The following is a 72,089-nucleotide window of genomic DNA, read 5'->3' as shown; positions in this document are numbered from 1 at the left end:
TCTTTACCACAGAGAAGACATTGAGGGTGGGCAGCAAATGGGCTCAATGGATGGTGGATATTAAGGAGGGAAGTTGTTGAATGAGCACTGGGTGTTATATGTAAGTGGTGAATCATTAAATTCTATACGGAAAAAAAAAGCTGTAACAATCCAAGTAGAAAATGGGCAAAAGACACAGAGACATTTCATTGAGGCACATACTGGTAGCAAATACACATATGAAAAGATGGTTAATTTCTTTAACCATTAGAGAAATTCAAATCTTATCACAATTATATCACTATACACCTATCAAAAACACTAAATGAAAAATAGTGGCAATGCCAAATAATGGCAAGGATGCAGAGAAACTGCCACTCAGACATTTCTGGTGGTGAAGTAAAATGATATATCCACTCTAGAAAACAGTCTGTAGCTTCTTAAAAAACGAAACACGAAATTAACATATGACTCAGCAATTGCACTTCTGTGCTTTTATCCTTAGGAAATGAATACTTACGTACACACGTTTATAGCAGCTTTATTCATAAACGGGAATCAGCACAAATGTCCTTCTACTGGTGCATGCTTAAACAAACAGAGGAACATCCATGGCATGGAATACTGCTCAGCAATAAAAAACAGAAGTCGGAGCAACTGATACACAGAATAACCTGGATGAGCCTCAGTGAAAAAAAGCCAATTTCTAATGATTCCAGTAACATTGCATTTATGAAATGACAAATTACAGAAATGGAGAAATATAGTGGCTGCCAGAGCTTAAGGAAAAGATAGGGCAAGAGAGAAATGGGTTTGCTGATAAAAGGGCAACATGAGAATCCTTGTCATGAAGTTATTCTGTATCCTGCCTGCATCCATGTCAATAACCTGTTAATGTACTATAGTCTGTAATGTGTTACATTTGAGAAACTGGGCAAAGGGTACATGGAATTTTAAGTAGTATTTCTTACAACTATCTAACAGTTTTAGTTTAGTACTTTTAGTTTTCATGAGCTTAATCATATATGCAAATATTTTTGCATCTGTCTTTTAAATATGTATTGTTCATTTCTGTCATGTTGTACTGTATTGACAGAAACTGCCAAAGGACAATGAAATAACAGGTATGAAGAATATTTTTGCCATCTTGTTTTAATAAGAACATATCTAGTATTTCCCCTTTTGGTATATGCATGTTTTTATTTGTTTTTATTTTTTAAATTTAAATTCAAGTTAGTTAATATACCACGTAGTCTTGGATTCAGGAGTAGAACCTAGTGATTCATCTCTTAAACATGACACCCAGTGCTCATCCCCAAAAGTGCCTTCCTTAATGCCCATCACCCATTTAACCCATCCCCTCACCCTGCCCCCTCCAGCAACCCTCAGTTTGTTCTCTGCCTTTAAGAGAATCTTATGGCTTTCATTATTTAAATAGATATAGATTCTATAAGCCCTTATCTGCAATTACAAAATCCAAACAGCTTTGGAAACTGAGCATTTCCCCCTAAGTTTGGGCCCTAATAAACTGATCTTTAACACACCCTAGATTAAACAGAATATCAGCTACAGACATGAAACTAAAAGCCAAAAACCCTAACTCTCAACTTGGTGCTCCTATGATGTCAGGGAATTAAGAAATGTGACCTACATGGTATCAGGAGATAAAGGAAGAAACAATCTGGCATTGTTGAGTCCCTATCATGTTCTATGCACTTGATACATCTCATAACATTTACTTCTCTCAGCAACTCTGTGAGGTACATTAATCCCATTTTACAGATTAAGAATCTAAGGCTCAAAGATGTTAAATAAACTGCCCAAGATTTCATGACTGAGCTAGGATATAAAGCCAGACTGACTTGGCCCAAAGCTAAAGGGTTTCCTTTAAACAGGAATGTGGCATTATAGAAAGGAGTGGAGACTGACAAGTGGGAGGCAAGGAGAGAAACTATGAGGTTGTAGGGTATTTATTGTGACCACTTCTTCATGGAGCTTTCCTGATAAACTTCTTTTTCCTAACTTTCCCAAACATATATTTTTGTCTGTCCCAGTCTTTTTTTGTTTGTTTGTTTGTTTGTTTGTTTTGGTCTCTTGGGCTCCTGCATCAAAGCCATCCCAAGGCATCAGAAGGAGTAGGGCAAAAGGGGACCATAGGAGGGAGGTGCAAGATAAAAGCACCTTTCCTGATTTGGCAGTGTTCTCTGATCATCGGAGGAAGAGAAGATGGAGTCTCTACACTACCTTTCTTTGTCCTGATGCATCAAATTTCTTTTATACACATTCCCTAAGTCCTTTCCTCACCAGCCTGGTCATCTTAGGAGGACTCTGAGGGAAAGACATCCAAATAAAGTGAGTGTATTCTATTACCTGCTTCATTCCTCTTCAAGTGGTCAATTTCCCCATGCTTTCTTTCTGTCTAATACATTTCTCTTCCTGTTACTGTCTACGCCTAATAAAACCCAAACTCCTATCAGTATTTTCCACATCTGGTCCATCCTAATCATCAGACTGATATTGCTTTCTACATGTTTTCCACTCATAGCTGGTTTCTTTATTTATTTGTAATGTGCCTGGCCTCCTTAAAGCTTTTATAATCTTCCATTCATAGTCAACTCTTTCTATGTTATAGATATCTTTGCCTAATCTTCTTTCATTGGATCTTTTGTCTATATAGCACATTTATCCTACCCAAATATGCTCTATATTATCTACAGAAATTCTAACCTCTTTGCACATAATCTAACTTTCTTATGTTTTATCTGGTTCCTGTAGGTCTACTCATTCTTCTACATTTGATGTTTGTTTTCCTTACATATTATTCCAATTCTGTCAAGTTTTCTGGTAATCCATTTAAATTCTCTACTCCTGATCATTTCCAAACAACTCCTTTTTACATCATGCCTTCTTTACAGCCCATTCCTATGATCTGCAATTCATCAGTTCTGCCTGTATCATACCTTTCTCCATTTTCCCATCCATCCATACAACCATTTACCTTTACTAATGGCCATAATACCTTTACTAAAGCTGAGCTTATAATAGGAGCTACTGTCAAAAGGAGAGACAGATATATCAGTAAATAATCTATGTCTAGAAATATGGGTAGTTTTGGAACATGGTAACTAAGAAACTGAAACATGAGGGATAACCAATCATTTCTAGGATTAGGGATAGGTATTTTTGATAGAAAGAAGAGTATGTGCAAATTCCAGAGTTAGAGAACATCATGTCACACTTAGAAAAAAGGAAATAGTGGGCAATGACTGGATTATTGTAGGACAGTTAAAAGAAATATATTTGGGGCTTATTTTGTATGTATTTTCCCCAAATTGGATGCACTTGGGGCAGTGATATAGTCATACTTCTACATAAAATCTCACTTTAGAAACAAATGGCATTTAGATTTATGAGGGTTGAGACCAGGGGAAGAAAGATCAGGTAATAAGATACTGAAATAGCTAAACTGAGAAATAACAAGGACCTGATGGGCATAAGCGACTGGGGGGAAGGCAGTAGAAATAGGACAGGAGAGAAGGACAGACATGAGAGATAATTAAAGACGAAGTTAAGATATAACTTAGATTAGTTGTGAGTGAGATGTGGGTTTGGGATGGGGAGAATAAATATGTAGGAGACTTTCAGATCTCTGGTATAGGTGACTGCATGGAAACTAATGTTATTGACTGTGATAAAGGAATAACATGCTTAGGAAATATTTTTCTAGACATTTTCTATTTGAGGGACCCATGTGACATTAAGAGAATTATGTCCACTCCTTGCTATACCATTAAGGACATCTGAGGCACTTTGGCATAAAGTTCTTCCTGTACATCCACCTGAATAATAGCAGCAGTGATATAGCTAGTGAAATAATTGCTAGGCTTTCACAGGCTCTAATGGGAACAGTAATGAGAGGAACCTCACCAAACAAGTGTTAGGTGAAAGAAAGAAAGAAGGACAATTAATGCCTCTATGTGGAGATGCCACAAAAGCCAAGATTTGAAGGTTAATTCGGAGCTGGCCACCCTTATGCAGATTGCAGCATAAGCAAAGGTACAGAGGTGATAAGCATGCTGTAAAACTTTTTTAGTGTTTATTTATATTGGAGAGAGAGAGACAGAGTGTGAGTCGGGGAGGGTCAGAGAGAGATGGAGACACAGAATCTGAAGCAGGCTCCAGGCTCTGAGCTGTCAGCATAGAGCCTGACCCAGGGCTCAGAACGCACAAGCTGTGAGATCATGACCTGAGCCAAAGTCGGACACTTAATTTACTGAACTACCCAGGCACTGCCCACCCCCCGCCCCAGATGTGATAATCATATGGTATACCAAGAGCTGCAAGGTATAAAATACAATGTAGTCTGTGACAAGAGATACGGTTTTGGTAATAGAAGTGCATATCATGAGGTACTTATGTGCCTCGTTAAATAGCTTGAATGTTATTGTGTAGGCAGTGGGATACTATGAAAGATTTTAAGTAGGGAAATGAAATGGTCAGATTTGAGCTTCAGGGAAAGATTACAGGCAGTGAGACCAATTAGGAGCCCACATGTGAGAGGATGACTTTTTGTTTTTAGCGTGCAGAGCATCAAATATGAGGATAGAGAAGATTAAAGGATAAGCGGGAAGATCTGAGGCCAAGAGGGTTAAATGCACAACAAATAGTATATCAGGCAGGTATTGAGGAGAAAGGATCAAGGGTAAGGATATGAATGTAATTGTACAATTACAATTGTAATTTTTAGCTTCCCTTTTATGAAGCTGGTACATAGTATAATGGTAGGCATAGCAGTTTAAATTTTCAAGAATGAGAAGAGGAAGATTATGTCCTCACCACTAGACTGTAAGCCACTTAAAGACTTAGTAAGTCTCTTGTTTGCCTTTTATGTACTAAAACTTTTAGTCTGTATGAGGTAAAGGGTGTGTTAACTAACTTTATTGTGGTAAATATTTCACAATATATACCTGTATCAAATTGTCACATAGTATACCTTAAGCTTACTCAATGTTCTATGTCAATTATCTCTCAACAAAGCTAGAAAAAAGTCATTAGCAGGTTGAAGTTTGATATATGAAGTTTGATATTGTTCTCAGAGGAACGAGCTTGAAACTAAAAAGTAAGGAAACTCCTTAGGGGAAATAGCACCCTGATGTTTAGCTGACTCTCTCCTATTCTCCTTTCTAATCTCTGTACTCCCTTCCAATGTATGACCATGTCGAGACAGCAGGGTGACAATAACCCCATGTGACTATGTCTGCTTCTGTTCCACATCAAATCCAGAAGAGCCTTGAAATTTTGAAAGGGCAAATTTTATTTTTGATACCAAAGTAAACAAAGAGAGTACTCCACTAAATGTATGCTTTTTTATTGGTCTTGTAACTGGCAAAATAATTAAACAAAGAGGTCATTAGACTGAGATGGCTCTCACGCCTTGGTTGCCTACTTATTAAGCAAACCAAAACTTAAGCTAGAGTCAACTGTAAATGTGTTCATATCCAAGAAAACAAAATTTAAGGACAACCAATCACAAACAGCCAAGGAAACTTTCCCAAGCAAGGCAACCACTTAAATGTAGCTAATCAAATAATGCCCTTGCCTTTCTTCTGAGTCTGCTCTATAAAAGTCTTTCCATTCATTAGCTTCCGTCAATAGAGCACAGTTTACTTCTTTCCATTTGGTGCTGCCCAATTTAAATCAATGTTTCTCAAATAAACCCTTGAAACTTTCAATATGCCTCAGTTTAATTTTTGACAATACTCGAGAAGGGGGCTACTCTCATTCCAAGAGAGCACAACTTTCAGAACTGATGGGATTCTCAGTATTTCTACCATCCAGAATACCTTCCTAACATAATTTCAAGGTGCATCCCAAGTCCTCCTCTAAGTGCAGGTTTTGTAGAAGTTTCTATCCAGAGATGCTGTGACTTCTTGGGTTCTACAATGTTCCTTCTTTCTTGTAGTATGGAGTTGCTTGTAGCTGAGCCCCAAAGATCCTCTCCCCTGGATATAAATCCAGGATGGATCTTATAGTCCCTCCTTTGTGTTGCCTGAATATTTTCGAAGCTCTGAGGTCCTGACTTCCTGGTTCCATCTCTTACTATCTGTGTGACCTGGAACATGTTACTTAATCTCTTTATGCCTCGGTTTTCTTAGATGCTAAGTGGCGTTAAAATCGTACTAACTCACAGCGTTCTTCTGAAGATTAAGTGAATTAATATCTGCAAATATTTTAAAACAGTGTCCATACAATTAATGCATAGCAAATACTCAATTGTGTTACATGTTTAGTACTGTTATTCCTCCATTGTGTAACTTATTTCCTCAAAACAGAGTCACAATCTAGCTCACAAACTCTCACTTTAGGGCAGCCTAGACTCTCTTACTACTATATTTGGTTTTGATCTATATTCTTCAGTAACCAACTAGTGTCACTTTTACAAGTGTTTATCAGTATATTCTTCTCCAAGGGCCAGAACAGACTCTTACCCTATTCCCAGTATGAAGCAGTTCATTTTTGTTTACTTTTGTCTTAGCTCTTTTCCAGATTACAGCAGAAAGTGACGTCCTCAGTTTGGTGATGAATGACACTCATACAAACATTCTGTCAATATAAACCCACCACAAGAAAGCCTGGGTTCTTGTTGCTGCCTCCTGAAGGCCCTCTGTTCTCTCTCCTAAAGATCAGTGCGCAAGACTGACATGATGGAGCAGAGGAATCAGAGTGGGAGGGTAAGTGAGTTTGTGTTGCTCGGCTTCCCGGCTCCTGCGCCACTGCGGGCACTTTTATTCGCCCTTTCTCTGCTGGCCTATGTGTTGGTGCTGACTGAAAACACACTCATCATTATGGCAATTAGAAACCACCCCACCCTTCACAAACCCATGTACTTCTTTCTGGCTAATATGTCCTTCTTGGAGATCTGGTATGTTACTGTCACTATTCCCAAGATGTTAGCTGGATTTGCTGGGTCCAAACAGAGCCAGGGACAGCTAATCTCCTTTGAGGGCTGCATGACACAGCTCTATTTTTTCCTGGGACTGGGCTGCACTGAATGTGTCCTTCTTGCTGTTATGGCCTATGATCGCTATGTGGCCATCTGCCATCCTCTCCACTATGCTGTCATTGTCAGCGGTCACCAGTGTGTGCAGCTTGCTGCTGGCTCCTGGGCTGGAGGTTTTGGTATCTCCATGGTCAAAGTTTTTCTCATTTCTCGCCTCTCCTACTGTGGACCCAACATCATCAACCACTTTTTCTGTGATGTCTCCCCATTACTCAATCTTTCATGTACTGACATGTCAACAGCAGAGCTTACAGACTTTGTTCTGGCCATTTTTATCCTGCTGGGGCCACTCTCTGTCACTGGGGCCTCCTATATGGCCATCACTGGTGCTGTGGTACGAATTCCCTCGGCTGCTGGGCGCCATAAAGCCTTTTCCACCTGTGCCTCTCACCTCACTGTTGTGATCATCTTCTATGCAGCCAGTATCTTCATCTACGCCCGGCCAAAGGCACTCTCAGCTTTTGACACCAACAAGCTGGTTTCTGTACTCTATGCTGTCATTGTACCTTTGCTCAACCCCATCATTTACTGCTTACGCAATCAAGAGGTCAAGAGAGCCCTACGCCATACGCTACACCTATACCAGGGCCAGGATGCTAAGCGCAGGAAAGCAAGCAGAGATGGGTAGAAAATGCTCTTAAACTTGGCATCTATATCTTCTATGAAGTCCAGAGGAGTTCTTATGCCCTAAATTAGGGACTTGGGCTCAAAAACACCACCATGGAACTAATCCAGAAGGAAGAAGAGAGATGGATTGCAAGCTGGCAGCTGGATTTCTGCAGGACAGCACTGTAAATACATGTCAGAATGTTCCATGTTATCTACTCTATTGTAATTTACATAGAACAGGTTCATGAATCATGCATCCTGATGGGATGAGAAGGATTGGCTCTGAGCAGAAGACTGACTGCACTTCAATATTTAAATAAGCAAACAAATGCAGAACTAATATCTCTCTAAATGGCCTTGCCTGGGTTTGCTCTTTGTCTTAGTTCTGTGGCTGAAGGTGTAGAAAAGGAAAGCAGAAGGAGGAAGCCATTCAAGGAAGCACAGACTTCATTATGGAATAGAATTAGGAGACTTCTGGTTAATCTCTTCTAGCTGCAAACCACTGACGATAGCTTATGAGGTAGCAGAGGTCCAGGTGATTATTTTAGTATGAATTACAAGGCAAGCAGATAGGAAACTGAGAAGTTTTGTGTTAGCAACATGTCACCTAGTGGACTCCAGGTATTTCTATATCCATTTCCTGATTTACCTAGGTCAGTGCACACACCAAGCTAGTGACTAAGTGCACTTATTTAATAAATCTGTTTTACTAATTTACTATAAGCTTATACTCATACATTAAGTGGAATACTATGTAGATCTTAAAATACCATGATCTACATAGAGCTAATGACAGAGAAATATTCTCAGTATAATAAATCAAAATATTAGGTTATGTAACAGCATCAAAAGTATTAGGCTTACAAATGGAAAAGGAAAATGTGATATAGATTTACACACACACACACACACACACACACACTGAAATATTACTCAGCCTTAAGAAAGGATAAGATGTGTCATTTGCAACAATATGGATGGACCTCGAGGGCATTCATTACTCTAAGTGAAATAAGTCAGAATAAGTAAAGCTAATACCATATGATTTCACTCATATGTGGAATCTAAAAAAACAAATGAATAAACAAACAAAAAGCAAGATCAGACCCATTAACACACAGAACAAACTGACGGTTGCCAGAAGGGAGGAAGGTATGGGATGGGCAAAATGGGTGAAGAGGAGTGGAAGATACAGGCTTTCAATTATGGACTGAATAAGTCACAGGAATAAAAAGCACAGGATAGGGAATATAGTCAATGATATTGTAATAGTGATGTAGTGAGACAAATGGTAGCTACACTTGTGGTAAGTGTAGCATAACATATAGAGAAGTTGAATTACTGTGTACATCTGAAACTAATGTACCATTGTGTGCCTGCTGTACTCAAATTTTAAAAATTAATTTTAAAAAAGATCATGACTGCTCAACATGAAACCAAGTATAGGCTTTTCTGAGCAAAGAATACTGTGAGATAGCACAGATGTTATACCCTGAAGCAGACCCTGGTTCTACCTGCAAAAATGCATCTAAAATCTGACCATCTCAAAAAAAGAAAAGTTACCAGTCTTATTGTTTGTTTAAATTAGGCTAGAAGGAAATTAACTGAGATGTTAGCTATAACCATGCAATTTAGCCATTACTCTTATAAATTGCCTTCTGTGCCAAAGGAATTGTTACCAACATATTGATTTAAACAAGCATTTCTTACCCAATAAAATACACAACTTTATTCATCTGGGAAGACAGATGGATACAGGGTATCTCAGCATGGTGTTTAGAAACTTACAATGACCTAAGAATCAGAACACTGAAGACAACAGCCTACATGAAGCTTCTCTCCAGATGTGGGAAACTTCTGGTGTTGCAGCCTGTCTTTCCATAGTTTTCTGCTGTTTAATAAAGTCTGAAAGGCTACTAGCAAGGAAATCAAGCATTATTTGCTAGTTGCTACCTATTAAAAATTCTAGTATATGTATCTTTTTGTGCCAAAAGTTACATAACCTTATAAGTATTTTATTATTATAATTTGTTTTTATATTTTATTGTGTTATTACAATCTATTATAACTTACATTTATAATGACTAGATGAAAATTCATCAAAATCCTATCTCTTAACTGTCTCCAAGAATAAATTTCTGAAATGGGTTTACAAATCTGAGACTGGAGTGTCAGTCTCTGGACATCACTGTTGTAGCTATTATATGAACCTCCTTATAGGTTAACTCCAGTTAATAGGAAGTAAAAACATGATGTTGATTTCCTTCATTGTGCTTTTCTTTATTTTCCAAGCTTTTTACAGTAAAATGCATTATTTTCTCAAGTTTTAAAAATTTCCTCTAATTCTGAATTCAAAATTTAAAACCAGATACTTCAGGTATAGGAAAAGTGTCTAGCACATTTCCTGCATATATTCATCTTTCACTAACAATGAATGAAAAGATGCTTGAGTCCATGTGAACTATGGCAAGATCCAAACTTCTCTTTTGACTTGGACTGCATTTTCAAAGTCATGTGATTCTCATGGCTCATACTGAATTTGATGGCACAAAACCTAAGATTTTTCAAGTGAACTATTAACTGTCAGATGAAGTATTCCTCATCCTCCATTGATTAATTAATTTTGCCCCCAACCTAGATAGAGAATTTTATTTTATTCCTGTTACATTTGATCCTGTTTGTTTCAAACCATCTTTATAGGCTGCCATTCTTTAAAAATATTGCATAGAAGCACTCTCAACAATAGCCAAATTATGGAAAGAGCCTAAATGTCCATCAACTGATGAATGGATAAAGAAATTGTGGTTTATATACACAATGGAATACTATGTGGCAATGAGAAAAAATGAAATATGGCCTTTTGTAGCAACGTGGATGGAACTGGAGAGTGTGATGCTAAGTGAAATAAGCCATACAGAGAAAGACAGATACCATATGGTTTCACTCTTATGTGGATCCTGAGAAACGTAACAGAAACCCATGGGGGAGGGGAAGGAAAAAAAAAAAAAAAGAGGTTAGAGTGGGAGAGAGCCAAAGCATAAGAGACTGTTAAAAACTGAGAACAAACTGAGGGCTGATGGGGGGTGGGAGGGAGGGCAGGGTGGGTGATGGGTATTGAGGAGGGCACCTTTTGGGATGAGCACTGGGTGTTGTATGGAAACCAATTTGACAGTAAATTTCATATATTAAAAAATAAAAAAATAAAAACTAAAAAAAAATAAAATCAGGAAAAAATAAAAATAAAAATATTGCATAGATACTGTGACTTTTTTAAATTCCCTTTTGCAGGGCAGTGTCTGGGGAGTCTCCAGTCTCCTTCTAGGAGTACTGGATCCAGACTGGATCTTTCAGGCAGGAGAGATACTCAGAGTGGCCAGAGGTAACTCACATCTATAGAACAAGAGAGGATCAACATAGAGGGTTCCATGCTCAAAAATACCTACTTGTTCCCATCAACTTTGATAAACTCCACTTAGTCTCCCTTTCAAGTTTCTTCACAGTATGTTTTGTTTTCCTTTTTTTTTTCTTTTGGTTTTTATTTTAATATCTTACCCATTACAATCTTGTGAAAATGAATGTTAGATTGTATTTTTTTTGCTTGAACTTTATAATCCAATTCTTTTATAATTTGCTAACATTTCACATTGAACAGAGTCAGAAAATATCTAAAAACCTTTTGGAAAAGAGCATTTGAGAGATAACAGTTCTTCTATAGTACTGGAAACCCTATTTTGCTTAAACAGCCCTTATAGTTAGGAAGTATAAGACTGAGAAACTATCAGATAGAGGGGACTTAAGAAACAGAATACTTAAGTGGAGTGTGATATTTTAGATTGGATCCTGTGACATTAAATGGATAAGGAAAAACTGGTAAATTCTGAATAAAACCTGGAGTTTAGTTAACAACAATGTAGTAGTTTTAGCTTCTTACTTTTAAAAGTGTACAGTGAAATGTAAGGTGATGATATTAGGGGAAACAAAGTAGGGGAGGGAAATATGAGAACTCTTTTTACTATCTTTGAAACTTTTCTCTAAAATAATATTAAACCCAAAATTAAGTTATTTAAAAAATAAAATAAATTATTATTTTTTATACCAAATTATTTCGTAATTCTGATTTCAGTGACTTCATAATAATAGTAGTAAGCCAACCCTGTTTGCTTATGGTGATACATACAGCAAATATTTGGCTTTTATGTGCTATGTTGAAAACCTCTTTTTCAAATTTTCCTGGATTTTTAATTCTCATAAAATTCATACCTTGATGCTGTTTTATTTTGCTAATTTATAAGAGAGAGCTAAAGTATTTTTGACAAATATTTTTTGCTTCACATTTAACAACTCTAACAAAACCGTGCCAGCTCTTTCACATAGCATCACGTCGTGCAGGCAAGCATGAGCGGACAGTTTCATGCACTGCAGAGAAGAGAAGGCTTATAGCATAGGTGTTTCCATTTTCCTCAGGGGATAATTACCCTCCCTGATTTTGATATTCCATAGTCTCATTTCATGAGGACCCAGTGGTCCCAGCCTTCCCAGAATTAGTGCCAACTCACCATATGCCTTTAGACAAAGAATATGGGAGAGTGGGAAAAGAGCTAGGTCCATCCTTCTCCATCAGATTCTAATTAGTCACATATAGACCTTTAGATCCTTTGTAGGATCTAAAGTTTCTCCAGGATTTTTCATATTTTTAGGCCCCTGCATCATTCCCTTCATCTACCTTTGGTTACTCAAAGAGATACAAGTATATTTCCTGGGCCTTCATTCTAACAAAACCTTCAGCCCTTGATTCTTAATTTCAGGGCTACTGACACACAATTAATAGCAGAGACTGTGGGCTAACTTGGCTGTGAATAACCTGACAGACAGCAGGTGTCATTTCACACTGCTCTTAGCACACAGTGCCTGCTTCACAAATGTTCATCAAATGACTGAGTGCTTCCTAGAGACCAAGGTGGTGGCTGTGACCTCTCCTCACTGCAGAGACCTCATTATTCCACCATCTCGCTTCTCACTATATTCTTTCCTGTGCTGGTCTCTCGAAAGCCCTCTCACCTCATTTCTTCTGATCAAATCATGGCTGTGGCTCACATTCCAACACAGGCAATATTTACATTTGTATAGTTATGACAAAGCTGTTTTAGAATTGCTTTCACATACATATTATTTTTGAAACTAACATTAATGATATGATGTTAACAAATGAATTATTGTTATCCCATTATATGAGTGAATAAACTAAGGAATAAGGCAATTTTAGAAGGTAAAAGGTCTTAAAACCAGTAGAATCCTAGATTAGGAATCAGATCTTCTCTGACTGCTGAGCCAAAATTATTTCCCATTACAGTACTTCCACACTATCTTTCTGTATGAGTTTGGAAAGACACCTCTTGATGAACCTTTTCTTAAATCCCTAAATTAGAAAGCATTAATCTCTGGGGCACCTGGGTGGTTCAGCTGGTTGAGTGTCAAACTTTGACTCAGATCATGATCTTGTGGTTCATGGGTTCGAGCCCCATATCAAACTCACTGCTATCAGCCAGAGCCCACTTTGGATCCTCTGTCCCCTTCTCTCTTTGTTCCTCTCCTGCTCGTGTTCTCTCTCTCTCTCAAAAATAAATAAACATTATAAAAATATATTTTAAAAAAAGAAAGCATTACTCCCTCATTGGAGTTCCTAGGGTGCTTTCTGCCTCTCTTTTGGTACATGTCACATCCTATGCTCATTATAGTGTATATTATTATTTTACTTGGAATACTACAAGTTCCTGAAGGGCAGACACCATGACTTATATATTTTTATTCCAAAGTATGTATAGCACAGCACCCTGCATATAATAAGAGCTCAATAAACGCAAGTTGCAATTTCTGTAACCAATGAGCAAATGAATGCATTGGTTACCTTATTAACCTACTTAAGTTTCTTATCCTGGCTTTTGAATAACTTAGTGTTGCATTACCTTGCATATAGTAGTAAGAGAAAAAAAGCCACATTCTACCCACAGGTATAAATAAACTTGGTCCAGGTATAAACAGGAACTAGTAGGTAATTGGAGATTTGGCTTTTCTATCAAGGTTCCCTGGACGTAGTCTTAGCAGCACATACAGAGTTTCCTTAGAGCCAGAAGAGACTGTCAGTGAGCCTCCTGGGAAGAAGACATGGGCAAGAGGCAGGTGAGTGTTAAATATATTCACCTGCCTCAGCTCCAGTCTTGTCTTAGTGCTGCAATACCTATCATGCAGTTTAAGCAGAGACCAGATGTGGACCTCTAGGAAGTACAAAAATATGCAAACCAGTATATTTTTCCATAATTAGTGCATACATCTGCAGAACTTTCCACTCTTGAAGGGAAGGCAGGTGGAATATGGTAAGTGGTTGAAAATTCAAAGTGTTATTGGTTGATCCAATCTTGATCCAAGAAAGCTCCAAGGAAGATGAGGAGGAACCTGGGAAGAGTGGCTGCAAGCACCATTATTGGGAAATGGGTATTGTGGAGAATGAATGGGAAAATGAAGATTGAATACCTCTTTACCCAAGGTTGGGGAAATGTGGGCAGCTGTGGGATCTTTCGGGTACTGGACCAGGCCCAAAAGATATATTTCTTATTCCAGAAGAAGTCTGCCAGTGTCTGTCTTGTGTCTTGAAAATAAGCACATAAAATACTGGAAAAAAGTTCTATAGTACAATGAAAGGACTTCTTTCCTTAGATACCATAGAGACCCCAGAACTTAGTGCTTTCAGTTCTAAAAAACAAGGAAAATAGTAAGAAAGAATTCTTCATTTCTCCATGATACAAAATAGAACCCGCTGAGAGGAACATCCATGGCAGACAAAGTAGAGGGGATTATGATGTAACAGGGGCATACTTGAATATATGAGAGTAATATGCTAAGGAGAGGATAAGAGAGAAAGCATGAGTGATCTGTAACTCAGAGCTCTTCTAAGATACTATAGCCCTGTTCGGGAAATTTGGCTTCCCTCATTCCCCCAGAGTACAACAGAAAAAAAGATGAGCAAAAGAGAGAGAATGGAAATCTATATGTTTATATGAACACCTGTGAGTAGCAGGTATGAGTCTAGTGTGACATAATATAATAACAGCTAACACTTAGAAAAACCACGGGCCAAGTCCTATGTTAAGTGCTTTCTGTGCATTATCACATTTATTTTCACAGCAAACCAGTACGGTAGGCATGATTAACATTATTCTACTTTATAGCAATGGATCTTTAAGTCCATAATTGTTGAATATTCTGCTCATGATGACACGCCTAGTAGCTTGTTCTGACTCTGAAGTCAATGCTCTTAACTATTATGCAAAGGTAAATGTGTGGGAAATTCTGTGACTGATGGTGGGAATGTGGAATGTTATACATATCCTGAAGGAAAGTCTCTATATTCTTCCTGCTGAGACTAGAACATGGGAAATCTCACTATTTTCTGTTCCCAGAACTAGTTGCTTTTCTCGAGGAAAAGAATTATGTCAAAGGCATTAAAAAACTAGGCTAGAAACCACTTTCTATTTTTTTTTTCTTTTTCAACGTTGTTTTTTTTTTTTTTTTTTTTATTTTTTATTTTTGGGACAGAGAGAGAGAGCATGAACGGGGGAGGGGCAGAGAGAGAGGGAGACACAGAATCGGAAACAGGCTCCAGGCTCCGAGCCATCAGCCCAGAGCCTGATGCGGGGCTCAAACTCACGGACCGCGAGATCGTGACCTGGCTGAAGTCGGACGCTTAACCGACTGCGCCACCCAGGCGCCCCTAGAAACCACTTTCTAATGAACTACTTTGGGGTGATAGTGTTGGTTGGAGGCCTGGAGGTAAGGTACAATCCTTTTCCACCCAGCAAGCAGTACTGAGCTCTGCTCATGTGTGTTGCTATGAAAAGGAGGCAGTGGTGTCCATAATATGTATTTCAGTGCCTCGTTCTTTGCCCCTTGCCCTGAGCCATGGCCAGAAGATCTCTAGGCCAATGAGTCCCTGATCAGCCTCCCACTCTCTATGTGTCAAGAGAAGGGTATGGAGGACAAATTTGTTTGTCAGAAGGAGTAAACAATGTTCAAAAGGCAGGATCTGACCTCAGTCTTTATGGATGAGTGCGGTATTTAATAGAAAGACACATTCATTTATGTGTTTTCAAAAGATATTCTGTGACCACAGATTAAAATAGTTGGGCTACCTCACAATATTCTTCCTTCCAGCTTTGTAAGATCTGCCTGTCCTTACATTTTATTCACATGCCCTCTTGCCTCCCTTCTCCTTACTCCTCTAGGAGAACCTGAAACAATGGCTGATATTTACAGACCCAATCTACCAAGTTACCTGAGACCAGGGTCATATCCCTGGTTTTCAGACCGAATGGGTATGTTTGCTGTGACAGTACCCTGGGTATATAAGCCGAGGGTATGTCCAAAAGATGTGTATCCTGATAGATAGATAGATAGATGCCTTCTGCCAGCAACATACCCTGAATTCACATTCCTCTGCCCCTGATCTACTTCCTGTGGATCCCAAAGCTCCAAGGGATTCATTAATTCACTTCTTAATCTATATTCATTTAATATTCATGTGTTTTCCAGTCACTGTCCTAGGCATTGGGCTCACAGTCATGAAGGCCAGAGTCTTTTTTCCCAAATTTTATTGAGATGTAATGGACATATACCATGTAAGTTTAGGGTGTAGAATGTGAGGATTTGATACTCATATATGTTGTAAAATGATTATTGCAATAAGGTTAGGCAAAATCTTCATCGCATCACATAATTACCACATTTTTGTGGTATTTACTCTCAGTAACTTTCAATTATATGAAACACTTAAGATTTACTCTCAGTAACTTTTAAGTATATGAAACTGTATTGTTAACTATAGTTACCTTGATGTACATCAGATCCCCAGAACTTACTCATCTCATAAGTGGAAATTTACCCCCTTTTACCAACATCTCCCTGGATTTTGGAAAACTGCAGTGTAATGTAGAGAAAACTCAATGCGTGAGGGGGTTGTGCACTGGGGGCAAATGCTTTTGAGGCACTTGACTGAGTTTTGGTGAGATGTCTCCTAAATGGAATCTTAAATCTTGAATCAGCTGATAAAGATTAGGGGATGGGCACAATAGTAAGAGGGAAAAGTGTAAGCAAAGTATGAGACTGATTGTAATGTGTTTCGGGAGCAAAAACTACTTAAATATGTCTGGATCATGGAAACCATTTACAGGGTCACAAGAGATGAGGCTAGAGAAATATATAGGGATCAATATATGAAGTGCCTCCTATATATGACATTGAAAACATTTCCATTTTTATCTGAAAGCAACTGGAGAGTCATTAAAGAACTTTCCAAGAACTATTTTCTATTTCCACAAATAAATTCTGAAGAAAGTGTGCTGATCAAAGACCAATGGCTCACCCAAATACTAAACTTTGAAACTGTTTCTGACATGATCTTATACTTCACATTTCCTTTAGGCAGGAAAGAAATCTTTGTGAAATGACTTCCTAATTAAACAGAGATCTGGAATGAACAAAGGAGAGACCATCTATATTCATTGACAAAGGACCTGGGAATGACATGAATAGTGACATTCAAATATTTAATCAGGTGAGAGGGATGGGAGTGCATTTTGATTCTGGGAGACTTTCATAAAAAACAACAAAAAGCCTTAATGGAAATGTGTGCTTGCACATTTAAAAGTGACTTTGTTTTAAAAGAAGTTATTTTATGAGTCATTTGGAGGAAAGTCTGATTTACTAACATGTTGGTCTCTTGTCTGATAGCATAAGCATCTCCATTATTTGTAGTATTGTTACAAGACTCCAATACTCCTCAGTACTTTTAGTCATGCTGGGGAAAAACATCACTCTGGTCAGTGAATTCATCTTGGTGGGCTTTCCCACTGCCCCATGGCTACAAGTCCTGCTCTTCTTCCTCTTCCTTGTGGTCTACTTGCTGGTGATAATAGAGAATCTTATCATCATGCTCACTGTTTGGATCACTGGCTCCCTCCATAAGCCCATGTACTATTTCCTGAGTAGCTTGTCCTTTCTGGAGGTCTGGTATGTCTCTGTCACAGTCCCCAAGATGCTGGATGGATTCCTTTTGCAGAAACGGCGCATCTCCTTCACAGGTTGCATGACCCAGCTCTACTTCTTTATCTCGCTCGCCTGCACAGAGTGTGTGCTTCTGGCAACCATGGCCTATGACCGCTATGTGGCCATTTGCCACCCTCTCCAATACCCAGTCATTATGACCACAGGTTATTGTGTACAGCTGGTGGCGTTCTCCTATGTAAGTGGTTTCATGGTCTCTGTCATCAAAGTTTATTTCATTTCACATGTTGCCTTTTGTGGTTCTAATGTCATGAACCACTTTTTCTGTGATATCTCGCCAATCCCTAAGCTGGCTTGCAAAGACATGTCCACAGCTGAGCTAGTGGACTTTGCTTTGGCTATTGTCATTCTTGTCTTCCCACTCATCACCACTGTCCTTTCCTATGTATACATTGTCTCCACCATTCTGCGGATACCCTCCACCCAGGGAAGGAAGAAAGCCTTCTCCACCTGTGCATCCCACCTCACTGTGGTCATAATTTATTATACAGCCATGATTTTTATGTATGTTCGGCCCAGAGCTATTGCATCATTTAATTCCAACAAACTAATCTCAGCTGTGTACGCAGTCCTCACACCCATGCTAAATCCCTTCATCTACTACCTTAGAAACCAGGAAGTAAAAAATGCTGTCAAAAAGACCATGGGGGTTGGGCAGTGCCTCCTGCTTAGCTAAGCCCTGCTGCCTTGAGGAGGAGACAGTGTTTCAGCAAGGATATCATTCCTATGACACTTTTCATGATTCTGCTCATTAGTGTTATTCTATAGATCTACATTCTGAAAGAAATCACAGCATGGGATGAGAGGAAAAAAATTAAAACTAGGAACAGGACACATTATATATTGCTTTAATCTTGAATTCATTTTAATACATACTGTATATATATTTTATAATTACTTTGAAATGACAGAGTAATAACTATTTGACATATAAGTTGGTGTTATTATCACTTTACATATAATAAACCATTTTATTCCTAAAAGAGCTCTATGAGTTAAGTATGATTACTTGCGTGATCTTATGGATCAGGACACTGAAACACACACGGAGAGGTTAAATAAGTTGTTCAACATTGCATACTTTTTTTTTAAGTCTATTTATTTTGAGAGAGAGAGAGAGGGAAAATGAGCAGGGGACAGGCTGAGAGAGAGAGAGAGAGAGAGAGAGAGAGAGAGAATCCCAAGCAGGTTCTGCACTGTCAACACAGAGCCCGATGCAGGGCTTGATCTCTCAAAGTATGAGATCATGACCTGAACTGAGATTAAGAGTCAGACACTCAACTGACTGAGCCACCAATGACTGACAATGACAGACACTCAACTGACACGTGCCCCCAATCTTGCATATTTAATAAATATAGAAACCATTATTTGATAATGGAGTCTAGTTCCACAATCTACTATATTAGATTCTCTCTATATCTAAGAGTCTGTGATAGTAGCTCTAGGGGCACATTAGTTAACACACACTGATGCCTGGAAGGAACAAGCAATACAATTCCAATCAGTAAGATATAGGTAGATGTGATGATAAGTGATAATAGTGTGGTAGTGGTGGTGGTGGTATTGGTGGTGATCATGCTATTTGTTATTGCACATTAATAATATTTTTATCATTTCACAATTTTTTTCCAATTTTAGCCTCCTTCTAGGACTGTAACAGCTCATTTCTCATTATAGGGATGGGATCAATAGTTTTATGACAGATGAAATGATTTGTATTACTACAACTTTTGCAGTTGATATGTGTCTCTTGAGAAACTGTCTTCTGGCTCTTGAATTCTTGTGGCCTTCCACACTGTAATATGACTATTATCAGCAAACAAATGGAATATCATTACATCAATGTATGTTAGTGCTGAAAGCCTCAATACATCAATATAAAATATGACCTACACATAAATAAGCTTAAAAGTGCATACACATTTTTCTAAGACACATGAGATTGTTAGATACCATTGAGGGATCTGTTGATTAGAAAAAGAAATGTACCAGGGAGACTTCAACAGAATTGAGACTGAAATTGAGAAAAAACTGAAACTAAAATATGAAAAAAAAAATCAGAAAGGGCTACCTTGCCTCTCTGTATCTTAACCTATTTTAAGTAGGGATCAAAATTGGTCTTCTGATTGTTGAATGTTAGTTTTTCTTATATGTATATTGCTCTTATAATGTTACTTTACTACTTAAGAATTCTCAATATGAATTAAATAGGACCTACTCTTCCTATTTATTATTGTTATTTTAGAATCATTCTAGCACTCATGAACCTCAATAATATCTGATCTTTTCCCCACCTACACCAACTCAGTTTTATTTTTTACTGATCCTCAAGATGAAACATCCATTTTGATCACATTAGTCACCTTAAAGTACTCAATACTTACAATATAATAAGTCTTATATTGCTTAACTTCATTCATTCATTATTTTTTGTGCCCCTATTGTTTGGACTATGACGACCTATGAGGATATACTGGTCAACAGCAACAACAACAACAACAAAAATAGACATAGATTCTTCTTTCAAACAGCTCAGAGACAAGTGGGTAAGATAAAGGCATGATTATCTTCAGTGTTATAAGTGTGGTGATGCAAGTACAGAGAAAATTTTTCAACAGAAGTAACATTTAGGCTAACACTTGAAGGAATTAGACAAATGAAAAATGGTGGGCAGTAGTGAAGGTCAAGTGTTGCAGAGATAGGAAAGGCCAAGGGACAAGAGAAGTAACAGCACACTCAAAGACCTGAAAGATGATTAGCACCAAGTGACATGAGGAAGAAAAAGGCCACATGAGGAAATAGATTCATGTTTACCTACCCAAATCTTACCAATTGTTGGATTTTCTTACTATCCAGATATAGGCATATAATAAGTTCTATACAGGCATTTTCAGTTTCTGCAAGTACTAGATCTTCAGCGCGAATCACTTCCATCAGGTCAATGGTAGTCACTGAGAGAGTGAAGCAGGGACAAGTCCTCAACTGCAGCACCTGTTCATTATTATTGATAAATGTCCGTTTGCATTTGATTCCTCACTAGATTGTGAATTCCTCTAGGGCAGAAACCAACCTTTTTCATCCTTGAGTCTACAATGCCAGCCACAGTCCCTGACACTGTAGGCAACTGTGCTGGTTATTCTCTATCCTCTCTCCCAAGTCATCTAGTCTTTGCACCCCTTTAACCCTCTGTGTACCCCCCAACTCTCAGGGGGTGGGAGGAATTGATTCCATGAACTGTATAATTCTGGCTCTGTTGGCCTCCAATTTCCAATTTGGTTGGGCCGATATGAGACACCAGTAGGAAACTGAAGGATGCCAGGCAAGAGATGATTCCCTGGGTGGGTGACTGGTAATAACTACAGGTCCTGCAACAAGGGCACCTCTTCAAGGCTGCAGCCACCACTGGGTTTCTGCACTGCTAATCCTTATGTGACTCAACATTCTTTGTTGGTTGTCATCACCTTGCCTAACCTCAGTGAATAGTCATGGCATTTAATTCTACTCAAAAATTTCAGCAGATATCTCTTTCTGTTTCTTGCTGGAATTCTGACTGATATGGCACTTGATAAATATTAATCAAGTTGAAATAAATCTCATTAGGAATGCTTGGAATAAACATACCAGTCTAAAAACTCGTATGTGTTTAGATTTTAAATCAATAGTATCGCATAAGCAAACATTGCTTTCTACTTAAGTATGATATATGACAGAACTTGAATTAAACCATTGGGGTGCCTGGGTGGCTCAGTATGTTAGGCATCTGACTCCTGGCTTCGGCTCAGGTCATGATCTCATGGTTCATGGGTTCAAGCCCCACCTCAAGCTCTACACTGTCAGTGTGAAGCCTGCTTGGAATTCTCTCGCTCCCTCATGCACTGCCCCTGTTTTGTGGAACAAAACCATTTGTTCCACACTTAATTTTTCACATATTTCTCCATAAATACCTTCTACTTTTCTTCCATTCACATGATACCACTGCCAAACTGAACTGATTGAGACATCTGAGCTAACACATTCAGCAAATTTAAACTCAGATGTTGAGTATATTGTTCCCAGTTCTTCTGCCATTTATTGTAAGACTGTATACTCCATTAGGAAGCACTTAGTTCCTGTCAAAAGTAGCTTAAGTTGGTTTACTTACCGCACAGAACTAATCCCTTACTCTTTCCTTCTTAGGTTGCACTTCTTTTCTTCTCAGACTAAGTTAAACCATATTTTAGGGTCTGTAAAAGAATTTCCCCAATATGTTTTTCTAGGTGCTTCTAACTCATTCACTCAGGTTTACTAATAAATAACATAATCGGGCTTTTAAAACAGTCTCACTGGCAATTGGGTACCTGGGAAAATAATTGAGAGGCAAATATTTAGCTTAAGCCTCTGACATTTCCAGTTGTTGGCTTCTAGTTTTAGTTAAGTTATTAGAATTTGGATTTCTTTGAGCTTCTGTTTCCTCATCTGTGAAATATGGGTCATAACATCTACCTTTAAAAGTTGGCATGAAGATTATATAAAAATGAATATATGCGATGAAGGATAAAAATCATATGACAATCTCAAAAGATGCAGAAAAAGCATTTGACAAAATTCAACATCCATTTATGATAAAAACTCTCAACAAAGTAGGTTTAGTGAGAACATAACTCAACATATTAAAAGCCATATATGAAAAACCCACAGCTAACATCATACCCAATGGTGAAAAACTGAGAGCTTTTCCTCTAAAATCAGAAACAAGACAAGGATATCCACTCTCACCACTTTTATTGAACATAATACTGCAAGTCATAGCCACAGCAATCAGCCAAGAAAGAAGTAAGAGGCATTTATATGCATAAATAAGAAGTTAATCCATCACTATTTGCAGATCACATATTATGCATAGAAAATCCTAAAGACTCCACAAAAACCTACTATAATAATAAATAAATTCAATAAAGTTTCAGGACACAAAATTAAAATCCAGATATTAGTATAATTTTTGTACATGAATAATAAAGTAGCAGAAAAAGAAATTAAGAAAACAATTCCATTTACAATTGCACCAGAAAGAATAAATATCTAGCAATAAACTTAACCATGGAGGTGAAAGACCTGTACTCTGAAAACTATAAAACACTGAGCAAAGAAATTGAAGATGACACAAACAAATGGAAAGATATTCCATGCTCATGAATTGGAAGAATTAATATTGTTAAAATGTCCATACTACCCAAAGCAATCTACAGATTCAGTGAAATCCTTAACAAAATACCAACAGCATGTTCCATAAAACTAGAGCAAATAATTCTAACATTTGTATGGAACCACAAAGACCCCAAATGGCCAAAGCAATCTTGAGAAAGAAAAACAAAGCTGGAGTTACCACCATACCAGATTTCAAAACAGACTACAAAGCTGTAGTAATAAAAACAGTATGGTACTGGCACAAAAATAGACACACTGATCAACAGAACAGAATAGAGGGCCCAGAAATAAACACACACTTACATAGTCAATTAATCTATGACAAAGGAGGCAGGAATACATAACTGGGAAAAGACAGTCTCTTGAACAAATGGTATTGGTAAAACTGGACATCTACATGCAAAAGAATGAAACTGAACCACTTTCTTACAACATACACAGAAATAAACTCAAAATGGATTAAATACCTAAATGTGAGGATTGAAACCATAACACTCATAAAAGAAAACATTAGGCGGTAATTTCTTTGGCATCGGCCATAGAAACATTTTTCTGTATCTATCTCTTCAGACAAGGGAAACAAGCAAAATTAAACTATTGGGGCTATACCAAAATAAAAAGTGTTTGCACAATGAAGGAAACCATCAATAAAACAAAAAGGCAACGTGCTGAATGGGAAAAGATATTTGCAAATTATATATCCAATAAGAGGCTAATGTCCAAAATATATAAAGAACTTATACAACTCAACACCAAAGCAAAACCCCAAATAATTTGATTAAAAAATGGCAGAAGACCAGAATAGACATTTTTCCAAAGAAGACATACAGATGGCCACAGACACCTGAAAAGATGCTCAACATCACTAATTTATTTGATAATAAATGCAAATCAAAACCATGATGATATTCTACTTTATACCTGTCTGAATGGCTAAAATGAAAAAGGCAAGAAATAACAAGTGTAGGTGAGGATGTGGAGAAAAAGGAAACTTCAGGCACCCTTGGTGGGAAAGTAAATTGGTATAGCCACTGTGGAAAACAGTACAGAAGTTTCTCAAAAAATTAAAAACAAAGAATTACCAGGGGAAGTGTCAAGATGGTGGAGTAGTAGGAAGACCCTGGGCTTGTCTTGCCCCTCAAACACAGGTAGATCAACATCAAATCATTTTGAACTCCTAGGAAATCCATTTGAGAATTAGAGAACAATCTTCACAATTAGCAGGAGAGACTATACCAGATACACGATGAAGAGAAGTGAATCAGGGAGAGAAAAGCCACAGTGGCATGGAGGGGAGGGAGCACTTTTCAAGGGGAGAAGATGAAGAGAAAAGGAGAGAGGTGGGAAGAGAGCAGCATATAAGGTTTGTGCAAGAAACACACACCTTCCCCAAAACCATTGACTGGGTGAGTCGAGAGAAGCTGACTATCGCAAGTTTTTGTAACCAGAGGAGGATAAATTCTGAGGTTTTAGAGGTCTGTGCCATTTGCTAGAATCAAGCCAGGTGGGTGGTGGTGCTTCTGGGGAGAAAATGGAGGGTGGAGGCCCAGGAGTGGACAGTGGATAAAATGGTGTCGGTATCCCCTGGGTTGCACTGGTAAAGAATATTCCCCTTCTTGAAGTACCATTGGAAGAGGGTATATTGCCTTTCCAAGGACCAAAGACCTGGTGGGCACCATTAAGTCACCAATGGAGGACAGAGCTGGGCAAATAACCTGGCTGCAGCTTTTCACTCTGCCTTACCATAAACTCCAGGCACCTGTGTGACCATGCACTTGCTTTTCTAGGACAGAATGGAGCCAGGTGCAGTGCTGCATGGCTCTTCTCTAGAGGAAGGGATGGGTCAGTGCCTTGACAGGTCCTTTAAGATTTACAGCTTTTAATCCCAGCTGCATGCTAGAGATAAAACACAGGAGCTGTGGTGCCAGGTGTGCCAACTGCCCAGACACAGAGTGAGTGCAGGGGTTTGATGGAAGCCTGAGACACAGGAGGGGAGATTGTTTGCTTTTCTGTGAGGGCTTCCTGAACAGCAGCAGGCACTAGCAACCCTCCCTGGGAACAAGAGAGCAGGGTGACACCATCTCCACTTCCCCTCCCCCAGCAGAGTCAGTGAGCAACACAGTGCCCCCAGTGGAAGCTGAAGCTGTTTACACCAAACCCTGGCCTCCTGCACCCTGCAGGTGCATCTTTACTAAGGCAGGTCTGACTGTGAACCAGCACAACAGGCCTCTCCCTCAGAGGATCAACACAGGCCCCCCGCATGCACCATGTCTACTGATCATAGATGTTCTGATGTGTCAGCTTCAGTTCTGTTGGAAATAGGGCCAGCCTTCTTCTTTTTAATCAGTCTTATAGTTTTTTGTTCATTTGTTGATTTTTTAATTTCCTTTTCTCATTTTTTGGATCAGGCTTCTTTCTTTCTTTTGAATCAGGCTTACAGGTTTTTGTTTTCCTGCTTGTTTGTGTTGTTGTTGTTCCTTTTCCTTTTCCTTTTTGCTTTTTTTTGGGGGGCATCAGGGTTTTTTTAAAAATCAGGCATATTTTAACAAACAAATCAAAGCACACCTAGCTAAAGGTCCAAACACTCTCCACTGCAAGCAAGGAGGAACTCTGCAGAGGACTGACCCATGGAAAGAATAGCCAAAATGTAAGAGCAGAGTGCACACAGTATATATCAGAAACATTTCCTAAAGCACCAGGTCCTGGGTGGTGTATGACCTCTTCTTAATATAGATTACCTTCAGGAGCAGGAAACATAATAAACTTTCATAACACTCAAAAGACAGAAACCTAGACAAAATGACAGCAAAATGGAGGAATGCTCCCCAAAAGAAAGATCAAGAAGAAATCACAATCAGGGATTTGCTCAAAACACATAAAAACAATATATCTGAACAAGAATTTAGAACACAAATTATAAGACTACTAGCTGGGCTTGAAAAAAGCACAGAACACACCAGAGAAACCCTTGCTGCAGAGATAAAACACCCAAAAACTAGTTAGGCCGAAATAAAAGTCTATAACTTAGATGCAAAACTGACTGAATGTAATCACAACAAAGACACAAGAAGCAGAGGAAAGAATAGGCGAAATAGAAGATGAAATTATGGAAAATAATGAAGCTGAAAAGAAGACGGAAATAAAACTATTAGATCACAAAGGTAGACCTAGGGAATTCAGTGACTCCATAAAGCACAATAATATCTGTATCATAGGAGTCCCAGAAGAAGAGTGGAGGAAAGGGGCATAAGGTTTATTTGAACAAATTATCCCTGAGAACTTCCCTAATCTGGGGAAGAAAATAGGCATTGAAGTTGAAGAGGCACAGAAAATTCTCCTCAAAATCAACAAAAACAGGTCAATGCCAAGTGACCTTTCATGTATCACAGCGAAACTTGCAAAATACAAAGATAAAGAGAGAATTCTGAAAGCAGGTAGGGACAAAAGGTCTTTAAACTATAAGGGTAGACACATAAGGTTAGCAGCAGACCTGTCCTGTGAAACTTGGCAGGCCAGAAGGGAGTGGCAGGATGTATTCAACATGCTAAATGGGAAAAACATGCAGCTAAGAATACTCTATCCAGCAAGGCTATCATTCAGTATAGAAGGAGAGATAAAGAGTTTCCAAGATAAGCAAAAACTAAAGGAGTTCATTAACACTAAACCAGCTCTGCAAGAAATATTAAAGACCAAAAACAACAAAGACTAGAAAGGAACACAGACAATCTATAGGAACAACAATTTTATAGGGATTACAATGGCACCAAGTGCATACCTATCAATAAATACTCTGAATGTAAATGGACTAAATGCTCCAATCAAAAGACACAGGGAATCACAAAGGATTAAAAAAAACAAGAGCCGTAGATATGCTATTTACAAAAGACTCATTTTAGACCCAAAGACACATCCAGATGGAAAGTGAGGGGGTGGAGAAGCAGTTATCATCCTAATGGACATCAAAAGAAAGCCAGAGAAGCCATAATAGACAAACTAGATTTTATTTTATTTTATTTTATTTTATTTTATTTTATTTTAGACAGAGAACAAGCAGAGGAGAGAGGTGGAGGAGGGAGAGACAGAGAGAAAGAGAAAGAGAGAGAGAAAGAGAGTATCTTAAGCAGGCTCCATGCTCAACACAGAGCCTGATGTGGGGCTCAATCCCACAACCCTGGGATCATGATATGAGCCAAAATCAAGAATCAGACACTCAAATGACAGAGCCACCCAGGTGCCCCTAGACAAACTAGATTTTAAACCAAGGAGTGTAATAAGAGATGAAGAAGGACACAATATCATAAAAAAGGGGTCTATCCAACAAGATCTAATAATTATAAACATTTATGTCCTCAAATTGAAAGCACCCAAATATAAAAATCAATTAATAACACTTAAAGAAACTCATTGATAATAGTACAATAATAGCAGAGGACTTTAACACTCCACTTACAACAATGGACAGATCATCTAAGCAGAAGATCAATGATAAATGACACACTGGACCAGATGGACTTAACAGATATATTCAGAGCATTTCATCCTAAAGCAGCGGAGTACACATTCTTCTCAAGTGCAAATGGAATATTCTTCAGAATACATCACATACTGGGTCACAATTCAGGCCTCAACAAATACAAAAAGATTGAGATCATACCCTGCATATTTTCAGACCATAATGCTATGAAACTTGAATTCAACCACAAGATAACATTCGGATAGACCACAAATACATGGAGGTTAAAGAACATCCTATTAAAGAATGATTGGGTTAACCAGCAAATTAAAGAAGAAATTTACAAAATGCATGGAAGCAGGGGCGCCTGGGTGGCGCAGTCGGTTAAGCGTCCGACTTCAGCCAGGTCGCGATCTTGCGGTCCGTGAGTTCGAGCCCCGCGTCAGGCTCTGGGCTGATGGCTCAGAGCCTGGAGCCTGTTTCCAATTCTGTGTCTCCCTCTCTCTCTGCCCCTCCCCCGTTCATGCTCTGTTTCTCTCTGTCCCAAAAATAAATAAAAAACGTTGAAAAAAAAAATCAAAATTCATGGAAGCAAATGAAAATGAAAACACAACAGTCCAAAACCACTGGAATGCAGCAAAGATGGTCATAAGAGGGAAATATAGAGCAATACAGGCCTTCCTCAAAAAGCAAGAAAGTCTCAAATGTACAACCAAACCTTACACCCAAGAAAGCTAGAGAAAGGACAGTAAATAGAGTCTAAAACCAGCAGAAGAAAGGAAATAATAAAGATCAGAGCAGAAATAAATGATACAGAAAACAAACAAACAAACAGTAGAAAAGATCAATGAAACTAGGAGCTGGTTCTCTGAAAGAATCACCAAAAGTGATAAACCCCTAGCCAGAGTTATCAAACAAACAAACAAACAAACAAAAGACAAAGGACTCAAATAAATAAAATCATAATCTAAAGAGGAGAGGTCACAACCAACACCACAGAAATACAAACTAATATAAGAGGATATTATGACTAATTATATGCCAGCAAATTGGGCAACCTGGAGGAAATAGATAGATTCCTAGAAACATAAACTACAAAACTCGAATGGGGAGAAGTAGAAAATTTGAACAGACCCATAAACAGTGAAGAAATTAAATCAGTTATCGAAAATCTCTCAACAAATAAGAGTCCTGGGCCAGATGGCTTCCAAGGGGAATTCTACCAGACATTTAAAGCAGAGTTAATAGCTATACCTAAACACAGAAATGAAAGGAAAGCTTCTGGACTCATTCTATGAAGCCAGAATTACCTTAATTCCAAAAACAGACAAAGACCCCACTAAAGAACAGAATTACAAGCCAATATCCCTGATGAACCTGAATGTAAAAATTATCAACAAGGTACTACCAGCAAATCAATTCAACAACATTAAAAGAATGCTTCATCATGATCAAGTGGGATTTATTCCTGGACTGTAGCCATGGTTCAATATCTGCAAACCTTAATGCGATACACCATATTAATAATAATTAAAAAAAGGATAAGAACCATATGATCCTTTCAGTAGATGCAGAAATAGCATTTGACAAAATATAGTAACCTTTCTTAATAAAAACCCTCAAGAAAGTCAGGATAGAAGGAACATACCTCAACATCATAAAAGCCATATATGAAAGACCCACAGCTAATATCATCCTCGATGGGGAAAAACTGAGAGCATTTCCCCTGAGATCAGGAACACAACAGAGATGTCCACTCTATTGTTGTTCATCATAGTATTGGAAATCTTAGCCTCAGCAGTCAGATAACAAAAACAAATAAAAGGCATCCAAATTGTCAAGGAAGAAGTCAAACTTTCACTTTCATCTTTGCAGACAAAATGATAGTCTACATAGAAAACCCGAAAGACTCCACCAAAAAATTGCTAGAACTAATATATGAATTCAGCAAAGTTGAAGGACATAAAACCAATGTACAGAAATTGGTTGCATTTCAATACACCAATAATGAAGCAGAAGAAAGGGAAACAAAAGAATCAATCCCATTTATAATCACCACAAACCATAAGGTACTTAGGAATAAACCCAACCAAAGAGGTAAAAGATCTGTGCTCTAAAAAGTATAGAACCCTTATGAAAGAAATTGAAGAAGACACAAAGAAATGGAAAAATATTTCATGCTCATGGATTGGAAGAATGAATATTGTTAAAATGTCTATACTACCCAAAGCGATCTACAATTCAATGAAATCCCTATCAAAATAACACCAGCATTGGGGTGCCTGGGTGGCTCAGTCGGTTAAGTGACAGTCTCTTGATTACTGCTCAGGTCATGATCTCATAGTTTATGAGATCGAGATGGAGGCTGCTTGAGATTCTTCCTCTTTCTCTTCCCCTCCCCCTCTTGCACTCTCTCTCAAAATAAATAAATAAACTTAAAAAATAATAACACCAGTGTTTTTCATAGAGACAGAACAAACAATTCTAAAATTTGTATGGAACCATAAAAGACCCTGTATAGTCAATATAATGTTAAAAAAGAAAACCAAAACTGGAGGCATCACAAAACCAGACTCCAAGATGTACTTATACAACACAACACCATACAACAAATAATTTGTTTTTAAAAAGGACAGAGAACGTGAATAGATATTTTTCCAAAGAAGACTTACAGATGGCCAACAAATACATAAAGAGATGCTCAACATCACTCATCATTTGGAAACGCAAATCAAAACCACAATGAGATATCACCTTACACTTGTCTAAATGGCTAAAATAAAAAAGACAAGAAGGGTGCTTGGGTGGCTCAGTTGGTTAAACATCTGACTCTTGGTTTCAGCTCAGATCATGATCTCACGGTGTGCAAGTTCAAGCCCCACATCAGGCTACTCTCTTTGCCCCTTCCCTGCTCATTCTCTATAAATAAATAAGTAAACAAAAACAAACTTAAAAAAAGAGAGAGAGAGAAAAAGACAAGAAATAACAAGTGTTAGTGATAAGGGTTCCCTGAGGCAGTTGTTAGTAATACAGTTTTGGGGTCTCTTCCTCTGAACAGCAGGACTCCTTAGGTTTAGGGTAGAACCGGGAATCTGACTTTTTAACAAGCACCCAGGTGATTCTCACCTTCGTAGAATAGTAGGACTATAGCTAGGAGGTGAGGATTAAATAATTAGCCAAGCTACTGATTAATATAAGTGAACAAATATTTGGTGAGGTTGTGGAGAAAAAGGAACCATGTAAAATTGATATAGCCACTGTGGAAAATACTATGGAAGTTCCTTAATAAAAAAAAACAACAACACCACATGATCCAATAATTCCACTACTGGGCATTTCCCAAAGAAAACAAAAATGCTAATTCAAAAATATATATGCACCCCTATGTTTATTGTAGTATTACTCACTATAGCCATATGGAAGAAACCAAAATGCCCATCAATAGATGAATAAAGAAGATGTGGTACATATATATATATATGTGTGTATATATATATATATATACACACATATATATATATATACACACACACACACACACAATGGAATATTACTCAGCTTTATAAAAAAGAATGAGATCATACAAATTATAACAACATGGATGGGTATTATGCTAAGTGATATAAGTCAGTCAAAGAAAGACAAATACCATATGATTTTACTCATATGTGGAATCTAAATAACAAAACAAATAAAGAAAGAAACAAACAAAAAGCAGAATCATACCTGTAAATACAGAGAACCAACTGACACTTGCTAGAGGGGAGGGGTGTAGGGGCAAAACAGATGAAGGAGTGTGGTAGATATAGGCTTCCAGTTACGGAATGAGTAAGTCATGGGAATAAAAGGCACGGTATTCAGAACACAGTCAAGGATAACGTAATAGTGTTGTATAGTGACAGATGTTAGTTATACTTGTGAGCATAGCATAACCTATGAACTTCTGGAATCACTATGTTGTATACCTGAAACTAACGTAACATTGTGTGTAATCTATGCTCAAAAAAATTGTAATGGTTATATGTGAGCATATCTGGCACAGTGTTTGACACATACTGTTTTAAATTAACAAAATACACTTAACAAAATACAAGATAAACAGTATTGCTCACAATATCTTTAAGACTTGGGAAGGAGTCCCAAGTCTTCCATGAAGCTTTCCTTATTTTTTTCTAACATCAAGCTTTTGCTTATTTATCCCCACACTATTAGAAAGAAACGATCTCTTCCTGTACTTAACTCCTATTTGGTGTGACAATATCTTGGTATAGCATTCTTCTAGCCTCTGTCTTATACTGATAATAATTCAAATATACATATTATTTCTCATACTAGATAGTAAGTTTCTTACACCATAGATATTTCTGTATATTCACAATTACTAAATATTTATTTATTATCTATTCAACAGTCAATAGATATTTGATGAGTAAATCCCTCTCTGAATGTATGCCATACTCTCAGTTGATAGTCACAGTGCCCATACCTTCTAAATCTTTTGCCATAGTTCCAATTTTTAAATACCCTATTCTTTCAAATTGTTTGATTTTTAGACTAGGTAAATATCATAGATTAGTTCTTCATATCCATTTCAATACTTTCTAACATGCTGAGGCTGGAACTTAAAACTAAAGTTTTCAGGTTTTCATTCATGTTTAGGTTCCTGTCTTGTGTTCATATGAGACTTTGATTCACACATTAGTAACGTAGAGAGGGAGGCAGAGTATGGGACATTCATTTATCTGATATAAAGTATGGCCAAAGTTTGGGAGCCAGTAGATTCTGGTTCATCAGCCCTGCAAAGGAAGCAGCAGCAACAGCAGCAACTTTCTCTATTGTGACTGAGAGGAGGGGATCCTGGAGGCTGAACATTGTTCCTGGGGCTCGCCTAATGTCCCCTATGCCAACTTTCACAATGATTTTAAAGAACCAAATTCTCGGGGCGCCTGGATGGCGCAGTCGGTTAAGCGTCCGACTTCAGCCAGGTCACGATCTCGCGGTCCGTGAGTTCGAGCCCCGCGTCAGGCTCTGGGCTGATGGCTCGGAGCCTGGAGCCTGTTTCCGATTCTGTGTTTCCCTCTCTCTCTGCCCCTCCCCCGTTCATGCTCTGTCTCTCTCTGTCCCAAAAATAAATAAAAAACGTTGAAAAAAAAAAAAAAAAAAAAAAAAAAGAACCAAATTCTCTTTCTACTTCAACTAGCTAAGGTGAATTCTGTAACCTATAACAGAACACTGACAGATATAATCACCCTGGAAAAACTGCTCTATATTCTTTTTTGTTTGACAATTGGAAATATGATAGCATTTAATAGAGTTATTGGAAGCATTAAATTAGACAACACATATGTGAAGTCTTTAGCACATAACAGGCACACAACTTATTGTTAGTCTCTGTTTTCTGCAAAGAGTTGATCTTGCTCCTATGTATTCACAGATGTCCTTATCACCCTACTGACAGCATCCTTGAATTTTTAAAATAGAGATGACCTTACTCATTTGATTGACTAGGGTATTTGGGGGCAAAGGAATTAAAGTTTAGAATACTTCAAAGGTTTCTGGCATGAAACTTCAATGGCATGAAAGCTTCTACTTTCTAAGATATCTGGAATTATCCCAGAGTTCCAGTGTTTCAGTTATTGATAAGCAAATTAACCAAACCAATAAACTTTATGAATTGACAGAGCAGGGTTCCTTATAAGCCTAAAGGGAAAAATACCATGTAAGCTCCACATTAGATGAATGGTGAAAATAACCACATAAATATAGTAATAACTATTTTCTGATTGAATTTCATAATTATTTCACCTAAATTTATTTTTGATAAATATTAATTGAATGGATAAACTGATATATTATATAACTGTGTGTTAAAATAAATCCACACATTAAAAAATTATTGTTATTCTTGCTCATGAATTTTAGTCAAGAAAATACATCCACATGAATGCTATGTAGATGACACCAAAATTCTACTTACGTTTGGTGGTGTTAACTCTAATAAAAAAAAGTATTTAACAGAGAACTAAGAAAAGTTCCAAATATTGGACAAAGCCTTCATCTGCTGCTACCACACACTTGCTGTTTTCAAAGCGAGACATATGCAGAGGGAATATTACAGGCAAAGACACATGCTGTCACATCAGATATGTGTCCTCAGTCTCTTAATTGATAAGCAGGCCTGGATCAGATCTGAGACACAAGGTCATTTCTTGTTCTGCTGACAAGTCTCAACAGCCTCTTTGTACTTCCCCCCAGACCCACAATGGCCCTCAAGGTCTTAAAACTTTGATAGTTAAAGGAGGCATGGAAAGATTAAACAAGCAAAGAGGTTTTAATCTAAGGTTTAGCGTGAAGAAGCCATCAGCTGCCTGTTCTATGTGCCCTTTGCCTTGTCTCCTGCCCTCCTTTGCTTGGGATCCCAGTTTATTTTCTTCTTGGATCTCTAGAAATGCATATTCCTCCTTCTAAAACATCTTCCTCAGATTATTCTCAATAACTATTCACATGAAACACAAAAGAGAAGAGTATTATATGACATTTCAAAAAGAGTCAAGATAAGAGAATTTTCCTTAAAAGATAAGAGAATTGGCTACTACTAAATTTGCTTTACCCACCAAAGCTTGATACCTAGCCCTATGTGTAGTCGTTTGTCTTCCATGCTTGGGAGTACTCTTCTCTTGAGTGAAAGGAATAGAAAGAAAGTTGTGCTTCTCCCTAGAGTTTACTGTACTGTTAACACTGTTCAATCATCTTTTGTGTATTTTAAGCCTCTCACTAGTACTTTCTGAGTAATTTTAATGCCTTAAAGTCCTACATCATGAGTAATAGTTATTTCCCGAACAACCAGAGAGAAGGAAAATCAAGGCTTGCCAAAAGGATTAGGATGAATCACCAGGCTGATTTGCTAGGAAGACGTTGTTCTCTGTTTCCCCATCTGATAATCATATAGCATCTTCTTTGTTTGTTGACCCTCAGAGATCACTAGGGAAATGTCTCTAACTTCTTTGTCACTGTTGCTCTTGAAAATCCTATAGCACTTGTGAACCAGGTCTCCAAGGATGTGTCTTTTAAAGAATGGTTGTCTCTACTGAGCAGTGGTCTTATTGCATCCTTGACCTGTTCAGCTATAGGTTCTGCCTGAATAAGGTCTGTGGGAAGAGTCAACATGCAAAGCCTGCCCAAGGTCAGTGGCAGGGAAACAGAATGAAAGCAAGAGAGAGAGGAATGGGAAGGGATATACCTCAAACAGCTATGGAGAAAAAACATACAAAACTGAAAAATTGCTCTCCTTTGGACTATCATCCAACGGGGGCATCCAACAGTCCCAGAAGTAACCTTTGCATTTTGGTTATATTGCATTTTTTTCAACCAATAGCAGAGTAATTTTTCATTTCTTTATAATCCATCTGGACCCCAAAGTCTTTCCCAGGCAAGGAGAATTACAAAGTCATGGAACTCTTGAGTTTCATAGAGAAACAATTTTCCAGGATTTAGATCAGCCTCTTTTTTATTTGCTTTCCCCTTTCTTTCCCTTTTCCTTTCTGTAACTTATCTGCAAATCCTTTCAGGTGGAGAGGCAACACAGGCCATATTCTTTGAGTACCTCTCCACAGATCTGGCCACTGGGCAACTGAACCAAGGTCTCCAAGCCAGACTCAACCAAGATGACCTACTTCACCCAGCGTCCTAAAGAGAAGTAAACAATGCACTATGGTGAGACATCTAATCTTTTTTATGTAGATTTTTTTTAATGTTTTGCTTATTTTTGAGAGACAGAGAGAGAGACAGAGTATGAGCAGAGGAGGGGCAGAGAGAGAGAGAGGGAGACACAGAATCTGAAGTGGGCTCCAGGCTCTGAGCTGTCAGCACAGAGCCCGAAGTGGGGCTCAAACCCACTATGAGCTCATGACCTGAGCCAAAGCCAGATGCTTAACCAACTGAGCCACCGAGGCATCCCAAGTAAGACATCTATTCTTAATTAAATATGATAAACTATTTACTTATTGAGTGCCAACCATGCATCAGGACCTGTGCTAGATACTAGAGATAAAAGGACAAACAAGATGAAAATGGATAAAATTGGAATTTTCAAGAAGTTCACAAATATAGTAGTGGTGAAATGTAAGCAAAGTGATACATGTTATCATGATTATGATGCTCTAAGTTCCAAAATGTTACAAAACCAGATAGCTAGGGATGATGGGCAGGAGGTAGGTGATAGTGGGAGTTGGGTGGGGGTAGGGTTGGTTTTATAAAGAGGATGGATCTGAGTAGGCACTTTACAGGTGGCAAGCGCTAAAAAGAATTTCAGGTAGAGGACAGAGTATGCACAACTGCACAGTCTTGAAGAAGGATGTTGCCCTGAAAAAATACAAATTCTTGAGCTTTGGTTGAGTATCTAACAAAAAAACAAGATTAAGATATGATAAATGTGAGGGTCAGATCATGAGAGACCTGCTATGTAATGTAAGGAGTTCAGATGTACAGTTGTCACTATAGGACTTGAATTGGAGAGTTACATGATCATATTTATTTTAGCAAAATCACTCAGTCTGGAACAGGAATACTGTTTAGCGCCTATATGTGTTGTTTTAAATGGACAATATACTTTTTGCCAGACTCTGTATGGGTTCTAGCCCCTTGCAATGCATGTCCACTCTACCTCTGCTGAGACTTAAACTTTCAATTTTCCTTTCCAGCCTACCCTCTACCCGAATGACACAAACTACCTCCCTTTATTTGCACTATTCCCCTAGTTCTCACCTAACTTTCCCTTCCTTCTACTTCCCACCTACCATCTTCCAAGTAATACACATCAATCTACTCCTTTAACTCAGCTAGGGAGCCCCTCCTCTGACCGAGCCAAGATTCATTTCCTAACAAAGACCTTCAGAGTTAGGAAATGGTGGCTAGATGGAGCACAACACATCAGTAGCTGGATCAGAGGTCAATGTGCAGTGGGAAAGGCCATGTAGGTTTAGACCAACATGAGGGTCTAATGAGGGATGAGGTGAAAAGTATCATAGTACTAGGAGGTCTTAAATGTTAGACATACTTACAAGGCAGGTGACTCATGGGAAATGACTAGATAAATCAGGTTTTGGAACTTTAGGTTGATCACAAAGGCTTACATGGATGTAAAAGCTATGAGGAGCTTGGACATAAAAGACTTGAATAAAAAGAGAAATTGGTTTTAGTATGAGGGTCAAGATTGAAGATCAGGAGAATGGGTGACATGGTAAAGAAATAAAGAAAGAGCAGACTGTGGATACACAATTTGGGTGTGAACTGGGAGCATGGCAGTGAGAAGACAGAGAGGTGGGAAGCAATACCTAAAGAGGGAGGATTATTGCTTAGTTGAAAGAGTATAGATCTGGGGCACTAACAGTTTTAGCTTGTAATTCCATTTCCACAAGTTTTTACTTGTATGAATTTAACCAAATTATTTACCCGATTATCTGTAATGTGGGACCAATAATATCTACCTTTATTAGGTTGCTGTGAGAATTAAATGAGTTAAAATATGGAAAGGACAAAGTACAAATTCTGCTGTGTGATAGATACCCAGTTAATGATGAATATTTTTATTATTGGACAGATTATATTGGAGAAGGCAGAGATCAGGAGGGAAGGTGATGAAGGCCAAGTAGGAAAACTGGGAGAAAGTGAAGGACAGTAGTCCCAGGTGGCCCTCATTCATGTTCTCAGAATGGTGGGTGTATGTGAAGATCTAGGTCATGCCTGAGAAAATACAGCAATATCAACTTCCTCAAAATGTCAAGAATAAATTACAAATCTTAAAAATCAAGGGAATTCAAGCTAACATTAGAGAATATGTAAAGTGGACTCATCTTGTTTTCTACATCTGGTCAGTGTGATAAGAGTTATTTTGTCAGATGTTGTAGGATTCTGTGCTGGAAATGGGGAGGGAATTAGTAAAAAGTTAAAAAAAATGTGAAAAGGACTGATCATATATAACATCCTCCAGCCTTATCTTGATCCATTTCTCTCCTCCATGCGCCAATTCTTTCTAATCAAAGTGCAAATCATTCCATCATTAACTTTTTATATCTACTTTGTGCCTTTGGATTTGCTATTGTTTCTCCTTGATATTTCTCCTCCATTCCAAAACTCTACAAGCTTCATTTCAGTTCAAATGGTACCTCCTCAGTAAAGGCTTTTTGAGTTCCTCTGACAAAGAGTTACTCTCTATCCTGGGTTCCTAATACTTAGTATTTGGTTGAGAATTAGAAAACTCAATATTCTATTGTAATGCTTATTACATTATATTCTAATTCTCTGTTCCCTTCTCTTTCTTCTTTACTAAACAGTGCCAAATTTATGTTTGTCGTAGTGTTCTCAGTGCCTGGAACTGTCATGGTAGGGTTGAAGGTGTGGGAGCTAAGGTTAGGCGAGGAGTCAGGGAGTGGAAAATTAAAGCTGACATTTTTAAAATGGTAATATCACCAGAAAGTAGCAGCAATATAAAATAGGCAATGGAGAGGAAAGAGGGATTAATTAATGGTACAGTGTTTTCAAGCAGATGCAAAAATATTACCAGTAAAGAAGGATTATTTTTAGAAAGACACATCATTGATTAACCAGATAAAAGTTGTAGGAAATGATTCAGATAAGAAGAATATGCCAGAAGCATTCTTAAAATATCAATAAGATCAGGTCATTTAACTGCTCAAAACCTTCCCAAGTGTCCCCAGTATACTGAGAGTAAAGGCCAACACGATTACACCTGCTTAAAAGGCCTGTGGTGACTCTCTCTAAAAAATAAATTAAAAGAACATCAAAGGCCTGTGGTGATCAGCTCATCATCACTTCTCCTATCCCTTACTTCTCTGACTTCATCTCTCCCTTCCACTCATTCTACTCCAACCATACTGGACTTGCTGTTCCTTACATTGTATCTCACCTTAGGATCTTTGAACTGCTTGTTCCCTTTGTCTGGAAAGCTCTTTCATCAGACAACCAAATGGCTGTCACATTCTTCATGATTCTGCTCAATAAGGCCTATCCTGATCACCCTATTTGAAATATGAACCTGCTCAACTCTCTGCAGTTGTGATTTTCCTTACCTTGCTCTATTTATTTTATCCACAGAACATATCAGTTCTTACATTTATATCTCTATCGTGTATATTCAAAGTCCTGAGAAGTACCGTATTTACTACCTGTATCCTTCTACTAGGATGTAACTTCTTAAGATTAGGGCTTGTTTTTGTCTGTTTTGGTCAGGGAGATATTTCAAGCATCTAGAATAGTGCCTGTCACATAGTAGGTGCTCAATGAATATCTGTGAAAATAATGAATTTAACATAAAAGAGATGGGGTCTCTGATAGATGGTTTTCCTGAAAAATGGGATGTGTAGAGCAGATGGAGGGACTGGTCTTAGATAAGAAGTAAAGAAGGAATGAGCAAAGATGTCAGAAGGTGAGCATAATGACTTGATAGTGGGAAGTTGAATAAATATGTATCCTAGAGCTTCATTTGTAAAATAGAAGGTAAAATTGTGCTGAGTATCAGAGAAAAGAGTGAGGATGGCCGATTGGAGATCAGAGGCAAGAGTCTTTGAGAAACGTGGAGAGTGAATTGATTTAAAACATTGTGTAGGATAGCCATTGTTTGTGAATGAGTTGAGCTCCATGACCATAAATTTATGGCAGTAATCATTTGTCTTCTTTTTATTAAGTTTATTTTATTTTATTTATTTGAGAGAGACAGTGTGAGTGGGAGAGGCAAAGAGAGAGGGAGAGAGAGAGTCCCATGCAGGCTCCGTGCTACCAACACAGAGCCTGATGCTGGGCCTAAGCCAAAATCAAGAGTTGGACACTTAACTAATGGAGCCCAACTGAGCCACCCAGGTGCTCCTCATCTGCCTTCTTTTGTGAGTTTTCTCCAACAGGGCTCAGCTGCTCAGGTGCAAATAAGAAAGTCCCATTAGTTTTCTTCTGAAGGCAATATTAGGAACTTCTATATACCTGAGTATATATCTTTTTTGTTTTAATGTTTATTTATTTATTTGGGTGGGGGGCAGAGAGAGAGAGAGAATCTTAAGCAAGCTCCATGCTGTTAGCCCAGAGCCCTATATGGGGCTCGATCACACAAATCATGAGATCATGACCTGAGCAGAAATCAAGAGTTGGATGCTTAACTGACTGAGCCACCCAATCGCCCCAAGTATGTATCTTTCTTATGGCTGTAACACACTAAACTCTAATGGCTTCTTCACTTGTTTTTATCTTCTTCTCAAGACTTTGAATAGGGAAATATGACTTTTTCTTCTTTATATTTTCAAAATGCAGTGTGGGACCAGGCACCCATTAAGTATTCAATAGATCTTTCTCTTAACTATTAACAATACTATAAATTGTTTATGATTTGTTGAATTGTTTAATATTATATCCTTTTTTGACTCTTAAGGGAATTAAAATTTAGATAATCTGAGGTTTGCTTCAGATTATATAAAGTTAGTCAGAGATAGATCATGGACTAAAATTCAGGTCTTAAAATTATATGTCCCAGTGGTCTGTAGTTTTCTTCATGCTTTAGTACACTCTGAGTACTGGGGCCCCTTTGTCCATGTCAAGTCTCTTGTTATGTTACTCTTTTGTTTTCTATGATTCCTAAAATATCAGAAATGAATGAGTGTGCATTTACATGTAAAAATTCCTTCACAACACTGTACTGTAATTGTTCCAGTTTAGGCTAGGTGCTTCTATACTGCCTCACAACTGGGGTAAAAATGACCTCCCTGAGAGAGTTGTTAAAATTCATTAAAGGATATCTCCTTTTTAGTGGAGGAAGAAGTCAAATTTGAGTTATATTTTACTGTGGTAATTTTTCCCACACATATAACCAACTATTTTATTGGAGATCTGGGGTTTTGGCCCACATAGTACATAATAAATCAGAAATCACTACTAAACACCTCGGAAATTTCACATCTTGTGCTTTTCAGTTCCCTAAATTCTGCTTTTCCCTTTCCAGGTCATCTCTATTGGTCTCCTCGAAAAAGATGTTTCTCTTTTCAGATTAATTTTGTTTATAATCTCAAGCCAACTTCTATCTCTATTTTTCTCTTTCTTCTATCCTCACTTGTGAAGAAAGTGTTTTTAAATTTCAGTTCTCTCTTTGATCCTATTGTGCTTTAGGAAACCTTCTGAGTTGTTGAATCTCCTGAGTCCCCACTCTCAAGGTAACTTCTTAAATGCAACTTGTGTTCAGCAATGTCCATATTGAGGAGGGTTTTCAGAGTCAAGGAGTAGAGAGAATTAATCAAGTAACACTTCTGACAGTATCAAAATTTTGAACCAGTCTTTGAAGAAGATATAGATGAACTGTACAAATTAATTTGGAATCAAATGTGAACCATTTTATATGTATATATAAAACCATTATATATGTATATATAAAGGCATTTTATATATACATATATACATGTACGCATGTATATATAAAATAGTATAGTATATAGTATATATGTATATATAAAATACTATTATTAGGAGCCATCTAAAAAATAAAAATGTGCTTAATTATTCAAGAGAGCAGACATTCTTCATTCAATTTTTAAGTCCATGGCCCTAAAAATAGGCAAGTAATTGTTAACTACTTTGGCCAGCATCCTGAAAAGACCATCCTGAAGAGTGCACCAAAGGCAGCAATTCTCCTGGTCAGGAGGGTGTTTTCCAGTTGATATTTTATTTTCTCCAGAATTTTAACTACGCTGCTTCCCTGTCCTGCCCTTGGCACTTGTTCCAACCATGATGGTCTTTTGCCTTATAACAGCCTGTGAAACCTGGAAATATGCTGATAAGGAAAGTATTTACTCCTAGTACTACCTGACGACATTTCTCACCTAGATCTGTGGGACTAAATCCTGAATCTGACCCCATGACTCTGCTTTAAGATTCATTGTTTGTCTGTTTTGTGCTTTTACCAACTATTAAATCCTTTTTTATTTTTACAAGATTCTTATAATTATCACTTATTTCATCCAGTTGACAATCATAACTTATGTAATGATTTCCTCACTCTTAAGTATCATAATGTTATGAACCTCTTCATATATATGGTTTCTGGTATTAGTTTGAATTAAATTCTCATGAGTAAAATTATCTTAATAAAGGGTATTATTGTTTTAATGACTCTTAAACTTGGTATAGGGACTTTATAAACATTAACTTTAGCAAAATACATTAATTATTATTAGTTTATCAAAGAGAATTAAAATTTTCCTTTAACCACAGTTCCTTTTTTAAAAATTTTTTTTAACGTTTATTTATTTTTGAGACAGAGAGAGACAGAACATGAACAGGGGAGGGGCAGAGAGAGAGGGAGACACAGAATCTGAAACAGGTTCCAGGCTCTGAGCAGTCAGCACAGAGCCTGACGTGGGGCTTGAACTCACGGACCATGAGATCATGACCTGAGCCGAAGGCAGACACTTAACCGACCGAGCCACCCAGGCGCCCCTAACCACAGTTTCTAATGCTATAATTTTGTAAGTGGGAAATTATGGTGCTGGGAGAGAATTATATATATATGACAGCTCAAGCGTTTTTGAATATACAATGATATTAGAGGAATATCATTGTAACTTCAGCCTCATTTATGTTTGCCACTATTTTTTAAAAAATTTTTATTTAAATTCTAGTTAAAGTACAGTGCAATATTGGTTTCTTTGGATTCTTAACGTTGTGTCTTTGGTGGATTTGTTTTCAGGCTCTGTTCTGACATCTGATTTTCTGGGGAGGATCTTGTGGCCTTTCAGGACTGCCAAATCACAACCTGGGACCAGATTGTGGCACTAGGGTTAAGTTTAATGATAAAGTACCTACAGCCTGAGGGCCCCTTGCTACTAATGTGGATCTCATTCTTTGATTTGTGCTATTTTCATTAAATCCTTTGTCTTTTGGTGTCTTAGTCATGTCAAAGGAAAATACCACCTATGTTAGTGAATTCATCCTGGTGGGCTTCCATACTTCCCCTTGGCTACAGGTTCTGCTTTTCCTTCTCTTCCTCATCACCTACCTGTTTGTGCTGCTGGAGAATTTGGTTATCATTCTCACTGTATGGGTTACTGGGTCCCTGCACAAGCCTATGTACTATTTTCTGGGCACCATGTCCTTTCTGGAGACTTGGTATGTATCTGTCACAGTCCCTAAGATGTTGGCTGGATTCCTACTTCATCCCAATACCATCTCCTTCCTGGGATGCATGATCCAACTCTATTTCTTCATCTCACTTGCCTGTACTGAATGTGTGCTCTTGGCTGCCATGGCCTATGACCGTTACGTGGCTATATGTTGTCCTCTTCATTATCCAGCCATGATGACCACAGGATTTTGCGTTCAGCTGACCATCAGTTCCTGGGTGAGTGGCTTCACCATCTCCATGGCAAAGGTATACTTCATCTCCCGAGTTGCCTTCTGTGGCAATAATATCTTGAACCATTTTTTCTGTGATGTTTCTCCTATCCTCAAACTGGCCTGCATGGATTTTTCTATGGCTGAGATGGTGGACTTTGTGCTAGCCATTCTCATTCTTGTGTTTCCCCTCTCAGCCACTGTCCTTTCCTATGGCTTCATTGTCTCTACCATCCTGCACATTCCCTCAGCCACTGGGCAGTGGAAGACCTTCTCCACCTGTGCCTCTCACCTTACAGTGGTGGTCATCTTCTATACAGCTGTGATCTTCATGTATGTCCGACCTCGAGCCATTGCTTCATTCAATTCTAACAAATTGATCTCAGCCATTTATGCAGTCTTTACTCCCATGCTCAACCCTATTATCTATTGCCTGAGGAACAAGGAGGTCAAAGATGCCATCAGAAAAACCATGTCTAGTGGCCAAGCCCTTTTCTTGAGAGATTGTCTTTGCTAAAGAGACTCAGACATGCCTTCTCTTTTCATTTAACTTAATCTCAAAAAAACACCTATATTAGGTAAAAGTCTGCAATTATAAACACACTGACTTAGTACACAATTGAAGGATAAGAGGCAAAAAAAAAAATATCAGAGGAAATCTCCTTTTCTTTCAGGCCTTAATTAAATGCTTCTTTTTCTAACATAGTAAGTGAAATAACCAGAACTTTAAGAGACATATATTGGTACTGGAGTTTTAAAATAATTTTATTTTTATGAAGATGCTAAGAAATAATCAGTTATTATCCAACTAGTTTTTATAGTTCTATCCATTTTGATTTTGTTTTGTTTTTATTAATTTTTTTAATTTTTTAATTTTTTTTTTTTTTAATGTTTTTTATTTATTTTTGGGACAGACAGAGACAGAGCATGAACGGGGGAGGGGCAGAGAGAGAGGGAGACACAGAATCGGAAACAGGCTCCAGGCTCCGAGCCATCAGCCCAGAGCCTGACGCGGGGCTCGAACTCACGGACCGCGAGGTCGTGACCTGGCTGAAGTCGGACGCTTAACCGACTGCGCCACCCAGGCGCCCCAATTTTTTTAATTTTTTAAAATGTTCTATTTATTTTTGAGAGACAGAGAGACAGAGTACAAGTGGGGGAGGGGCAGAGAGAGAGGGAGACACAGAATCAGAAGCAGGCTCCAGGCTCTGAGCTGGAGCTCAACTTTTGGTTAGTCAGCACAGAGCCCAATGCGGGGCTCTAACTCACAAACCGTGAGATCATGACCTCAGCCCAAGTCAGACGCTTAACCAACTGAGCCACCCAGGCACCCCAATTTTGTTTTGTCTTAAAAGCCCTCTTTTTCTTAGGGGGAGTAAACAAAAAGAGGTTCTGCTATCATTAACTTCATGGCTAGGACCTGTTTATTGCTTCCTAGAGGGTTAGGGGCCTGGTTCCTTTTATAATCAATTGATGATATCTCATTTTAATCACTTTCTCAAATTTAAGAAAATATGAAAGAAAAACTTCTTTTAGGCTGTAACAGAAATACCGCAAGGTAGACAGCATGCAACACTTATCATGGCAGAGAGAAAGCAAATTTAACATACATTTGTGTGTATATATGTGTTTGTGTGTATAAATATAGTTATATATTATTATATGCAGCATTTACACGTAACAATTATGTAATTTTAGAACATAAAAATGTATAGTTTCAATAAACTATATGTATTTAATATATAACTTCATGCTTTAGTTTTCTTCCTTTGTTGGAATTTCTACATGTGTAATTTTTCAGATGTTATAGAGTCAGCAGCTAGACCTTCAGAAAACCTAGTAGCAATTCATTAAAGCCCATTCCTTTTCAGGTAAAGGAAGCATTGACATTGACAAGAGGCCACAAAAGTGCTTTTGCTTAGATGGTACTTGGCCTAGATGTGCAGCATTTTCCGAGGTTTCCGAGAACATTCCTCTTCTCATTAGTTTCCTTTTTGATGGTGGAAAGGCAGATGCAATATCCTACTATATACTTTCAGTCAGACATTATAAAATGATAGACGAGAGATGGATTCTGTCTGGCTCAGCAACAATATTGGATGAGTGAATTAATGAAATATAGTCTGTCGAGTGTTTAAGGATGGCAGGCATACTATTTTACCCCAACACTTTGGAAACCACATTACATAAGTTTAATTGGGTTATTGATACCGTATTTGCTTTGTTTTGACTTTATTTACATTGTAACTACATGGTCTTCCCATTTTGTATTAAGTTTTTGTATAACGTCACATGGGGTTGTTTTAATTTAATTTTATATAGATTATTATATTTTACAGACTGTGGTAGTTTCCAATTTACCTGAACCTGTTATTTCCTCCTGGTCTTCCTTATTTGTAGCCTAACAACTGTACATTCATAATAATATATATAATTTTTATTTTATTTATTTATTTTTTACTGTTTGCTTATTTTTGAGAGAAAGAGAGAGACAGAGTGTGAGTGAGGGAGGGGCAAAGAAATAGAGGGAGACACAGAATCTGAAGCAGGCTCCAGGCTCTGAGCTGTCAGTACAGAGCCCTACATGGATCTTGAACTCAGGAACTGCAAGATCATGACCTGAGCCAAAGTCAGATGCTTAACCAATTGAGCCACCTAGGTGCCTCTGTACCATTTTTCTTTAGTCAAAAAGAAGCGCTATGGGCCATGGCCCTCACACAGGCACTGAAAATAATATAAGATGCTCTATCTTGAATCATATCATTTCTACCCCATCTTCGAATTTTTTTAGTCTTTTTGTCAAAAGACAGCAGTGTTGGGGCGCCTGGGTGGCTCAGTCGGTTGAGCGTCTGACTTCAGCTCAGGTCATGATCTCATACTCTGTGAGTTCGAGCCCCGCGTTGGGCTCTTTGCTGACAGCTCAGAGCCTGGAGCCCACTTCAGATTCTGTGTCTCCCCCTCTCTCTGCCCCTCCCCTGCTCATGCTCTGTCTCTCTCTGTCTCAAAAATAAATAAAAACATTTTTAAAAAATTTAAAAAGATAGCAGTGTTATGCTGTATATATTTCTGCTTGAAAATCTTTGTTAATTCCTAATGGCCAATTAGTGCTATTTTGAAACCTCACAACATTATTTTTTATTCTTAAAATTCTTTTTAATTTTGGTTAGGTTAAGCAGCCCTGCCTGTGGTCATTTATTATTCTAATCTCAACTATCATCTATATTTATGAACTGACATTCCTTTTCTAGTCTAGACTGTCTGATTTTTAAAGTTTTCTATACAGCCATTAGATCAGTTGTTATACAAATCCTCTGTGTACTTACTAACCTTCTAATTTATTTGGTGAACTGGATTTCCAAGAGAGTTAACTTATTGTTTCTATAACAGTGCATTGTTCTCTCTCCATTTATGATGTGTTTGCTTTTTATGTTTCTTTTACTTTAATATTTAAAATATTTTACTTTCAAATGTTTAAAACATTCAGAAAAGTAGAAAAGGGTACAATTAACAATTTCATCCACAACTCAGATTTTAAGAATTAAAGATCAAAAACTATACGTAATTAGGTTTCATATTGTGCTCCATATTTAATGTTATACTCCAGTTATAACTATGTTATTTTGTTCAAAATTCGAAGAGTGACATTCAAGAAGGAAAGACAGCGTGACTTGTATCTGAAAAGAAATATGCAGAGAAGGAGGTGGATAGAAAAGGCTATAGTTTTCCTGGATTTCCATCAGACAGTGAACCAGCAAGAAAGTGATGGATAAATTGTCAAAACTCAGGGTAGCCAGAAGTTTTCTAGGTGACTAAATTGGTAAAATTTTCCCTTTACTGCAGAAAAATGTATATTGAATGTACAAGTAAGGGTGCAAACAAATAAATAGAACCAGTAGGAGATGTATATTAAGAGATTTATTATGCAGTTGTGGGGATGGCAAGGCAAATCTGAAATTTATAGGGCAGGCTGTCAGAAAAGGCAGCCGGGAAGTCTCAAGCAGCTAAAGCTGCTTCCCACAGGTGAAACTTCTTTTCCTCAGGGAAGTCTCAGTTCGGCTCTTACAGCCTTTCAACTGATTGAATCAGGCTCCTCTAGATTATCTAGAATAATCTTTCATACTTAAGGTCACCTGATTATGGACTTTAACCACTTCTACAAAATACCTTCACAGCAACACCTAGATTAATGTTTGTTTGAAAAATTGGGGACTAAAGCCTAGCCAAATTGACACATAAAACTGACCACAACGGTCCATCTCTTGTCAACTTGGCACTCATACACATCTCTGTAAACCACACCCTCTCCAAATAAAGATAGTAACGAAGTCATACTTCTACCTACCACAATACAACTTAACTTGTGTATATTCTAACTGAAAATATGCTAACTCCTGCTCCAGAAGATGCAAAGTCCTTAGAGGATGTTTGCTCTTCTCCTGTAACTCAAATACTGTGATATAAAGTTAATTTCTTAACATATCTTATGTTACGTGGTATAGGGATAAAGGAGATAAGGAAATGAAAACATATTTGTGAGATATATATATACATATATATATATACATACACAAAATATTGTGTGTATTCATAATAGAAGAAATACTAATAACTAATAAACTATTATAAATCTCATTTTATTTCTGAAACTGCTCACAGGGTTTTAACTAGTATTTGTGATTGCCTTCTTCAACTACCCATTCCATATTCTTTTTGCTCTAAAAAAGCACCTCAGCTGTTCATAGTTTTTTGCTGGGTAGGTTAACCCAAACCTTCATTTCTGAAGAGTCTGAGTCATTAGATGTACTGTCTGGACTGGTTTGTTGTAATTTTCCATTAACTATAATCACAGTTGTGGCAGTTTTAAGAGATACCTAAGGAATCTCTTGTACCCTAGACATACTCCTTCCTTACCTCCATTATATAGTAGCAACCAATTTTCCCTTGGATTAGGATCAATCACCTATTGATTCAGAGACATGAGGAGACTAAAGTGACCAGGTGGCAGTCTCAAATTCCAGTTCAATGAAATTACTGTTGTACCTCCTAATGGAAACATACCTTCCTTTGGGACTAAGACCTCTAGGCCAGGAAAGTCACAGGGACAGGATGCAAAAATTTTACTAAGACTCACTAGGGGTAATAAGGAATGGAGCCACTCCTATTTTTACCCCTTGATTGCTGGATATATGCCTATTGGTAGTGGGAGAAATGGCACTATAGATTGGATGCTGATTCAGAGCACACACAGCATCCTGGAGGACATTTCTCCAGCCCTACAAAGTATCACCATCTAGCTGGTACTGTAACTGGCCCTTTAAGAGGTTTTTCCACAATACAATCCAACCAACTACTTCAGTGATGGTGGAGAAAATGGTAAGATCAGTGAATTCCATGAGGATGGGTCCATTGCTATAATTCATTTACTGTGAAGTATACCGCATTTATTGATCTGAAGCAATGCTATGTGGAATAGCATGACAGTGGATAAGGTCATTCTGTAAGTCCACAGATAGTAGTTTTGACATAAGCATTGCATTTAGGAAAGGCAAATCTATATCCAGGGTTAGTGTCTCTTGCAGTGAGAACACAGTGCTGCCCCTTCCATGTTACAAGTGTTCCAATATAAGACCCATGTCAGAGGGATAGTTGTCTATTTTTTTCATTGATATATAACTTAGCATCTCACATCTGGCACATAGGAGTCCAATAACTGTTGAGTAAGAAAATTTAAAAAGAAAACATATCTATGGAGGGAAAATAAAGCAGGAAATCCTGTATGCATTTGTCTTAGTTAATTTGCTCTGAGATACTTATGTTCAGTGAAAGGATTACCTCTTGGGGAAAGACTAAGAGTCTTGCTTCCACAGCTTTTCTGAGACCATGTAGGGTCTTCATTATACCATGGGTCTTGGAGCAGATTGGTAGTACTAGCCCAAGACATGGTCACTAAATGCACAGTCAGGGATGTGAAAATGGCCCTCTGTTTTCCTTTACAGGTGAAGGGTTCCCTCTGGGCCAACAGAGCTCATTTACTGACAGAAGAAAGCAGAGGTGGAAGGTCAGGAATCATACCTAGGGGATTTATTAAAATCCTATCTCCTAGACTAGGATTTCTAGTGAGGGAATAAGTCAGCTGGGGAGAGATTTCCCTTTAAATAAAGCTTCTGGGGAGGAGAGGGAGATCAAAGTCATTGTCCTCACACAGGAAGGCAAAAGAACCACCCCCAAAACAGGGCCCTGGCTCACTGTGGCCCTCAGAGAAAGTGAGGCCCGTCATTTTAGGTTCTCCTTTTGGGTTTTCTCATATCCCCTTCCTTGGATTCTTCCTTTATTCAGCTTTTCCTTCAGAGCCCAATAGGAGTGGAAGCATTTTTAAAAGCCTAAGCAGTGACCTCAGCCTGACACTTGTTTGAGGGCTAGAAAAATTCCTTTACAGGGTGACTGATCAGAGAAGCAGCCTGTCCTAACTCCTCACACAAGAGAGGAGACAGGCAACCTCTTATTCCTACCTGACTCTTCTCTCAGTAGTATTGGCCATTCAGAGACAAGGCTACCCATTCCCAGAGAAGGTCTGCAAAGCCAGAGAAGGCCCTGTCTCACTGACCTCCCATACCTCCTCACAGCAGATACTTTCCCAAATTCTGGCAAAAGCCACTTTATTCACCAATTTCTATCTGCACTCCTTGGCTCCCTCATATAAGCTATTACATCTTGCAGTAAAATCTATCAGCAGTGTCTCCTGTCCATCTGAGGTAAGGATTTTATCTTTGGGAGATATGGCTTCCAGGCCATAAAAATAATAATAATAATTAATAATAATTAATAATAATAATAATTAAGGACAGGGAATTTTTTTAAAAGGTTAATGTTTATTTTTGAGAGAGAGAGAGAGACAGTGTGAGCAGGGGAATGGCAGAGAGAGAGGGAGACACAGAATCCAAAGCAGGCTCCAGGCTCTGAGTCACCCAGGCACCCAGGGCTAGGAATTTTGAATAGGGGTGTGGAATGTGTTGAGCTGGATAATGTAAGTCAGCTGAAAAAATATATACGTAGATAATACAGAATATTGTAATATTGTCATTGTGATGCATAAGTTACTTTTAATTCTAGTATAGATGCTAAAACGATGCACTTTGCAGGAGAAAACAGTCCCTCAGTTTTTTTCCCGCTAAATCAATACCTCTTTCCTTCTATCTATCTCATTCATCTATACACACTGAGCAAATGGACTTCTCATTCTTATGGGATTTTCTGGTTCCTTAAACACTCTCAATTCTTCTATTTAAAACCTCCCAAACTGGCTTTTCTTGATTTCTTTCCATTGCAAATATCTAGCCAATCACCAATTATTATTGTTTCTGCCTCCAACATGTGTTTATTATATATGTGCTATTTTCCTGATCCATCTTACCTGGATGACCACAATCACTTCTGGACATATCTTTGTTGTTGTTCCAAGTTTGTATTTAAATTCTAGCTAACATATAGTGTAATATTGGTTTCAGGAGTAGGATTTAGTGACTTATCACTTCCATATAATTCACTCTTGTCCATCTTCTACCCATTACTCCTTCAACTATAACCTTACAACTATAAGGGTTACTTTAAAAACTTTTTCAGTGTTCACTTATTTTTGAGAGAGAGACAGAATGTGAGCAGGGGAGGGGCAGAGAGAGGGAGACACAGAATTTGCAACAGGCTCCAGGCTCTGAGCTGTCAGCATAGAGCCTAACCCAGGGCTCAAACTCACAAACTATGAGATCATGACCTGAGCCAAAGTTAGATGCTTAACTGACTAAACCACCCAGGCACCCCTAAGAGTTACTTTTAAAAATTGTCTGATGTCACACGTGTGTGTGTGTGTGTGTGTGTGTGTGTGCACTGCATTCCATATCCCCTAGAAGTACAAGCATGATTTGGAGCATATCTATCTCTCCAAATTTATCTCAGTTACTACCTGACTCATCAGTCTTCATTTAGCTTCTCAGAAATTACAAGCTGTTTTCTATTTCATAGATTCTGCACATAATGCATTATATGCTCAAGAGCCTCTTCACTCGTCTTCATTTGAATCATTTATACTCATCTTTATTTTTTTAATTTTTTTTTGTTAATGTTTATTTTTGAGAGACAGAGACAGAGCACAAGGAGGAGAGGGGCAGAGAGAGGAGACACAGAATCAGAAGCAGGCTCCAGGCTCTGAGCTGTCAGCACAGATTCTGACATGGGGCTCAAACTCACAAGCCCTGAGCTGAAGTCGAACACTCAACCAACTGAGCTACCCATGCGCCCCCTATGCTCGTCTTTAAAAACAGCTTGAAATTCACACTCTCAGAGAGGTATTTTCTTTTCTGTCTTTTTTTTTTTTTAATAAAAATAGTATTTTTTATCAAGTAGAATTACTCATCATGTGAGATGGGGCATCCCTTCTGTGAAGGCAGAAAGGGAGAAACATGATTTGATTGACACAGGAGAAGAGTAGAAATAGTCTCCCTTTTCTCATATTCTAAGCCTGCATAATACACAAAATATAATCCCTGGAGGATATTAACCATGTAAATCCTTGGATTGAGAGTAACTTGTTCTTCAAGTGTTCAAAAGATGAGCAAACATTTCTACTAAATTTTAACTTGATAAATGAGCAATTTTGCAATACAAATAGTATGTGAGGTCGAACATGACATGATCATAACTGAGCCAATGGTTCTTTTCTGTCTTTCTCTCTCTCTTTCTCATTGCGGGATTGTTGGTGATCATCTCCCATGCTCAGATCCTGGGTCTCAGACTGCGGTGTTTAGCAGAAATCAGTGATTTTTCAGAATGTTGGAAGATGCCCACAACTGACACTAGTGTATTTTTTGTCACTTCAAAGAACCTATGGACAGCCTTTTGCTTTTCCATTCAAGATTAAGCTTAGAAATGCTTTGCTTCATTCTAGGTCAGGCTGCCTGAAGATATAGACCCTTCCTCTGCTGCCTTCTTGCCAGTTACATTTTTTAAAATATAATTTATTGTCAAGTTAGCTAACATACAGTGTATGCAGTGTGCTCTTGGCTTCAGGAATAGATTCCCATGATTCACTGTTTACATAAAACACCCAGTGCTCATCCCAACAAGTGCCCTCCTCAATGCCCATCACCCATTTTCCCCTTCCCCACATCTCCCCCGCCATCAACCCTCAGTTTGTTCTCTGTATTTAAGAGTATCTTATGGTTGCCTCCCTCTCTGTTTGAAACTAATTTTTCCCCTTCCCAACTCCCATGGTCTTCTGCTAAATTTCTCAAATTCCACATATGAGTGAAAACATATGATATCTGTCTTTCTTTGACTGACTTTTTTCACTTAGCATAATACCCTCCAGTTCCATCCACGTCGTTGCAAATGAAAAGATTTTATTCTTTCTCATTGCCAAGTAGTATTCCAGTGTATATATAAACCACACCTTCATTATCCATTTATCAGTCAGTGGACTCACTCTGCCCCTCCCCCACTCTGTCTCTTTCTCTCTCAAAATAAATACATAAATAAATAAATAAACATTAGATATGTTCTTTCTATACTGATGTTCTTGAGGGTTTTTATTAAGAAAGATGCTGTATTTTGTCAAATACTTTTTCTACACCTATTGACAGGATCATATGGTTCTTATCCTTTCTTCTACTAATGTGATGTATCATATTGATTGATTTACAAATATTGAACCAGAGAGGTACTTTCTTAAATTTTTTTTTAATGTTTATGCATTTTGAGAGAGAGATATGGAGCATGAGTGGCAGAGAGAGAGGGAGACACAGAATTAGAAGTAGTGAGATCGTGACCTGAGCTGAAGCTGGATGCTTAACCAACTGAGCCACCCAGGCGCCCCAAGAGGTATTTTCTTAATTACCAATCCCCATGAGAACCACTATCTCTTCTTTTTCATTATGATAATTTTCACAGTTTGTGATTACACCTATTTTTTTTAGAGAGGAGAGGAGGTGCAAATGAGTGAGGGGCAGATAGAGGGAGAGAGAGAGAGAGAGAGAGAGAGAGAGAGAAGCAAGGCTCTCCCCAAGCAGGGCACGAGCTCACCTGATGTGGCACTCGAACTCACAGACTGTGAGATCATGAACTGACTGAGGTCAGATGCTTAACTGACTGAGCAACCCAGACGCTACTAAACCTATTTTTCAATGCCGTTCATAAGAACGTAACTGAAGATAAGTGCTCCTCAAGATACGTGTACACTTATCTTTTTTTTAAATAGTTTCCTTTTTTTAAATGTTTTTATTTATTTTTGAGACAGAGAGAGACAGAGCATGAGTGGGGAAGGGGCAGAGAGAGAGGGAGACACAGAATCTGAAGCAGGCTCCAGGCTCTGAACTGTCAGCACAGAGCCCGACGCAGGGCTCAAACTCACAGACTGTGAGATCGTGACCTGAGCTTTAGTCGGACGCTTAACCAACTGAGCCACCCAGGCGCCCCAAGTGTACACTTTTCTTGATGAGCAGTGAGTAATATATAGAATTGTTGAATCCTCTATTGTACATCTGAAACCAATTTAATACTATATGTTAACTGTACTGGAATAAAAATTTTTAAAAATGAAGCCTGTGCCTGGGTGGCACAGTCGGTTAAGCATTGGACCCTTGATATCAGCTTAGGTCATGATCTCATGGTTTGTGAGTTCAAGCCTCTCATCAGGCTCTGTGCTGATGGTGCAGAACCTGCTTGGGATTCTGTCTCCTTCTCTCTGCCCCTGCCCCTGCCCTGCTTGTGCACACACACTCTCTCTCTCTCTCTCTCTCTCTCTCTCTCTCTCAAAATAAAGATATAAACTTAAAAAATAAAAGTAAAAATCAGAGATGGTGAAAAACAAAAGAATATAACTTAATGTGGTCAGGTGTTCTATATGTTATGTACTCCATTCTATGCTTGGGAGCTATCTTGTGTTTGGCACACAAGAGGCATGGGAGGGGATGGCTCTTTCTCTCTCCCAAAATTTGCTTCTATGTCAAGAAAATAGTAATATAAGATACCTAGTCTTTACTCTCTCCTCATTTCTTCTCAAGGAAGGGAGGAACATAATCCAATTACAGAATGAACTGAGATAAATTTCTTTTTTTTTTTTTTTTTGGAAGATACAATTGCTAGTACTTGGCCTATCCTGTTCCCCTTTCCCACTCTTCCTTCCTTGTGGGAAAACTGACTTATTCCTATATTGCCTGTGATTGCAAAGGCAATTATGTCCATTTGGGGGTTGGTATTAGGAAACCCATTGCTGACTGACATATAGGCTTCATTCTCAAATTTCTGTTTTATGAAAAATAGGGGTGACACTTTGGCCTGCACAAATATCTTCTTTCTCAATTGGTTCAAAACCTGGGTGGGAGAGAGGGAAATACATATTAGCCCTCTCAAAGACCCTGTATCTCCTGAAAAGCAGGCTGGTTAGCATGTGCCCAGATTTTCCCTTTAATCTTTCCCATTAAGTTGCTCCACATTTTTCAGAAAAAGTAAATGGCAGAGTAGAAGTATAAGGCAGAGACAAGCCCAGAATTATTGCACAATGGGACTCCCCTAACAATGAGGGAAACATCAGAAGTAGGAAAGAAATGTGCTCTTTTGCAACATGTTATCGGTACATAATGGTGAGTTAATTCATGAATGAAAAAGTATAATACAATATGATAAATTGAACAACTAATCTTGCTGATCAAAGGCTATAATATTATAAAGCCAAGGAGTCTCCAGATATCACATCAGAACTACTTTACCTAGATCTTGTGTAATTTCAGACAAGCAAAGAAACCACAGAATGGAGCTCTGGAACTCCACCTTGGGAAATGACTTCACATTAGCGGAGATTCTGAATGACAGTGGGGTTCCCAAACTGCTTTTTGCCACAATCGCTGTCCTGTACATGTTGGCCCTGACCAGCAATGGCCTGCTGCTCTTGGTCATTATAATGGATTCCTGGCTCCATGTGCCTATGTACCTTCTACTTAGCCAGCTATCTCTCATGGACTTGATGTTTGCATCTGCAGTTACTCCCAAAATGCTTGTGGATTATCTGCATGGGGAGAACACCATCTCCTTTGAAGGCTGCACCTTTCAGATGTTAGTAGTTCTCACTTCAGGAGGTGCAGAGGACTTACTACTGGCGTTCATGGCCTATGACAGGTATGTGGCTATTTGTCATCCTTTGCACTACATGGTCCGCATGAGGCCAAGGATATGCTGGCTCACAATAGTCACATCTTGGATCCTGGCATTCCTGAATGCTGTGATACTCACCTCATATACTATGCACTTTCCTTTCTGTATGTCTCGGAAAATCAGGCACCTACTCTGTGAGATCCCACCCTTGTTGAAATTGGCCTGTGCAGATACCTCCATATATGAGCTCATGGTATATGTGATAGGTGTGATCTTTCTCATGCCTACCCTTGCTGCTATCCTTGCCTCTTATACATTTGTCCTAATTGCTGTCCTTCACATGTCCTCGGGTAAGGGAAGGAAGAAAGTCCTCATCACATGCTCTTCTCACCTGACTGTGGTAGGAATGTACTATGGAGCTGCCATGTTGATGTACATCCAGCCCAATTACTACCATAGTCCCCAACAGGACAACATTCTCTCTCTATTTTATATTATCATTACTCCAACACTGAACCCTCTTGCCTACAGTCTGAGAAACAAGGAGGTAATGGAAGCCTCCAGGAGAGTACTGGGGAGATTCACTTCTGCCCAGAGATGGTAGATGCCAATGTCATTTGGAAGCCCTATAGCTTCTACATGGGACTCCATATCTGCACTTGGTCTTATGCTGGCATCTTCCACATTTTGAAAATTCTGAAAATCTGCCACACTGGAGATTAAGTCCTCATTTGGCCTTAGAGACACGAGTTTGTCTCCATTAGCCCTATGTTTCGCTAGCTAAGGATATTTTCATTTTTCTGATCAATACCCCAGGATCTGGTTGAAATTCCCGTTCTGTTCTAACAGAGATTATCTTATTTTTCACTTCATGTTTTTCTTTCCCTCCCCTACAACGTTCTGTATTCAACCACACAGGAAGTTGGCCAGAATTTTTTCTTGATGTTTCTATTTAAAACAGGAAATAAAAACTAAAGAGGAAAATGAAGATACTGAATGAAGATACAAATGTTAGACTTTACTACTTGCTGGTGAGGAAACTTCTCAGTTCTTAATTCTTTACTACTGTGAATCTGTAGTCATATAATATTAAATGTTTTATTGTGGAGAGATCTTTCCAGATCTATTATCAGAGCTCCGGACTCTGGAAAAATTCCTATCAGATACCTATGTTCTGGATTGTAGCATCAGCTCCTTAAGCTGCCCATATGACATTAGGACAGCCATGTGCTTTCCATGTCACATTATTTATAAAGAAATTTCATTACAAAATACCGATGCCTTGAAGCTAGTATGTGAAAGCAGAAAGCATACATGGTAGTGAGAACTGTAATGCAAATATTCTCTGCTAGGAACATCCTCTATAAAAGTCTCAGCCCCAATTAACACTGAATGTGAACAAAGAGTTGAAATCAACATCCGAAACAAAAATGGTATTCCCAATATCTTTCCTGGGTCTGCACCCTTGTCAATTATATTTTGGCCAGTGACTAGGTTTTTCTTTTATGACTCGTTCCTGCCCCAGTCCTTTCAAAGTTGTTTAAATTCCCAATTTAAAATGGGACTCCTTTTATTTTTATTTTTTTAAACAATAGAATCAGAATTTGAACTAAATTCTAGCTGAGACCCAGTCTCTCTTTTTCCCACTGCATGAAAAGAATTTAAACGTCTTTCCCAATAAAGTTTAAAGTCTTTACCTGCAGGATCTGTGACTGAAATGTTTCTATCATGAAAAATACCTAGTCTCAGTTGGTGCTTAGTCATTTATTTCCTTATGTTTCCAAAAGCATGTATCAAACATCTTCCAGTTGCCTGGCACTAAGATGTGTTTCACAAACTCAAGAAATGTTCTTGTCTGCTACTATTGATCTATAAAATCCAGATTCAATGAAGCTGTTAAAATAAAACCATTCCAAAAAAATAAACTAAAAATTAAAATTAAAAAAAAATGGGACTCCTCTTTATTCCAAGTCCCTTGCCTAAAAACCAATCAAATCAATTACTCTGTAATGCTTGAAGCTGACTCATAATGAAAAAGATCAAAAGGTACCTTTCCACACACATACAAACAGAATTAATATCTCCTTTGCCCAGGAATTAAAACAAACAAACAAACAAAAAAGGCAGAACAGATATTAAAATTAATGCTCACGAAGGAAAGAGATATCATAACCTCACTCAGGTAAAAATCTTAGGAATCATTCAGAATTCTTTTTTCTCATAACTAATATACAATCTACCAGAAAGTCCTGCATTGTATTTTTTTTTCCCTGAATACATCCCAGATTATACCAGGTCTCAACACACAAAAATATTCCACTCTGGTCCAATTTGATCTCATCTTGTCTGCCCTGAGCATTTACTACAGCAACTTACTAATTGGTGTCCCTAACACCATTCTCCACAGGAGATATATGATATTCCTTTCATTCATTAATGCATTCAATATTTTTAATGCATATATATAATTTTTATGTATTGAACATCTAGCATTAGCAATACTGTTGAGGCTTTCTATTATTCTCTAACCTCTCCTCCTTGCCTCTCACCAAATACCCCCGTTCCTGATGGTAACAACATACTACTCAATTGTTTTGTCTTACCATACACATATCACAAATTGGATACATAGCTATATTTGTTTATTTCATCTTTCTTTTTCAGCTTTTAGGGATTGCTTTTAATTTTTGAATAAAAAAATCAACCTATAAAACAATGTCTAACCAGAGAAGTCTAGCTGACATCTCTGTCCAATCTATTCACTTCCACTTCCTATAGGTAGCTATATATATATATATATATATATATATATATATATATATATATATCTTGTATTTTAACTATTCATTCAAATTTATTGAGATTGTGTTTATAAAAATATTTGCAATGTTTTGGGTACATTTGAAAGAAGATATAATTTTTATTATGATGGTGTACAGTCTGATATGTACTTATATTATCTTCTTTACTGGTTATATTTTAGGTCTTTTTATTCTTGCTATTTTTGTCCTTTTGATCTGTCTTGAATTAGGAAAGGTATATTAAAATATTCTCTTTTCATGTATATACTTCAATGTCTATAGTTCAATGCATCTTCTGTACAGTCTGCTTTGTGAACATTATTATTGGATGTATAAATATTAATGACTGTTACTTTTTGCCTTTAGGCAAAACAGAAAAGACTGTTACTTTTTGCCTTATAAAGATATAAACAGGACAAATATTATCCCCCATTCCACATATACAATGACTAGTTCCCAGCAATGTTTGATGGCTTATCCATATTCACACAGCTATTAAATGTTCTCACCTAATCTATATTCACACAACCATTACATGTTCTCTCTAATCAAAGGTGGCTTCTCCTTTGCATCTGCTGAAAAACAGAATTTTATTCAGGGCTAACTGAGCATATATTCACTCCTCTGCTGACTTTCTGCCGTCTTGAACAGAGAAATTATCAGTGAATACTTTGTTCAATTACTCTCGGATTGTTGCAAGAATTTCTTATTGCTGCTCGTACAAAAGTAAAAGTAAAGTCACTGAAATAATGAACAGAAAAGGTACTTAAACATTGTAATGAAACTGCTCGTATTGTTGAAGATCTATAACTAATAGGAGAAACATATCAAAAGAAGAAATAAATGTATCAATAAGTAAACAAGCCAGATAAATGTGTCTGTGAGTGTGTGTGTGTGTGTATCCCAAGATTTACACAGTAAGAACTTTTACTCCCAGCTGAGATGTAAATAATTTGTATGAGAAATAAGTAAATCCTGATTGAAAGTCCCTGGACCTTGGTTGTTCTAGAAATTGCCATCATAAGACTCTCCCTCACCCATTTGCCCTAGGGATTTTCCAACAGAGAATTTTCTCTCTTTTTTAAAAAATATTTTGAAGTTTATTTATTTTGAGAGAGAAAGAAGGAAGGCACAAGCAGGGGAGGGGCAGAGAGGGAGGGAGAGAGAGAGAATCCCAAGCAGAATCCACACTGTCAGCACAGAGTCCGACGCGGAGCTCAAACTCAAGAACGTGAGATCATGACCTGAGCCCAAGTCAGATGCTTAACCGGCTGAGCCACCCAAGCACCTCCAAGAGATAATTTTCTATTCCAATAATCATAAAATTGAAATTTATTAAAGACATTCATCAATAGGCTTTTGGTCCCACTCCCACCTTGGAGTGACACTCAAGAAGACTCCAGGTGAGGAGAGAGAGGAAGAGAAGAAGTAACAAATTCTGAAGGACCTATCATAAAGGGGATGGTGCAAGGGCAGGTTGAGAAAATACCATTATTTTTCACACTTACTCTTCCTTCTTGGGACTTGGCAACTGAAGGCATGAATGAATTCATAATGATCCAAAATATAGACTTAACATGCACCTTTTATTCATCTTTTAATCAAGGCCTTATCTTTTTATGGGGTGGATAGAAGGTGTGGGAATGTATAGCAGAATTCTGCTTGGTGAGCCCATCTGAGCAATAGCCTTGAATTCTTACTATACTCGGTCATAGGAGGTAACTTTACAGTATACTCTCATTTCACCATAGTGATTTCTCTCTGGCATAGTAAATATGGAAAAAGTAATGGAGATCTTACATCCAACACTATGGTTTTATTGCAATTGGACTCCTTGAAATTAATAATCCTTATGTCAAGAAACCATCTTATTATAGAATGAGATTTCATTTTCCTGTGTGGTAATAACTGTCACCTCTATTGATATGTCTTTTGCTGACTCACGGATGCCAGAGGGCTAAACCTCACTCCACCACTGCTAATAAGGATGCTTCCACAGGCCATCCTATCTCTTTTCAACCAACTTTAATCTGGACTAATCAGACTTTGAGCTCAGATCACTTGTGTTTTTCATCCATTACTACTACAATCCATCTATATAAGGACTTTTCTTTCTTTTTTTTTTTTTAGTGGTTTAAAATGACACATTTACTATTTCACAATCTCTGTGGGTCAAGCACCTTGGCACAGAAACAAAAGCAGCACAAACTCATATGTAAAAATAAATCTTACTAATCAGTTCAGTAAATATAAATTCACTAAATGCTGCAGTTAAATGACAGAGTATAAATGAATAATAAAGAAGGTAACTATTTCAATTTGTTGTTTATAATTGAGCCACTTAAAAAGCCTGAGGCAAAAAAAACCCACCCAGAATGAATATAACAGTAAAGGATTGGATTATATATATATATGCATTGATATGAACTAATATTAAAAAATATTATTTTGAGTAAAAAAATCATTTATAAATACATACAGGATCATTACAGTTTATAAAGCCTAAAAAGTTTGAAAAGTATACCATATATTATTCAGAGATATTCATAATCAATAAAAGGAATCAGTAAATGAATAAAGACAAGAGTACTGCCTCAAAACTAGAATTTCACTGAATTGTTTTTAAAATGATCAATTGAAGAAATACAGTGCTAAATCACAGAAGACAGGAGTACAAAAATATGTTCAAAAGAAATAAGAAACTTTCACAGTTTTCACCGAGCAAGGGAGTGAAACTCCATCCAGCAAACACAAGCCATTGTAAAGTTGTATGTCTCTATAGAGCACAGTTGATTCACCAGTTTTATCATAGTAAAACACTCTAGTCTCTTGTTATGATTAGAAGTCTACAAAGCAAAATTATTTTTTGTTCTTGTTGTTTATTTTGAGAGAGAGTGTGTGCACACCCGTGAGCGGGAAACGGACAGAGAGAGAGGGAGAGAGAGAATCCCAAGCAGACTCTGTGCTGTCAACACAGAGCCTAACACCAGGGGTCAGGCTCAATCCCATGAGCCAGGAGATCACGACCTGAGCTGGAATCAAGAGCGGGAGGCTCAACCGACTGAGCCAACCAGAAGCCCCCACAAAATTCTAACCTAACATTAACAAGAGGCCATTTGAACACTGCCATGTAATCATACTTGAACTAGTTAATGACATGTCATTTGGTTGTTTTTGATTGTTTGTATGATAAAACTCAGTTATTCGAATAGTAATCCATGGGACTTGAGTCATAGTCCTTCCAGATATAAATCATAACCCTATAGAGACATAACTATAGGCCTGTTCAAGTGGGCCAGCTCAAGCCTTTTGCAATGGCTCCAAGAAAAGAAAACAAACAAACAAATAAAAATTTTAGAAAGGTTCTAAGTTAATCAAAATTGATCAATATTTTTTAGTTCCTGAATCATGAAATGAATATAGAGTTAGAGAAGTAATTTAATTTGGTTGGCTTCTGTGGTTAATAAATTGGGTAATTTCAAGAGACAAACCAAAAAACAGACCATTAAATACAAAGAACAAACTGATGGTTGCCAGAGAGTAGGTGTGTAGGGAGATGGTTGACATAGGTAAAAGAATTAACAGTACAGGTATCATGATGAGCACTGAGTAATGTAAAGAATTACTGGGTCACTATATTGTACACCTGAAGCCAAATCACATTGTATGTTAACTATGCTGGAATTAAAATTAAAATATATAAATAAAAGAAATTGAGTAATTTCTTCAAATAATCAATGTAGTTCAGCTAGATATGTAAATATTCATCCTACTTTGTAAGAAAATATAGCTTTCTCTCCATCCATAGAAATGGCAAAAGAAAACAAAGTAGAATTTAACAGACTTGGCCCTATCAAATCCAAGGTCCCACTTCTCAAATATTCTTAACACAGAAGACCCCAAAAACATTTAGGAAAGTATAGCAATAATACAGTCATGAAATCACAGTCAGGACCACCTGAACTAAGACAGTCTGGAGAAATAAAGAGAAAAGGGTGATTTTCAGAGTTATTTATAAATTAGAAATGATAGAACTTGGTGCTGTATTTATTATAGCTTAAGGAGATAATTTAGTGGCATAAAGATTACTTTATTTATGATATATATGAATTATGAGCAGACAACTAGCATTGTCTAGATCCTACTCACTATCCTGAAGAGACAGTAAGCAGCCACTCTCTTCTCTGAGTTCTGCACCAGTAATACATGAGGAGGTATGACTGAAGAGTCCTTACTGTTAGGTTCCCTTATATATCACACACACTTCTTGTTTCCCCAGCAGACTTAACAATCATGTGTCAGACAGGAGTGTGTTTCTTCCTCTTGAGGGAAAAGCAGAGTGGATGAGGTAAATGCTGCTTCTACATTTGCGAGGCCACAGGCACATTAGCTATCATTGCTCTTTCATGTAGTCCAAGACCATCAGATGGAGTGTTGGGGAGGGTAGAGTATTTTCATATCTCTCATTGTATTTCTTTCTCTACATGTGCAAAAGATGAAAACTATTCTACTCCCGTTTTTGAACTATTCTCAGCATATTTGCTAGCTCCTGTACAAGAAAAGAAATATGGTAACATAGGGAGTGATACAGGACATGAATTTGGGCATACATTTACTGGTGACCAGGGTCCTTGTGTCCTAAGAGGGCCAAGTTTAAACTCCATATCCTTTCTTGCACTACTTAACATGAATGGGAAGGTAAAAAGGCATTGAACCTTCTGGGAAGGTTAGCCATTTCTTCTCTTCATTTCCTATGTCCATGCGGCAAGTATACAGGTCCCGGCCCACAGGAGTGGATTGTTCATTCTGGTCCATGTGGTTGTTGGGTAGTAGACTTAAGGGCTCACTAGATAACTCAGGCCGTTCTCTACTTTTATGCAGACATGCTTTCACATGTTTGTCCCAAGGTGTGAGATAACCCAGCCAACCCACATTGGCCTTAAAACTAATATATGAACGTTATTCTTGCTAAAGGGCATTAAATATTAGGAAGTGGTACAGCATGAGGTAAGAGAGATAGCCTTAAGACTAGTCTTAAGGTTAAAGATTAGAGTCTGAGCTTATTTCAACTGTGATTGACCTCAGACTAGCCCCTGAATCTATATGACTTTCATATAAGAACAATAATAATAGCTAGTCATAATAATTCTCCCACATATCCTTTATCAGGACAAATGTCACAAGTCTATAGAGCCTTCTAAACTAAATCTCAAATCTTGACTTTTTTTCCCACCCATCTCATTCAAAAGACAAGTTACCAGAGCCTATAAATTCTACAGAAAGGTCCAGTAATGACTAAAGAATTAAGCAATTAAAAACTAATAACATTTGAATCCCAGTAAATGGAAAATATAACAATATAAAATTTCTTACCACATTCTGACAGTGGATTGAAAACATTCACGCCAAATTGATTTGAATAAAGAAAAAGCAACAGGGATGTAGTAGAGAGAACTTGAAAGGGTAAATTAGTCCCATTCCTCTGGATAGTCATAAGCATGTATGAAATCATCATGAGATACCTCACACCAGAATAAAGAATAATTTGACTGAAAAGCCAAGGATGAAAAAAATTGTCAAAAGTAAAGAGAAGAAAATTTTTTTTTAATTTTTGTAATGTGTACTTATTCTTGAGGGAGTGAGAGAGAAACAGAGAGACAGACAGACAAAGCATGAGCGGGGGAGGGGCAGAGCAAGAGAGGGACACAGAATCTGAAGCAGGCTCCAGGCTCTGAGCTGTCAGCACAGAGCCTGATGCGGGGCTCAAACTCACCAGCTGTGAGATCATGACCTGAACTGAAGTCAGATGCCCAACTGACTGAGCCACCCACGTGCCCCAAGAAAAGAAAATTTTCATAGACTATCTATAATAGAAAGGGTGAAATTTGGGGTAAATAAAGAAACAAAATGGGAAATATGGAAATATTTGACTGATAAAATGTATAAATAATGTTGAGCAATAAATAAACAAACATGTTAGTGCTGCCATTAAAGAAGCAAATGGGGAAAATTAGCAACACATATACCAAGGGTAACAATATTGTTCATATAAAAAGAAATAAACATTGACAAGAAAACACAACATTGAGTTAATTTCTTTTTTTTTTTTTTAACGTTTCTTTTTGATACAGAGAGAGACAGAGCATGAATGGGGGAGGGTCAGAGAGAGGGAGACACAGAATCTGAAACAGGCTCCAGGCTCTGAGCTGTCAGCACAGAGCCCCGATGCGGGGCTCGAACTCACGGACCGCAAGATCACGACGTTAGCCAAAGTTGGCCGCTTAACCGACTGAGCCACCCAGGCGCCCCGAGTAATTTCAACCTGGAATCCCTCAGAAAAATAAGGATCTGTCCTTGCATTTGGCATATTGGCTCAAACACTTGGTTTTTACAGAGATTTTCCTAAACTATTGTTTTTTTAGGACCAGCTAATATTATGTAACAGTGGTCACTATATCTCAAATGAGCAATAATTTTAAACTCATTTTATTTTCAACGTTTTTTTGTTTTTTGGTTTTTTTTTTATTTTTGGGACAGAGAGAGACAGAGCATGAACGAGGGAGGGGCAGAGAGAGAGAGAGAGAGGGAGACACAGAATCGGAAACAGGCTCCAGGCTCCGAGCCATCAGCCCAGAGCCTGACGCGGGGCTCGAACTCACAGACCGCGAGATCGTGACCTGGCTGAAGTCTGACGCTTAACCGACTGCGCCACCCAGGCGCCCCAATTTTAAACTCATTTTAATAGAAAAATACTGAGAGAGTGTGTAAACTTCCACTTTTCTGAGGATTTGAAGTAAAGAATGCACAGATGGGCCTGCATGTACTTTACATGCAGGTCCTAGGTTCCGCTCCCAAGAAGAAAACAAGAATGGTAGAGATAGATTGTTAAGTTATCCTGAGGCCCAGAACATATGAATTTTTTTCTCTTACAGAAAGTTTGGAAATAAAGGAGATTCACAGTATTCAATATGGTTGCCAAAAACAAAAAATAAAAAGTCCCATGGTATTTCATTGTGTGTAGAGATAATAGAGTGAGCTGTGCTGAGGAGAACCCTAGGGACTGTCCCATGTGCGTCACTTCTCAGGGCCTCATATTTCAAGAACCCTTTCATAATAAGATTCATTTCAGTGTCGGTGCTCGAAAGTAAGTGTTTAACTCATCTGAGGATACAGCCAGAGGTTGGAATGGAAGCCACTGAAAAGTCCACTTCATCATATCCAGGAGATATGTTAAGAGAGAGGGCTGTTAAGAGAGAGGGCTGAGAAATCACTAGGATCCAATACCCAAATCTGGATCTGTAACTTGGATTTCTGGATTTCGTTCTTTTGTATTCCTATGTGAGGTACCCTCCCATGTAGCTCCCCTTCTCCAGAACAAACTCATCCCATGTCTCCAGGTAAGAAGAAAGAAAATACTGAAGGAATAAAGTCTCCCCAGAACCAGAAATCTTGTGTCTATCCTGGGAAAAGGGTCATATTCTTATTTTTAGAACCCACAGTCTATTTGTGAGAGCAGATTTTTCTTTTTCTCTCTTCTCTAGAATCCTTAGTCTTACAAATTTTGCTACTGGACTTTTTTAAGGGATTAGCTTGTGTGCTGACAGGTGCAAAGAACCAAAAGATCCGCTGTCTCTCAAACTAGCTTACCCCTTTTCGATTCCCAGAATCTTCCTGTATTCTGACCTTTTATCCTTGTTATTATAGATGTTCTTTTCCTCTTTCAGTTTTCTGACACTCTTTGGGTGATACTGGACTCACAGGACACTGCCGAGGATGCACAACAGAGCTTCTCACAATGTGCTGTCCATTGTTTAGGAGGTGAGAAGGAGCCAGAGCTAAGTGAGTGCTAATGTTGGGTGTGTGGGCACTCCCTGCCCCAGTACCCTACTACTCAGGTTGCTACCACATTGCCTATATCTTCTCAGAGGCGAAGAATGAGAAAGAGAATATGATTGCCTATTGAGGATCTATTCCCCTGGAAGAACTACCACTTATGTACTCGCACCAGTAGTCCAGGTGATCATCCTTTGTGTTTATCCTTCTGATTGGTCACAGAATATCCCCATTCCAAGCTGGACCACATAGCTGGATCAATATCAGCTGTGCCTTCTGAATCTCATACTATGCTTTACATAGGATGATTAGCACTTAGGAGTTGTTGAGTGGATGTGTGTGTGTGTGACAGAGACTATGTGTTGAGGAAGAGTTTGTTCAGTCCTGGATGCATTCAGTTATTTATTCACCCATTCAGTCTGTGAATAGTTCTTGAAAATTTACTATATGCCAGGTGATGCAGACATATGGATTGAGATAGGATTTCTACCCTGAACAAACTTATAGCCCAGTCAGAAGACAGAATTGTAAACAAACAATCATATATAAGTTAATAGCAACCTTTTCAAAGCACATTATTATGTACATATATCAAAACTCACCAGATTGTACACATGAAATATTCATAGTTCATTGAATGTAAATTTACCATGATGAAGCAGTGAAAAACTGCACTTATCAATAATTGTTGGAAAATGAGTTTGGCTACTAGGTTAGAGACTTTATCAGTGATCTTCCTGTGTATTTCAACTTATCTAAAGAAAAGATATTTCTCATTTAATTTTGCCAATTCCTCAAATCATTCCCTGACTCTGCCTTCCTGGTCCCTTAAAGACCAATGGACTCTATTGTAGGCTCATACCGGACCCATTTCATTTCCATCTGAATGGAAATTCATGAATAGAAACCTCACTGTCAACTCATGTTCCTGAAATTAAGTCCTACTTGGCAGCTCATGAGCCAGTGGCCAAGGCACAATTGCTCTGGCCATAGTTTTCCTATACTGCCCGCTAGAGGTAGGGTCTTACATGTGAAGACAAACCTTTCTAGTCTGTAGGCTCTGATATCTGTCTATCTCAAGATGGCCCTGCCAGGTGGGCTGACTTTCTGTTCTGACATCTTCATTCTAAAGGCCAATTCTAAGACTATTACTTCCACCCTTCTCAGGGATAGATGTCTCCAACCCTGAGTGCCAGCCATTTACCCATGCCCCCAGCTAACTTCCCTAACTCTTTATAATTTCCTTCTCTATTAGCTTATATCCAGCCATGTTATTCCTTGCTTGTTTCTGATGTACACTAATGTATAGATTGAATAGTATTTCCTGCCTGGCTGCAAAGCATTGGACCAGTACCTGATTTCCTACTGATGTACCTAACCCATTGATTGGATACTCTGAAACAAACTGCAGCATGAATGAGCTCAAATACTGTCACACTAGAAAAGATACTGAAACTGTGCAGACAGCTATTGTGGTGGCACTTGGTCTCCACAAAGGGCTGTTCCTGCTTCCCATAGGGTGTGGTGCTACTTAAGTCTGGCCCTGTCTCCATCTTGGCTCTATAACAATGAGGGCCTATTATGCCTTAATCTTCAACACTGCCATCAAGGCTTGATTCTCTGATCCAGTGAAGAATTTAGAAAAGGACTAAATGTGTGGATTATAACATGATCTAAATGGTTTCTTAAACTTCCCTTCCTTCTTGGAAGGATGATAAATGATCCCTTAGAAACACAAAGGAAAAGATAATTATTGGTTCTGCTCCTTGATGAAATGAAAGTCAAAATCTGCTGATTGAAAAGTAAACTAGATAAAAGAAAAACCTGGGCTTTCTACTAAAGGCAGAACTCTTCATATTTTTTCAAATCCATATAATATGTGAGCATCTTTTTTCAAATAGCTTCCGTAAGAATTAAGGATGGAAATTTTGGAAAATCAAGTGTCTTGAATGCTTCCAAGATATTTTTTCAATAAAACATATTTGTTCTTACAATGAGATCTTCACTTTCAGGATTTGGTTTTCCACCATAGTCAACTTTTGATTCCTTTATTTGTGCTGATGTGTGGACAGAAATAAACACCAATGGGCACAGAAAACCAAACCTATCTGACTGAATTCATCTTGCTAGGCTTTTCTTCAGATTGGCAGATCCAAATCCTGCTGTTTGTAGTGTTTCTCATCATCTACCTGCTAACTCTGTGTGGGAATTTTCTCATCATAGTGCTAATTCATATTGACTCTCGACTTCATACACCAATGTACTTCTTCCTTAAAAACCTGTCGTTTATTGATCTCTGTTTCTCTACAACAGTCATCCCCCAGATGCTATTCCATTTGCTGGTAATGAGAAAGACCATTTCCTTTGCTGGGTGTTCAATTCAGATGATTTTTTTCCTAGTAGCTGGGTGTACAGAAAGTTCCCTCCTAGCAGTGATGTCCTATGACCGCTATGTGGCTGTCTGTAAGCCCCTTCACTACTCCACCCTCATGACCCAGAGGGTGTGTGTACAGCTGATCATAGGGTCCTGGGCCAGTGGAGCCATTGTGTCTTTAGTAGACACAATATTTACTTTATGTCTCTCATACCATGGACAGAATATAATTAATCATTATTTTTGTGAACCTCCTGCACTCTTGAAGTTGGCTTCAGAAGAAACCTACAAAGCTGAGATGGCCATCTTGGCAATGGGCATAGTAATTCTCCTTGGTCCTGTCTCCCTCATCCTTTTCTCCTACTGGAATATTACCTCCACTGTGATTCGGATACAGTCAGGTGAGGGGAGACTTAAGGCCTTTTCTACCTGTGGTTCTCATCTCATTGTTGTGGTCTTCTTCTACGGCTCAACTATATTTACCTACATGCGTCCAAATTCCAAGAAGATAAATGAAGGGGATAAGGTGATTTCTGTGTTCTACTCAGTCATAACATCCATGATGAACCCATTCATTTACAGCCTGAGAAACAAGGAGGTAAAGGAGGCATTTAGGAAAGCATTTGGAAGATAGAGCCTCTCAGAGACAATGATCTTTATATTGATACACATCTATGAGAATGAAGACATTCCAAAGTGGTTCAACATTTTTAACAGCTTTCTCTGTGAACTGTTTCTAAGCTGATGCAGAACTAAGGGTCATACATGTATCCTTGTATATCTAGGATGTTTTCAAGTTTGTCAACTGCATCTTGCTCAAGCTTATTCTCTGTGGTTATAGCTTGCTTGCCTCATTACAGCTTTTTGCTATTATATTACATATTATAATATAAATTACATTTATATATTATATACATTTATATATATACTTTTATATAAACTTTATATATATAATTTATACAATTTATACATACATTTATATACATATATATGTGTATACACACACACACACACACACACACATATACGAGGATCTTCATTTACACTGCATTACTGGTTCACTAATACATTTTCACCCAGACATAGTACCTTTCGGTTCTAAACTCCGTGGCTGCTTGTCAGCTTCATCCCATGCTAACATCATCTACAGCCATCCACAAACCTTGGAATACTACCTGATGTCATTATGCTAGACTCTACAATTTCTTGTGAGAAAATATCAATGATTTTTTTAACCTTAAAGTTCTGATATGGAAATTTTGTTTTTGTTTTGCTGTATGGTCCCAAAATACTGCTATCATCAATTCAACTACACATGGGGGAGCTATTGGCCTAGACAATAATTTGTGGGATCTCATATTCAGCAAACACCTTCCATATATCACACACTTTCCCTCCAAGGACAATTGCTGGGTTGAGGGAATTAGAATTAAAAGGCAACCTTCCTGCATCAATATACCACACCAATATATCACAATATACCACATATGACACCAATATACCACAGCTGTTGCCTCTTCAAACATGCTCTCCCCATTTCTGCAGGCTTGATGGTGCCAGTACCCATTAAGTTCTCATTTTGGGGAAGTAGTAAAGAAAGGCTGATATATGAGAAGCAATTCCAGAAGATATACATTGTTCTGTGGGATTAAATGGTCCTTAAGCTTTTTTTTTTTTTTTTTTTTTTTAAACAACTGCTGTAACCTCTTTATAGCAGAAGCACCACTGGTGATACTTGTAGTCACTCACTGATGTTCAGCATGCACACTGCCCCTCCTTTGGAAGAAAATCTACCCTCAGCTGAAGGTTTAACTTCAGGTATTAAGCGGAATTGACCCAACACTCCATTGGCATGTAGAAACACTACCAATTCTCATCCCTGATTGCAGGGCCTGTGAGTCATGACAACATAGCTGGAGACTACATTCTGCCTGTTCATAGTTCTGCCTATTTCTCCTCCATGATTGTCTATTTCTCCAGGCAGAAGTCCCATGACACAAACATATTCCACTACTTTGTACTTCATTTGCCAGACTTACAAATATCCCCTGACTTGTCCCACCTTATCCTCTATGCAGCTGTTTCTAGGGATTCTTGTCATACAGAGAAGAGTGCTGCTAACCATAGACAAATCCTCCTTTCACACAGTGGGAAGAATATGGGAAATTTTATCTTTTACCAGGAGAAATTTCAACTTGGAGTTCTGCTCTCGCTTCATGACTATGAACAAAGCAATTATGGGTGAAGTGTGGCATGAGCCAGAGAAAATAAGTCCCTAATGAAAATCAAGCTTGCCACATTGAGGTCTGGCTGCTCCAGCTTCAATGTCCATGGCCTATCCTGAGAATCCAATGCTATTCATTCTGTGCCATGATGTCCTTCCTGAATTGAATGACCTGTGTGCAGAATGATTCTGCATGGGAGAACAGATGTGTGCAATAATAGATTCACTATGCATGTGTGAGGTACATTTTCAAATTATGTGTAACTAGCATGATCTTGTACAAGGAAACCAAAACTGGTCTTGCACTATAGATGCTTTGAGAAGCTATGTTATAAATAATAGCATTTTCCCTTTTTAAAATTAAAATATAGATAACATACAATATTATATTAATTTCAGGTGCACAGCATAGTGATTTAATATTTATATATATTACATAATACTCACCACAGTAAATGGAGATATCATCTGTCACCTGACAAAGTTATTACAATATTGTTGACTATATTCCCTATGCTGTACTTTACATCTCATGATTTATTTATTTCATAATCGAATGTATCTCTTAATCCCTGTGATATATTTCACCCATCCCCTTGCCTCCCTCCCATCTGACAATCACCAGTTTGTTCTCTGTATTTATGAGTCTGTTTATGTCTTATTTTGTTTACTTGTTTTGTTTCTTTTTTGTTTGTTTCTTAAATTCCACATATATGTGAAATCATATGGTATTTGTCTGTCTCTAACTTATTTCACTTAGCATAATATCCTCTAACTCCATGAAACACATATCACCTCTTCTTTATCCATTCATCTATTGATGGACACTTAGGTTGCTTCCATATCTTGGCTACTGTAAATAATACTGCAATGATCATAGGGGTGCATGTATCTTTTCAAATTAATGTTTTCATTTTCTTCAGTTAACTGTGGGACCCAAGGAATTTAACAAAAATCCCCTACCCCTGGACAAACAGAGCAAGACTAACTCCATTTTATGCTACACCCACCATCTCATGTATAACCCCCACATAACCTACTTATTGCTTAAGACACTCCCCCACCCTAGTCAAGCCGCTGAGCACACCCTTACTGGAAACAGGCTCATATAGGAATGAGGAACCCCTAACCGCCAGAGAATGTAAACCCTGCCTTTTGCCCGCCAAACTTGCGCGCCAATTCTGACCAGAGTGATAGGCTAGTTCAAACAGTTACTATAGGGTAAATTGTGTTTCAGTTGGCCACCTGCATGTGGACTGACATGACTATGCAACTTTCTGTGTGTGTTACAATCTCATTAGCCACTGGCCCCTATAAAACTGCTATGCCTCTTAACCTAGGGGTCCAAGTCCCTGCTCCGCTGTGTCGGGTATACTTGGGCCCAAGCTCGAGCTTGCAAATAAACCCTCGTGCGTTTGCATGGGTATCGGCTCCTTGGTGGTCTCTCGGATTCAAAATCGGGGGCATTACATTAACTACCCAGAACTGAAATTGAATAGCATCCACTTCTACATATAATGCTGCCTCATGGCCATTCAGAAGCTCACTTCACCACTTCCTCTTTACCGGCCATTAAGTAAAAAAGAAGTTATATCACATAATTAGAATGATCATTGAAAAAGTGCCCATGGATCACTGAGTTACATAAAAACTATACATCTGACCTCATTAGGGAACTGGTGGAGGCAAGAAGGTAAGAAAACACAGATACTGATATATATTTTAAAATGAAAACATCAGCCTCTGACTGAATAGCAGACTACCGATGACTATGCAGGGGCAGCTAGGCAACTAATAACATGTGAGAAATTAAAACACCATATACATATATATGTGTATACACACATATATATGTATATGTGGGTATATATATATACATATATATGTGTATACACATATATATGTATATGTGTGTATATACATATATATGTATATAT

General features: G+C 38.1%; 5 protein-coding genes across 5 annotated transcripts; all 5 read left to right on the top strand.

Moving 5' to 3' along the window:
* The first annotated feature begins 5,644 nt into the window (after window positions 1-5,644).
* Window positions 5,645-7,847, top strand: LOC131488711 (olfactory receptor 226). Its single transcript, XM_058690572.1, has one exon. It carries the CDS (start codon window positions 6,681-6,683, stop codon window positions 7,665-7,667), a length of 987 nt encoding a protein of 328 aa, XP_058546555.1. The 5' UTR covers window positions 5,645-6,680; the 3' UTR covers window positions 7,668-7,847.
* Window positions 7,848-17,492: 9,645 nt separating this feature from the next.
* On the top strand, window positions 17,493-18,437 carry LOC131487410 (olfactory receptor 6B9-like). Its single transcript, XM_058688089.1, has one exon. It carries the CDS (start codon window positions 17,493-17,495, stop codon window positions 18,435-18,437), a length of 945 nt encoding a protein of 314 aa, XP_058544072.1.
* Window positions 18,438-42,342: 23,905 nt separating this feature from the next.
* Window positions 42,343-43,299, top strand: LOC131487409 (olfactory receptor 6B9). Its single transcript, XM_058688088.1, has one exon. It carries the CDS (start codon window positions 42,343-42,345, stop codon window positions 43,297-43,299), a length of 957 nt encoding a protein of 318 aa, XP_058544071.1.
* A 10,806-nt stretch (window positions 43,300-54,105) lies between these two features.
* LOC131488710 (olfactory receptor 2AG1-like) lies at window positions 54,106-55,860 on the top strand. Its single transcript, XM_058690571.1, has one exon. The coding sequence runs from the start codon at window positions 54,580-54,582 to the stop codon at window positions 55,522-55,524; it is 945 nt and encodes a 314-aa protein (XP_058546554.1). The 5' UTR covers window positions 54,106-54,579; the 3' UTR covers window positions 55,525-55,860.
* Window positions 55,861-67,638: 11,778 nt separating this feature from the next.
* LOC131488709 (olfactory receptor 2D3-like) lies at window positions 67,639-68,562 on the top strand. Its single transcript, XM_058690570.1, has one exon. The coding sequence runs from the start codon at window positions 67,639-67,641 to the stop codon at window positions 68,560-68,562; it is 924 nt and encodes a 307-aa protein (XP_058546553.1).
* The last annotated feature ends 3,527 nt before the right edge of the window (window positions 68,563-72,089 follow it).

The sequence above is a fragment of the Neofelis nebulosa genome, chromosome 10 (assembly GCF_028018385.1).
Source record: "Neofelis nebulosa isolate mNeoNeb1 chromosome 10, mNeoNeb1.pri, whole genome shotgun sequence".
NCBI lineage: Eukaryota > Metazoa > Chordata > Mammalia > Carnivora > Felidae > Neofelis > Neofelis nebulosa.
Note: the sequence above shows the minus strand (reverse complement) of the source record. Positions and strands in the feature narration are given on the sequence as shown.

What these genes read in the sequence shown, in the direction of transcription:
- LOC131488710 (XM_058690571.1), top strand. Translation starts at nt 54,580, where the DNA reads ATGGAGCTCTGGAACTCCACCTTGGGAAATGACTTCACATTAGCGGAG.
- LOC131487409 (XM_058688088.1), top strand. Translation starts at nt 42,343, where the DNA reads ATGTCAAAGGAAAATACCACCTATGTTAGTGAATTCATCCTGGTGGGC.
- LOC131487410 (XM_058688089.1), top strand. Translation starts at nt 17,493, where the DNA reads ATGCTGGGGAAAAACATCACTCTGGTCAGTGAATTCATCTTGGTGGGC.
- LOC131488709 (XM_058690570.1), top strand. Translation starts at nt 67,639, where the DNA reads ATGGGCACAGAAAACCAAACCTATCTGACTGAATTCATCTTGCTAGGC.
- LOC131488711 (XM_058690572.1), top strand. Translation starts at nt 6,681, where the DNA reads ATGATGGAGCAGAGGAATCAGAGTGGGAGGGTAAGTGAGTTTGTGTTG.